The sequence below is a fragment of the Schistocerca piceifrons genome, chromosome 2 (genome assembly GCF_021461385.2).
Source record: "Schistocerca piceifrons isolate TAMUIC-IGC-003096 chromosome 2, iqSchPice1.1, whole genome shotgun sequence".
Taxonomy (NCBI): Eukaryota; Metazoa; Arthropoda; class Insecta; order Orthoptera; family Acrididae; genus Schistocerca; species Schistocerca piceifrons.
Genome location: NC_060139.1, coordinates 910,004,779 through 910,076,867, shown reverse-complemented (window position 1 = coordinate 910,076,867; position 72,089 = coordinate 910,004,779).

Sequence of the window (72,089 nt, the reverse complement as noted above, 5' to 3'; positions counted from 1 at the left end):
ATTCCCTCAATCAGTTAGTTGTAAGCTGCAGTTACATCTGATGGCTCCACACACCATAATGCCAGAAGTAAAACCACTGTGCTGCTCCAAAATTTTGAAATAAAATGACATTTTCCGATACTCGTCGTCGGTGGTCATGGGGACAGCATAGAACCGCGATTCATTGCTGAATCCAATGTAATGCCATCTATCAGCAGTCCATGCTTCCCAGTCACGACATCACTCCAAAAGCAATCTTTTGTGTTAACGGCAGCCTGCGCATAGGACAGAAATTTATTACTCTTGCGGCTGCTGCTAGTGGTAGGGATTGGTACAGATCGTCGCATTATTAGTTCTCGGGTGCATGAGCAGGTGTGACGGGCTGTGATTGGGGCACTATACGGCCCTCTTCTCTTGTGGTGGTCAAATGTTGTCGACCGGAACCCTGACAATGATAATTCTTACCCTCACGTTCCAATGTTGTCCAACATCGGGCCACCGTCACGACCGAATGACCCACAGATCTGGATATTGCACAATTCGACAAAGCGACCAAATGGCTACCCACAAGAAGGCCTCGTTCAAGCCCAGTCATTTGCTGATTTTCGTATCCTTCACAGCGATTACTCAATATCTTATGCTGTTCATATCCCTTATACGCCCTAAAAGGCCTGATAACAACATTAAACATGAGCAACACTAATGCAATCTGGTACTCGTCCTACCAGTTACAAAGAAATACAACCCTAATAATTTATATACCCGCCGAGGGTGTGTACACGTAGGAAGGTTACATTGACATTCGACCCTGTCTTCTGTGTCTTTCACTTCTCTTGTTAGGTACCACATGTATTAGGAACATCAGATGTAGCGCAAAAGGCAAATGTAGGTTTTAAAAGCTTACGGAAGGCACTTTTTGTTTTAGCCGCCTCTATTGGCAGATTTCGCTAACGTACGGTCGAGACATGGCGTTCGACTCCGAGACGAGCAGTTTGAATCAAGGTGCTCAAAAAAAATTTTCTTCACCATAGTCCGATTAAAATTACTCGATTGTTGACTTCTTTCACTTGCCATTATAATGTTGCCACACCCGCTGCCGGTTACCGTTCGGTTATAGGCAACACAAAACCACTTCGGGTCACTTCACAAATGCTGTTAATGTAACGCGGAGCAATGTTGGAAGCGGCTGCCGCAATGTATGACGGAAATCGTAGATGCTCTGTCGATAGCTGACTAAACTGCGGCGACGAAGCGTTTTCTAGCCCTGGATTTAAATTCATATCCTAAGCTAATCACAACCTCTTTTTTGATGTGCAATGTACTGGAGAAAACGGCGATGAACAATCTGCGACAGAACTAAAATCACTATCGCTTTGTTCACGGCGTTTAAGGATAAGTTCTACGAGCAAACTTAAGACAGAAAAATTTCATAATATGTTTGTTTGCATAGCAATCCTCCACAGAAAAATTTCAGTTTTATCGCTTAAAGCAAACTATAATCTCTCGCTGTCACTGACTATCTGGAACTATCCTCACACTACCAGCACGGGATGCCGCGTTACCAACCGATGAGCAGTCCTGGTTGGCACTTGGTTGCAGATTATATGCGACACATGCAGATTCCAAACGAAAGAGTGATAGGAAAAACTAAAACCAAATAAAAAAGTTAATATGATGATAAAAGAAGTGTCAAAGTGTTATTATCATTAGTAAATTATACCGAAAAATATTAGAAATATAAATATTATATTTAAACTAGTTAACTGTACTAAAGTGATAAGCGAAGTCTTTTGATTAGATGTAAAAAATAAAAAATTACGCTGTATTTGACGAGATTGGAACTTTCGACATTCAACACGTCAGGTTTATACGCTGACCTCTACGCCATTCCATTACACTGCCAAAGGCTGTTGTAATCATGACTCTGGTGTCCCAGTTGCAACGATTAACTGACAACCTTCAAAAATTCGGCTTCACGCAATGATAATATATGAAATATAAGGGATCCAAATACATCAAGACAGAAAAGGAACTGGAAATGAACTAATAGTTGTGGCAGTCTGACCTCGGCGAACGGTCCAGGCGCGATGTTGAGCGCTCTGATTGAAGGAAACCGGCTACAACGCGCAAAGTGTCAAGCAGTACATAATTTTAATCGGACTACAGTTTTTGGTCTTAAAGATAAGACAGGCGATGGCAGTTTATTACTGACCACTAGATCGCGCGGCAATATCGTCCGTAAAATCCCGCATGTCTCTATAGTCTTATGAGAGCATGTCAACCTGTTTAAGGTGGTCCGTCCGTTGGATGGATCACTGAGCTTGTTGTCCCCCGTGTGCTAACGAAAGATGTACGCCAAATGTCACTATCGGGATTTAACCTCTCCTTTCCTTCTCCTCATCTTCCGCGCATCACCACCACCACCACCACCACCACCATCATCATCATAGTTAACAACAATAAGAAAAAGAATACAAACCCTACACTACAGTCGACGCCATCACTTATCTGCAACCGACACTTGCCAGTTACAACTCTGACAAGCGACAAGTTGGACAAGCAATTATCGAAAATAGTGCACAACAAAAGGCCCGAAGCTAACGAGACAGAAAGTATGTACTACCTCTGTTGAATCCATACAAGTGCCCCTCTAGCTCCATATCAGAGCTCAATACAATGTGGCAGTGATGTTGAATAACACAGCTCGACGAAAATGCCATTGTACACCGCGCTGTGATAAACAAGAGTTGCTGCGTTGAAGGTTGACAAGTTGAATGAACCAAAGACTATCGAATGTCCTATTCAAAGAAATTATACCGGCATTCGCCTTAAAAGATTTTGAGACGCTGTGGAAAATCTGAATCTGTATGTCTGCACGGGGGCTTGAATCGCAGTCTTCCCGAACGCGACTGAAGGGTCTTATCACCTGTGCCGCCTCACTCGGTGGCATATCTTCTCAGTGTGGCTGACTGATGAGTACATAAAAAGGACAGACGGTAAAAAATGGTGCCAGCAAATAATATACTCCTACAGTACCAAACCTCCGAGTTTAAGTCGCCAGCCAACAGACGGATCACCATCAACTGCGTCACCCTTACTCCATGAGAAACTGCTGCGAGATTTGGAATTTAACATAGGACATTGTCGTAGCTGAGAGGCGATCAGAGACTTAACTCACAAGGAACCCCTTGATTGCGAGGTCGCAAAAGGCCAATGATGTTTACGGCATTCGTTGTCCAACATACTGTCTACCATGAAACTACAATATTGACTGTTAATGGCAACAGGGGGCAGTACTGAAGGTATCCAATGGTGAGCATAGCTTGAAGCTAAGATGCGTAGTTGAACTGGTTAGTCGATGAGTAACGCACAATAGTGCTACAGTGCTTATGGTGTTGACACAGTTAAAACAATAAACAAGGCATACATTCCATTATATCTACAACAGTTTCCGAAGTTGAAATTTCGTCACAAAGGAACCCAAGGAATTTCGCAGAGTGAGAAAGAAGTGGCAAATGAAATATTAGCGTTTCTGCAATATCAGTAAGCTGAATGTGTGGTGTCGTATACGCTCGACTGTGAGGACAGTGTACATGACGAGTACAATGACGACGATGCGTGCTTAACAAGTGGCTCTGAGCACTATGGGACTTAAAATCTGACGTCATCAGTCGCTTAACAAATGAAAGTGATACTGAAACAAGTGTCGATCCATGTAGATCATCATTCTTGTCGGAGAGCGAGCCGCAAATCCCGCGTCCACTGAAACGTAGTAAAGAACAATCGTTCTCCAATGATCGGGTACTAATCATAATTACGTACATGGATGATCATCCGCAGCATGGTAGAAAAGAAAACGGTTATGAACAGATTTCGAATAAGTCCGCAGCAATATGATCGTGTAGTGAATAAGAAAAACTAGGGATTTCAAGGGAGGACATGGCACTCTTGTTACAAAAACTAGTATTTGCATGTTTCAAGGATGCTCGATACAATTTACATGATGTGCATGATAGTGAACTACTACGTTATGCACATCACATTGCGCGCGACATAGATTACAGTGATTTGAAGGAAAGCAGTGAACGGATGCGTAACTTCGAACATGGCTACAGAATTGGAAGACGTATGATAACGAAATTTCAAAGTAAGTGTCGCCTTGATGATGAGCAGCAAACTGCGGAATCTGCCCGAGAATTTGTAGATGAGATAAGCAAACATATCCCATCGGCCTGTAAGGAATTCATTTACATTTATGGTATGAGCACTGCTTTTGGCCAACAGTCGATCAAAATACCTTGCTTTTCCTTGATTCCTGATCTCCATATAAAAATCGTACTCTTTTAGAACAAACTGTATCTCCTGCAAAGTATGTGACATTGCAATTCATACTACCTGGAACCACTGAACAAATTCATCCTCTAGAAGTTTCTTTTTTCCGTGCTCATAAAACACATTATCGCACTATTTGCAACTAGCCAGTTCCACGATAAGCTCCACGGCAGACTGTTTCGCATTCGGTTGCATGCCATCACATATCATCAGTTCTCATCGCCCCGTTTTACCAATATGATTCTACATGCATTCTTCAAGAATGGATACCTAATCGAACGTTCTACACGGTTGGTAATTCCTATGGAGTTCCCCTTCGATCTAAATAGTACGAACCTTTGTGATCACTCTGGCGCGCCATTTTTCATTCGGTGTTCTTGATGCAAGTCAGTCGAGTGTTTGAATTTCGACGACGTTCATTTTGTGAAGTGTAATGCCTACAATGGGAGATACGATACTGCATGAAGAGTTTGACAGAGCACTGAAAGACCTGAGTCGAAACAAGGCCTCAGGAGTAGACAACATTCCATTAGAAATACTGACGGCCTTGGGAGAGCCAGTCCTGACCAAACTCTACCATCTGGTGAGCAAGATGTACGAGACAGGCGAAATACCCTCAGACTTCAAGAAGAATATAATAATTCCAATCCCAAAGAAAGCAGGTGTTGACAGATGTGAAAATTACCGAACTATCAGTTTAATAAGTCACGGCTGCAAAATACTAACACGAATTCTCTACACACCAATGAAAAAACTAGTAGAAGCTGACCTCGGGCAAGATCAGTTTGGATTCCGTAGAAATATTGGAAAACGCGAGGCAATTCTGACCCTACGACTTATCTTAGAAGCTAGATTAAGGAAAGGCAAACCTACGTTTCTAGCATTTGTATACTTAGAGAAAGCTTTTGACAATGTTGACTGGAATACTCTCTTTCAAATTCTGAAGGTGGCAGGGGTAAAATACAGCGAGCGAAAGGCTATTTACAATTTTTACAGAAACCAGATAGCAGTTATAAGAGTAGAGGGGCATGAAAGGGAAGCAGTGGTTGGGAAGGGAGTGAGACAGGGTTGTAGCCTATCCCCGATGTTATTCAATCTGTATATTGAGCAAGCAGTAAAGGAAACAAAAGAAAAGTTCGGGGTAGGTATTAAAATCCAGGGAGAAGAAATAAAAACTTTGAGGTTCGGCGATGAGATTGTAATTCTGTCAGACACAGCAAAGGACTTGGAAGAGCAGTTGAACGGAATGTATAGTGTATTGAATGGAGGATATAAGATGAACATCAACAAAAACAAAACAAGGATCATGGAATGTAGTCGAATTAAGTCGGGTGATGCTGAGGGTATTAGATTAGGAAATGAGACACTTAAAGTAGTAAAGGAGTTTTGCTACTTGGGGAGCAAAATAACTGATGATGGTCGAAGTAGAGAGGATATAAAATGTAGACTGGCAATGGCAAGGAAAGCGTTTCTGAAGAAGAAAAATTTGTTAACATCGAGTATAGATTTAAGTGTCAGGAAGTCGTTTCTGAAAGTATTTGTATGGAGTGTAGCCATGTATGGAAGTGAAACATGGACGATAAATAGTTTGGACAAGAACAGAATAGGAGCTTTGGAAATGTGGTGCTACAGAAGAATGCTGAAGATTAGATGGGTAGATCACATAACTAATGAGGAGGTATTGAATAGAATAGGGGACAAGAGGAGTTTGTGGCACAACTTGACAAGAAGAAGGGACCGGTTGGTAGGGCATGTTCTGAGGCACCACGGGATCACAAATTTAGCATTGGAGGGCAGCGTGGAGGGTAAAAATCGTAGAGGGAGACCAAGAGATGAATACACTAAGCAGATTCAGAAGGATGTAGGTTGCAGTAAGTACTGGGAGATGAAGAAGCTTGCACAGGATAGAGTAGCATGGAGAGCTGCATCAAACCAGACTCAGGACTGAAGACCACAACAACAACACAATGGCTACAACCCACAGAAGGTTGATAGCTGCACCTCCAGGGCATTCATTTTCTGTGGCTCTCCTGGTGAACGTGGTGAGTCATTAGCAGTTAATTTTTTCTTTCGTAATTGTTAACACTTTTAAATGAGTGTTACTGAAGATACTTGCGACTTCACACTCAAAGGATTCCTTGTTTGTCACCTTCCCTCCCATACTCGGACAAATAATGGCGGAGAAAATTCACTATTTCGATGGTACTCACTATTGTGGAACTGGAGAACTGATGACAGGTTTAGTGCTGTGATGTGATTTTTGGTAAAGAATGAAAGAGGGATTGAAACCTGAAGTTGGGTGGCTTGTATGACTCACGTGGTTAAGTGTTCCACGTAAGATGGCGAAGATCTGGTGCAACATATATGGTCTTATTCAGTGTGCAAAAGATTCAATCTGGTACAAATAATAAATATGCTAAGATCAAGTAAATTATAACGCTGTTAAGATGAAGTAGGATTTCCTACGAGGTGTTAACATCGAACCTACAGTACATTAGCCACCCAAATCCAGCCCACGCGCTTGGTTAAGATACATCCGCTTTCCAGTTATGTTTGTTTTTAGTACCACTAATTGCTCAAAATAATATGATTGACAAATGGAAGTACAACATATTTAACATGTGGCAACACTGCAACTGTAAAAGAATGATCATAAACAACGTGCACCAAACAATAACATCGGAGTTTCTTCATTAATATCGACGAGTCTTTGTAACGGAAAATGATTATCTTAAACTCACCCACCAACATGTAACTGGGTGCCTGCTTACCTGCAACAAATAAAGAAACAAAAATCAGAAATGGTTCTCTTTATTTTAAAATGAATACAGATTGCACTGTCAACCACAGTAGCAGAGTGCAGATGCGTACTGCTGAGAACGAAGGTAAAGCAATCGCGAATCTGAAAGCCGTGCAAAAAAGTCTAAAGTAATCGAGTAACGTCGAAGTCCCATGAACCTGACATTTCATTTTCTAGGGCGATGAGAAAAGAAGCAGGTACATGCAGCAGCGCGTTGCCTGGTAGCAAATCATAAACAAGCCATTAACGAGTTTCACGAACAGGAAAAAGAATAAAAAGAAAGAGTGAAAGAGAGAAACCGTCTATCTGACGAGCATCGGATTACAGTTATATGCCAGGAACATCGTTAACTGCGGCACAGCAATGAAAACTGATTTTATATGATGAATTATTAGAATACACCCATTATTTAGAAATGAAGAGATTCCAGTCTTGCTCCACATAACGTAATGATGTTGATACAAGAAATGTAGAACTATTTACACGACCTTCATTCACAACATATGACTGTAAGATGTTTACTTAACAATCGATAAAATATCAGTTAGAAATATATTAACTTGCAAACTCCATAAACATGGTTACGGATCCAAACTACAGGTGGTTAGGTGGCCCGAAGCCAGGCTAAAAACAGAGGAATGCTGTTCATCCCCAGCTCGTCTTCAAATATTTTCGGTCACTTCTTTCACCTCTGGCAATAATGTGTTACAGCGAAAACCGCTAAGTTGTCAGTTATAGGTCCCCCTATCACTGAATACGTGAATCAGTTCAAAGGTCAGAGACTGACAAGAGCAGTATCTCCAACAGCGTCATGCCAATAAAGCACCACGGTGACCAGCCCAACCTTTTGGTTGAGGTCAGCTTTGCCTTCACAATACAAATCCTACACTTTATTTTTCTGAGTTCGTTATCGGTCAACAATGAAAGGTCGCCGTCTAAATCATTGTATCTATTTACAGCGTCACTGGCGTGTGACGATCATTCCGTCTCCCATGACTTGAGCACTGCAGTGCCAACGACACCCGTTTCCTATTCATATTTCTATCGACGTTTTTTCCGACAGGACATCTACCACGGCTATAAAAGTAAACGTCTGTCTCATACTAACAAGTTACTGTCGCTCCTATTTTAAGATGGTCTGAGACAGCAAATCCAGTTACTTGCTACACCTGCTCGAAATAAATTGGTACTGGTGGGTTGTGATGCCAGTTAATTTTAAACACGATGAAGAAAGGAAAAAGCAATGACATTTTACAAAGAATCGTCCAGGTATGCATCTGGTGCGTTTCAGGAAAACATGAACAACCCAAGCAGAATTTGAATGCCTTTTCGTCCACATAGGCAGAGTTTGCAGTTCGCGGTCTCGCACGGGCTGTCCAAGTCGACAATTACGCTAACAATATGGATCTAAAATTTATAATAATATTTGGTGGTCTCTACACAGGAGTGGTTCGTAGTAGGCCTGTCGCAGAACGTCACGAGTGAATTCTCTTCCAAAGCCATCACTGCGCAGAAACAGCCAAACAAAAAACTTATTTTACATGATGGTCATCAGTCACATAACTGCAGCGAATATCTTACATCATGGTCTTCGAGATGGTGCATGGCATGGTTTTGGGGTGGAAATTTGAGAGTGTCAGCTGCTGCTTTAAAACGAATATCGATATGCGAACACCGAAGACGAACACGGCTAACTCCGCCTTAGTATCTGGCATTAAATTTCGGGGATGAGCAAGTTATCTAGCACTTTGGTGTAATTTTCGGCCGAGGTACCGCGGTAGATAGAGGTTCGTAACTAAAATGGACGAAGCCGGCTCGACCCGGGAACGGAATCGCTATCGTATTAGTTCACGCACAGATGACTGCAGCATTTGCGAAATAAGAGTCCGAAGTAGGCCGCTAGGACACGACTGACGTAACGTCTACGCGTCTTACCAGACTTAGTTCAGTTGATCTTCCTGTGATGCACCGTGTTTTCTTCCATACGTCAGCAGGTGGTATTCTCGCGTACTGGGCAACAAAAAATAGTAAACATTTCCATGAACGGATTCTCCACAGAGACATGTTACTGACTGGCCAACCTTAGAGCGTTCTCTCATTTTAAGAACGACATGTGCACGGTGCAAATAGCCTCTGTTTAGAGGTGCTGCGCGACTTCCTGCCAGCGAGGATCAACAAGATTCTCGCGCTTGCACCTTTGCGGTTGCAGCCAAAAGCGATAAGCGCGCGCACATGATGAGGAAAACTGGCAGGGTTCCGATACACATTTTTTATACAGAAATTTAACACTGACAACCCTTCAATGGCTCTGCATTGGGCTCCTGGCTGTATTCCTCGTTCTCAAAACAAATAATGTCATACATTCCTAAAATAAGACAGCTACAACAGATCAATTGCACATCGTGAAAGCCCTGAAATAGTGCTACGAAGGATGTCTTTCTTAATTTACCAACACGTCACATTGCCTGCGACAAGTGACAAGAAATACGTCATCTCTGCGGTATAATCCAGACAAATGGAACGAGTTGGGTGTGTGATTTGTCGCGGATAGGGAGCAACACAGAATTCAAAACTGTGAAAATATTGTTATTGTGAGCCGGCTGCGGTGGTCTAGCGGTTCTAGGCGCTCAGTCCGGAACCGCGGGACTGCTACGGTCGCAGGTTCGAATCCTGCCTCGGGCATGGATGTGTGTGATGTCCTTAGGTTAGTTACGTTTAAGTAGTTGTAAGTTCTAGGGGACTGATGACCACAGATGTTAAGTCCCATAGTGCTCAGAGCCATTTTTTTTTGTTATTGTGATCTTCAGTCTAAAGACTGGTTTGATACAGCTCTCCACAAGTCAATCCCGTGCATGCCTTTTCACTTCCACGTAACTGCTGCAACCTACATCCATTGGAACCTACTTTCTGTAGTCGAGATTTGGTCTCCCTCTGTAATTTCCATCTTCCATGCTTTGCTACGTTACCGAACTCCTTCCATGTCTCAGTATGCGTCTTATAAGCGACCCCTTCTTTCGGTCCGGTTGTGCCCGTCATAAATTTATTTTCTCCCCAGTTCGAAACAGTACTACTCCATTAGTGTATCGGATCAACCTATCTAATTTTCTGCATACTTCTTTAGCACCACATTTCACAAGCTTCTGTTCCCCTCCTATTTAACTACTCCTACTCCTACACCCACAGCTGAGAAAAATGTAAAACTATGTGCTTTATCGATAATTACATATAATGGCGCACACACACACACACACACACACACACACACACACACACACACACACACACAACTGATTCGTCAGTTCACTTCCTCACTCACTGTGTCAGGAGTATTTACTGTCATTTCAATAGAAATGGCAACGAACAACAAAAGCATGGCGCGAGATACGATAGAAATTTTACAATATTCATTGAAAATATCACGTTCAAATGTATAATTTTCTATTTCATTTCACGCAGAATATTTTCAGTCTGTTTCCATCATACTTTCCACCTGAGAAATTGCTTTGATTGTATAACATAAAAAGATTTCTACGAAACTGTCTTCCAAGCATAATAAGTTTTACTTGAAATGCGGGAAATGCTGCTGACAGCTCAGTGGAGCAAATCTGAGTGGCCAATGCAAATCTCTTCTACACTCTCGATGAATGTCTCTATGAACGCAAGTACACAGTACTCATAGTGATGAACCAGAAAATTAGAACAACGTACCTTTGGCAAGCAAATCAGCTGTTATTCGTGGTGGTACGGATTCTACAAGTCCTTTGATGGTGTCCAAAGGTAGTGGCCATCATGCGTCCATGCAAAGGTTAAGCAATGGCTCTAGAAGAATCGACGTTACTTTGGGAGCGCTAAACTGGTGCTCGGTAACATCCCAGATGAGTCTGATGTGCTTGAACTTCTCTTTTGCGGCGGAGGGAGGGAGGGTGTGGGTGGGAGAGAGAGAGAGAGAGAGAGAGAGAGTGGGAGAGAGAGAGAGAATGGGAGAGAGAGAGAGAGAGAGAGAGAGTGAGTGAGAGAGAGAGAGAGAGAGATAGGGAGGGAGGGAGCGTGTGGGGGAGATGGAGAGGGGGGAGCGAGTGTGTGTGTGTGTGTGTGTGTGTGAGAGAGAGAGAGAGAGAGAGAGAGAGAGAGAGAGAGAGAGAGAGAGAGAGAGAGAGGGGGGGGGGTAGGGAGGGAGGGGGGGGGCGCAACTAAAACGTACCGATAATTATCCTCCAACCACTGTAGCTGAGGTAATTACCCGAGGGGAAGGTATCAAACTTTAAGCGATGTTAAGTGGTCTGTGTTGCATTAACTGAGTTTACAGCGTCGTGTTAGCGTCTGCAACATCCACAGATCATACAGAGCACAACCGAATATTCCACTCTCCACCGTAGTCATCTACAACATGCGGCAGTGCAAGGGTGAAACTCATGTTCTCCTAAAGGAATTATCTACCCTGCGATGTCACCGGAAGCATGCTCTGTCTAACCAGAAAACTCGCATCCACAGCACCATGACGCGAGCAACTATGTTCCCGTCCGCAATGCAATCGTAACTGACGTTAGCGTAGTGACAAATGTAGCGTCGCATCTGCAACAGCGTGCAGTGAAAAAGGGGGGCCGAAAAACTTGTGCATACCCCCGGCAACACATACATACAGTATATCTGCCGTATCCACCACTTGGCGCTGTTAAGTTCGTTTCAAATCCGCTCACTCTTGTGCGAGACGTGGACGTTCGTCCAGTACCTTCTCTGATCTTGATATGCAGCACCTTGTAAACATCCAGTCACCTTCGTCGCTTTGTAACACCACAGAGGGTTACTAATACTAGTAATCCCACCCAACAATGCTATCTACCCCTTTGACAAGATTTAATGTTTGATGTTTGATCGCCGGCCGGTGTGGCCGTGCGGTTCTAGGCGCTTCAGTCTGGAACCGCGTGACGCTGCGGTCGCAGGTTCGAATCCTGCCTCGGGCATGGATGTGTGTGATGTCCTTAGGTTAGTTAGGTTTAAGTAGTTCTAAGTTCTAGGGGACTGATGACCACAGTTTTTAAGTCCCATAGTGCTCAGAGTCATTTGAACCATTTTTTTGATGTTTGATTGTGATCGTGTATGACAATGGAAACTAATCGGACTATATTCTGTCTCCTGAAGGGTTATTTATTGAAAGGATGCAATGTTATTCCAGGAGGAATAGGACCTAAGACATACAGCTGCAGAAATCGCAAATTTAAAGACGGTCAACAGCCTAATTAGGCGAAAGTGATTTCAAGCGAACGTAGAGCAAAAAATATAAATTAGCTGCTGAATTATGTTTACTTCAACAAGGGCTCTATTCGGTAATTGCATGCGATAAACATTAGATTGCACTGGGAAAGTAACCAGTCACGAACTGATCGGCTTTCTGTTTAAAAACAATGGCAACAAACTACTTTACACTAACGTACAGTACTTGGATTAATGTTTAAAGAATAACTCTGATTACAATATGCCACTTAACTGGAGAAAAGTACTGACAGTTAGGATATGAGGTAGCAGTAAAGCTTCGGTAGCCTTAAACTTCACTACTGAAAAACAGAAAATTTAACATGGTTCCCAAGCTATCATTTTAACTAATACAGACACCAGTTACATTGTCTGGTTGTAAGCCTTAACACTGCGCACTTCACTTCATGAGTTGTGTGTGTGTGTGGGGGGGGGGGGGGGGGGGGGCTGAATCTGTTACAGTTTAGGAAAGTTACTGCACTTCATAATTTCAAGAGCAAAAAAATTTCAAGAATAGTCAACTCTGCTTTACACAAACTTTCACTGCATAATTATTGATGCACTTGACAACGTACAGGAGGATCCTACAACTGTTTTGTCTACTAGCTGACTTTATGACTAACGCTTTCAACACTTAACTGTAACAACATATTCACAAGAACACACAAAAGCGCCATTTACAGACCTGTTACAGAAGTTGAAATGTTGTATTCTTTTAAGCTTTTATGGCCCAGAATTGATTTACTTATCACTGTATTTTAGGTGATTTTATATTCTTTCCTATAGAAAGTCCCACTCGAACTTCCCTGATTTCAAGGACCCTGGAGAGAAAAAGAACAGTAGATACGACAATGAACACTGCACCACATAGTAGAGCATCTCAAAGAATTTATATTCCCGCGTCAGAAATGCCAAGTATCGTCGCCAGAGTGCAGCATGGTCGCATGAAGTGAAAATGGCGACTCCACAGCAGCGCGCGCAAGCAGTAGTGTGGTTTGCAGAAACAAAATCGCCGAATAATGTGCAAAGAAACTTTCGTCGTGTGTATGAATGTGATCCACCTGATGTGAAAACAATTAAGGATTGGTATAGGAAGTTTCTGGCAACAGGAAGTGTTCTGGAACATTCTGGCGTTGCACGTTATGTAGTTTTAGAAGAGACAGTGGAGGACATCAGACAAACGTTTCTCAGAAACCCACGTAAGACAATTCGTCAAGCATCTAGGCAACTTGATGTACCTCGATCAACATTGCATCGTTTAGTTCACCAGCGTCTTCGTCTGTGTGCTTACAAAGTGCAAATTCTGCAACATCTGGCGCCGAACGACAAACCACGCCGACAACAATTTGCTGCGGATATGCTGCAGCGTATTGATATGGATGCCAGCTTCCTGAAAGGATGTTTATTCTCAGATGAGGCAACCTTTCATCTATCAGGAAGGGTTAATAGGCATAATGTTCGGATTTGGGGTTCACAGAATCCGCACGTTGTCATTGAACATGTTAGTGATAACCCTAAACTATCTGGTGCAGGCTAACGCACGGCAGGATTGGTGGACCGTTCTTCTTTGCGGAACAAACAGTGAATGGGTCAATGTTATCTGAACATGTTGGAGCAGTTTGTGTACCCTTAGATACAAGATTTGCAACCCAACATCATTTTTCAACAAGATGGAACTCCGCCGCATTGGTCAACGGCTGTTCGCAAGTTCCTGCATAGGAAATTTCCCAATCGTTGGATCGGATGCTGAGGACCCATTGCCTGGCCACCACGTTCACCCGACATGAAGTCACTTGATTTCGTATGTGGGGATTCGTGAAAGGCTGCGTGTATGCGACTAAAGTGGACGATATTCCTACGTTGCGACATCGTATCACTAATGCGATTGCAACAATAACAGAGGAAATGTTACAAAGAACTTGCCAAGAAATTGAATATATACCCGATATTCTTTGCTCTACAAATGGTTCACAAGTAGAGGTGTATTGATGATAAATAAATAAATTCTTTGAGATGCTCTACAATATGGTGCATTTTTCACTGACGTATCTACTGTGGTCTTTTTTTCCTGGGTCTTTGAAATCAGGGAGGTTTGAGTTGGACACCCTGTATTAAAAAGGCAATGTCCTGACTGACTGACTCATCATGGCCCAGCCCAAACCGCTACAGACAGAAGCTTGAAATTTGTAGAGTGTGGAACTTACACTTATGGGCACCGTTTAAGAACGGATTGTCCCAAATATCACTCCTAAGGGGCTGAAATAGGGGGTGAAAAGGTTTTTGATAATATGTCTTTATTAAGGCAATTTTGAAGCTAGAACTACAAAAATTGGTATTTGGTTTCTGAGTCTGAAATTACAGAAAATACGTGTTTCAGAATTTTTGGAAATTCAGCTACTAAGGAAGCAAAACGGTGGGTAAAGTTTTTTAAAAATAAAAGTTATTAAAGCTGCATTTATGAAAACTGGTATTTGGCTTCTCGGTTAGAAATGGAAAAAAAAAACGAGTTTCACTGTTTTTGAAAAGTCAAACCTCCTTGGGTTGACACAGGGGATGAACGTTTCTAATAAGATATTTAGTTATATTTAAAAAAATTCAAAGGTAAATCTATGAAAACTGGCGTTTCACATCTCGGTTAAATATAAAGAAATATGTGTTAGGGCACGAAAGTTTCTATGGAAATATCGCCACATCAACGCAAAAGGCGTGGCCCACCAACCTTGGACTCTAGCTACCAAAATCGCTTTATGGTCAGAGGCACATTCGGAATAGACCATCCTTCTAAGGCCTCAATTAACATGTAAAGTTTAGAAGGTGTTGCAATTTGAGAAAAACATAAAAAAAATCGACTGAAGAAAAACAAAACGATTTGGTGCAGACCATACAATCCACAAGGGCGAAGCAGCGGGCGTTAATCTAGTATACAATTACTATAATGTGAACGCTTCAATAAATACTGGCCCATGGAAGTATACACAAAACGAAACTTTGCCTGAAAGTGGGTGGTGTACTGACCATCACCTCTGGCTATAGAATAATGTTGTATGATGCAATCATGGCTCCCAATGTACTTTGCTCTGAACATTTCGTCTTGGCGTCGGAATTTCAGGTATTAGAGCTCTCTAATAAATGCCATGGTACTACAACTAAAACAATTCACATCCGAGACTTATTTAATCCACTGTCCCAGAAACTCTTGCCTCACTGAGCACTAGGGATTCTAACTCTTCGAAGGCTAGCCACAGTCTGTATACGCCACAAAGACTTTTCGCGCCACATCTTTTACATTCACTCCTAAAACGTTCCGTAGCGAAGGCACTTCCTTCCAGCTTCTCTATTTTATACAATATCACATTTCCTACGCATGACCCAGTTATATTCGTTACAATTTAGTGCATACATAAGACATAATTACATAGCTTCAGAAAAGACACTTACAAAATTATTACTGATTAAAAAAGTTACAAAACGAAAGAAAATATTTGTGAGCATCTCAAGTCCGAGAAGTTAAAAATTACAGATGGTACATAAATGTCAGAGCTGAAATGCTCTGAGTCAATCACACTTGCCCCTCCCTGGCATATCATGAGGACCTTTCACGTGTATGACTGCATAAAGAATATAAACTAGATTGCTTCCACACTATGAAGCAAATCAGACACTTACCGAGGTTTTTAGCAGATTTTACCTGAGAATTAAGCAGATGCCAGGGTTGTGGTAGTCCTGATGCAACAGAAATAAAAATAATAAAACGAAGGAAAGAACACAACACAAGAGATCCACACACAAGGAGTTACCCATCAGTTCTCGGCAGACATGAGCCCCTGGTATCATTTATTGCACATCCGCTAGGAAGCATACTTCTACATCAATTAGCGGTATACGAACTTCAATAGTGCTTCTACAATCAGTTTTCTGCGGAATAGGAAGTAGCTGATGATACCTTCAACATTTCAAACAATCCACGCGAAAAGTTACGTAAAGGATTAGGTAATGTACGGGTTGCGAGTTTGATTCCTGGTGAATGATTCAAGTCATTCCTAGTAAAAACATTACTGGAGAAATATGTAACTACTGGGAAGGCAATGGACAGCATAAAAAAAGAATCATGAAAGTAAGATGGCGTTAAGAGTGTTAGAGGTGTCTTAGGGAAAAATTGGGACCCCGAGCTGCAACACTGTGCATAAGGGTCGATGAACTCTACATGCAGATGAAGAACATTCCTAAACCTTGCGTCACTCTGTTATCGAAAAACGATATGGCATGGCAACACCGCACGAATCAATAATGAATCGTTCTGAAACCATCTGGAAAGAGCTCGCCAAATACGCTGATAAAGATATCGCACCGTAACGAAAGTAACAATGTTTTTGCTGAGAAGAATATCGCTGTCACCCGAAACAAAAAGAGCTTAATTCTTAGTAAATAGCATGGCGAGTCAGATTACGCATGCTGAATCTGAATGCACTGTACATGTTAGAAACCTAGTTCTGTGGGCGCTAATTAATCTGAGCAGTTTTTCTCCGTCATTACAATAGTACCGATTCGGTCAGCACAGTTTATCAAATGTTGCATGAGATGGGAAGTTTTAGTTAATCTATAACTGAATGACCTATTCTGGTAAATATTTATGGATCACGTGAGTTAAAGGACCCATCGTAGATATTACTAAAATGGTTCAAATGGCTCTGAGCACTATGGGTCTTAACATCTGAGGTCATCAGTCCCCTAGAACTTAGAACTACTTAAACCTAACTAACCTAAGGACATCACACACATCCATGCCCGAGGCAGGATTCGAACCTGCGACCGTAGCGGTCGCGTGGTTCCAGACTGAAGCGCCCAGAACCGCTCGGCCAATCCGGCCGGCAGATATTACTACATTTTGACCATTGGTAGATTAGTAAATGTGGACAGGCATTCACGCACGTCATTAATATCTAAAAATGTTAAGATTTGTTACCACAAATATCTATTAACTGCTGCCAAAACGTACATGATTTCAGAAAATTGACAACTCTTCTGAACATGGTACACTTTATAGACAGAAATATACGATTTTGATCTTTTAATGTGTGTCACTGAGGCACTTTGAGCAAGCTATTTTTGCACATTAATGGCACAACGGAGCACCACAGCTGACGCACAAACGTTACGGTTTTCTTGTTCATTTTTCTGAGCAAGAGGAATAATGCTTTCTTATTGTGCCCCATTGCGAATTGTTTGCAGAGGCATATATATATATATATATATATATATATATATATAAGCTATCGACGGGAGGATGGTGGCAGCATCATTCTGGCCACTGTAGAGGCCCACCAAGACTGCCCATACTATCGTTCGAAAACCGAATAAACATCATCTTCACTCATTTTGTCGCAGCGCGCCTTTTATATTAGTGGTGACACATTTCTCAATAACAGATAAGCAACAGTGCTAGAAATTACCGCAGAAATCAACGTGGGGCGTACAACGAACGTATCCGTTCGGACAGTGCGGTGAAATTTGGCGTTAATGGTCTATAACAGCAGACGATCAACGCGAGTGCTTGCTAATAGTACGACATCGCCTGCAGCGTCTCTCCTGGGCTCGTGACCACGACTGGAAAATCGTGGCCTGGTCAGATCAGTCCCAACTTTAGTTGGTAAGAGCTGATGGATGGATTCGTGTGTGGCGCACAAACCATGAAACCATGGACGCAAGTTGTCAACAAGGCACTGGGCAAACTGGCGGTGGCTGCATAATGGTGTGGGCTACATTTACATGTAATGGACTGAATCCTCTGGTCCAGCTGAACCGATCACTGACTGCAAGTGGTTATGTTCCGTTACCTGGAGACCACTGCAGCCATTCGTGGACTTAAATTTTATGGATACCAATGGGCCACATCACCCGGCCGCAACTGTTCGCTATTTGTTTAAAGAATTCGGGCGAATGATTTGGCCACTCAGATCACCTGACATGAATCCCATCGAACATCTATGGGTCATAATCTAGAGGTCAGTTGGTGCATAAAATCGCGTTCCGGCTACACTTCGCAATTATGGACAGCTACACGGACAGCAAGGCTAAGTACTTCTGCAGGGGACTTTCAACGACTTGCTGAGTCCACGCCACGTTGAGTTGCTGCACTATGCAGGACCAAATGAGGTACGACACGATATTAGGAGGTATCCCAAGACTTTTGTCACCTCAGTGTATAACTACTACAATAAACGCACATCAACAGAATCTCCGTAAATCATCACAATTCGCTCTCCACCGACAGCCAGAGAGCCTTTCTGTGCGACGGCTAAGGGGTTCTTCCTCTAAAGACCTCTTCCAACACCACAAGCACTGCTCGCTCTTTAGTTTCTGTACAATGATGACCACCTACTTACATTAAGATTTGGGACAATCGTGAAAATAGCAACGATACATGTAACCTTACACCACGGATTAGGTACAGCACAATGCACAATTGACTACTACTGCAGAATCATATTTGATCCCCGACTTTAACAATGCATTAGGATGTGAAGACTCCAGTTACTGCCAACAGAGCCCCTAATCATCGTATTTACTTACGTACATTATTGTTACTACTAGAGATATTATTCGAATTTTCAAACGTCGAAATACACTAACTGGTCGCTGAAGCTTTGAAGTACTCGCGACTTATTTGTCATACGTAGCTGCAGAAGTTGTCTCCACCATGATATCTGTGAGTGGGAACGGGGCTAGAGGGGGGTGGGGGATTAAGGGAACCAACCAGCGATAGACCTCGAAGTTCAATCTAGGCGTTCAAACCATTGAGCCGTTAGTACCCATATGGTAACCATCTTCCTAGATCGCATTACGCCCAGCAAATGTGGATGGCTGCTCACGTATCTGCACCGAAGTCAACGTATAGAGTCCGAAGCTACAATCCTCGCGTCGAAATGTATTACTGGAGACCTACTGGCTGACGCAAGTGTTAAAAACGGCGTTACTGACTGGCGACTTGAAGGATCGGCTGTTGTGTGATCAATGTGTGTTGACGCCAGGCTATGAGAATTAAAAGTTCTCAGCTCAAAACTGAGATTGCTATTGGTACTGTTATGTGAGACTTCGCACTCATCACGGGTCTTGTCAATTTCTTCAGCCCCTGACTGGCTAGTGTAACATGACTAGGGTTGTTGAAGGCGCTAGTGCCACGATAGAGTTATTGCCACGTCTGTATTCCGGCCGAGGTAAATGAAAGTTGGATTTATCGAACTGATGGAACTCAGTGATTTCAAACCATGGGGCATGCTCAGTTAGTTCCACGCTCGCACCTTGCTTGCTGCAAGAAGTTTGAATAGACAAAAACTTCAGATCCCCTAGTATCTGAAAATAAGTTGTCGAAATGGAAGAGGAGTTAATTACAATCAGGCATATGTTTAGGTAAATAATTTGCATTAGAGGAAATAAAATGATCGAGATAAAGATTTTGTTTGTGTCACTTAAGTTACCCTTTGGGAAAACACTCCAGTCCTACGTTTCTCTCCATTTCAACGTTGTTATTGCTCCAAGTGCAGTTCGCATTCTTTCGCGAGTTCTTAATACAAAGTTCCTAAAAACACCTCTCTGATAGTTTGTTTTGGTGAGATTCGCTATAATAAACGTTGCGAAACAGAAGGTCGGTGGTTTAAAATGTTACCATACTTAGGTATAAATGTATAAGGTGGGAATGCATACCGCTCCAGATGTTTAACAGAACCATTATCTGAGTGCATCTCCGCTGATTATGTGAGAATGAAAACTATGGAGACAAACAAGGTAAAACTAATCTCTTTGATAACGTCTATATTATGTGAACACATAGTGCAATTGATAACTTACTACTTGCTCAATGAGGGATCTAAGGGATCTATGTTCAGTTCCTGGTCGGAAAAAAAATTAACTACTCACCAATGTTCGAAACTTAGTTTACTTGTTGAAATGTGTTAACAACAGTATTTCATCTGGGAATAAAGCGAATATTATGAAAGATCACTTTTCAACCTGTTAAGTCCTTCGAACGAATTGATACCTCCTCAATGTTTTCCTTCATTATCTCCACTATCTTTGAGAATATCTGATGAAGTTCTTCATCTACATCTACACACGGAAGTTATCTTTCGAGTGTATGGTGGAGGGTACTTCCTGTACCACTATCTTATACCCGCCCGCCGACTACATGATTTTTTTGACGAATGCATCGCTTTCCACTGGATTTTGGCTATCCCTTATACAGGGTGTTACAAAAAGGTATGGCCAAACTTTCAGGAAACATTCCTCACACACAAATAAAGAAAAGATGTTATGTGGACATGTGTCCGGAAACGCTTAATTTCCATGTTAGAGCTCATTTAATTTCGCCAGTATGTACTGTACTTCCTCGATTCACCGCCAGTTGGCCCAATTGGAGAAAGGTAATGTTGACTTCGGTGCTTGTGTTGACATGTGACTCATTGCTCTACAGTACTAGCATCAAGCACATCAGTACGTAGCATCAACAGGTTAGTTAGTGTTCATCACGAACGTGGTTTTGCAGTCAGTGCAATGTTTACAAATGTGGAGTTGGCAGATGCCCATTTGATGTATGGATTAGCTCAGGGCAATAGCCGTTGCGCGGTACGTTTCTATCGAGACAGATTTCCAGAACGAAGGTGTACCGACAGGAAGACGTTCGAAGCAATTGATCGGCGTCTTAGGGAGCACGGAACATTCCAGCCTATGACTCGCGACTGGGGAAGACCTAGAACGACGAGGACACCTGCAATGGACGAGGCAATTCTTCGTGCAGTTGACGACAACCCTAATGTCAGCGTCAGAGAAGTTGCTGCTGTACAAGGTAACGTTCACCACATCACTGTATGGAGAGTGCTAAGAGGGAACCAGTTGTTTCCGTACCATGTACAGCGTGTGCAGGCACTATCAGCAGCTGATTGGCAACCAGGGGTACACTTCTGCGAATGGTTCATCCAACAATGTGTCAATCCGCATTTCAGTGCAAATGTTCTCTTTACGGATGAGGCTTCATTCCAACATGATCAAATTGTAAATTTTCACAATCAACATGTGTGGGCTGACGAGAATCCGCACGCAATTGTGCAATCACGTCATCAACACAGATTTTCTGTGAACGTTTGGGCAGGCATTGTTGGTGATGACTTGATTGGGCCCCATGTTCTTCCACCTACCCTCAATGGAGCACGTTATCATGATTTCATACGGGATACTCTACCTGTGCTGCTAGAACATGTGCCTTTACAAGTACGATACAACATGTGGTTCATGCACGATGGAGCTCCTGCACATTTCAGTCGAAGTGTTCGTACGCTTCTCAACAACAGATTCGGTGACCAATGGATTGGTAGAGGCGGACCAATTCCATGGCCTCCACGCTCTCCTGACCTCAACCCTCTTGACTTTCATTTGTGGGGGGCATTTGAAAGCTCTTGTCTACGCAACCCCGGTACCAAATGTAGAGACTCTTCGTGCTCGTATTGTGGACGGCTGTGATACAATACGCCATTCGCCAGGGCTGCATCAGCGCATCAGGAATTCCATGCGACGGAGGGTGGATGCATGTATCCTCGCTAACGGAGGACATTTTGAACATTTCCTGTAACAAAGTGTTTGAAGTCACGCTGGTACGTTCTGTTGCTGTGTGTTTCCATTCCATGATTAATATGATTTGAAGAGAAGTAATAAAATGAGCTCTAACATGGAAAGTAAGCGTTTCCGGACACATGTCCACATAACATACACTCCTGGAAATTGAAATAAGAACACCGTGAATTCATTGTCCCAGGAAGGGGAAACTTTATTGACACATTCCTGGGGTCAGATACATCACATGATCACACTGACAGAACCATAGGCACATAGACACAAGCAACAGAGCATGCACAATGTCGGCACTAGTACAGTGTATATCCACCTTTCGCAGCAATGCAGGCTGCTATTCTCACATGGAGACGATCGTACAGATGCTGGATGTAGTCCTGTGGAACGGCTTGCCATGCCATTTCCACCTGGCGCCTCAGTTGGACCAGCGTTCGTGCTGGACGTGCAGACCGCGTGAGACGACGCTTCATCCAGTCCCAAACATGCTCAATGGGGGACAGATCCGGAGATCTTGCTGGCCAGGGTAGTTGACTTACACCTTCTAGAGCACGTTGGGTGGCACGGGATACATGCAGACGTGCATGGTCCTGTTGGAAAAGCAAGTTCCCTTGCCGGTCTAGGAATGGTAGAACGATGGGTTCGATGACGGTTTGGATGTACCGTGCACTATTCAGTGTCCCCTCGACGATCACCAGTGGTGTACGGCCAGTGTAGGAGATCGCTCCCCACACCATGATGCCAGGTGTTGGCCCTGTGTGCCTCGGTCGTATGCAGTCCTGATTGTGGCGCTCACCTGCACGGCGCCAAACACGCATACGACCATCATTGGCACCAAGGCAGAAGCGACTCTCATCGCTGAAGACGACACGTCTCCATTCGTCCCTCCATTCACGCCTGTCGCGACACCACTGGAGGCGGGCTGCACGATGTTGGGGCGTGAGCGGAAGACGGCCTAACGGTGTGCGGGACCGTAGCCCAGCTTCATGGAGACGGTTGCGAATGGTCCTCGCCGATACCCCAGGAGCAACAGTGTCCCTAATTTGCTGGGAAGTGGCGGTGCGGTCCCCTACGGCACTGCGTAGGATCCTACGGTCTTGGCGTGCATCCGTGCGTCGCTGCGGTCCAGTCCCAGGTCGACGGGCACGTGCACCTTCCGCCGACCACTGGCGACAACATCGATGTACTGTGGAGACCTCACGCCCCACGTGTTGAGCAATTCGGCGGTACGTCCACCCGGCCTCCCGCATGCCCACTATACGCCCTCGCTCAAAGTCCGTCAACTGCACATACGGTTCACGTCCACGCTGTCGCGGCATGCTACCAGTGTTAAAGACTGCGATGGAGCTCCGTATGCCACGGCAAACTGGCTGACACTGACGGCGGCGGTGCACAAATGCTGCGCAGCTAGCGCCATTCGACGGCCAACACCGCGGTTCCTGGTGTGTCCGCTGTGCCGTGCGTGTGATCATTGCTTGTACAGCCCTCTCGCAGTGTCCGGAGCAAGTATGGTGGGTCTGACACACCGATGTCAATGTGTTCTTTTTTCCATTTCCAGGAGTGTATTTTCTTTCTTTGTGTGTTAGGAATGTTTCCTGAAAGTTTGGCCGTACCTTTATGTAACACCCTGTATTACTCTAACCTGGTAAGAGCCCCAGATTAATGAGCAATCCTCATAAGAATTGGCTGAACAAGCGTTTTGTAAGCCACTTCTGAAATACATTTTCTTAAGATTTTTCTCAACCTGTCATAGGCTTTCCCTACTACTTGTTTCATGTGGCCGTTTGCTTTAGGTCGCTCCGGACATTTACTAAGAGGTATTTTTTGGTGGTTACTGTGTTTAGTGATTTTTCAGCAGCTGTGTGATTGTACAGTAGCGGATTTCTTCGTTTACTTATACGCAGTACGTTACAATTATTTACGTTGCGAGTAAACTGCCAGTTCAGACACCAATCATCAATCCCCAGCATCTCTTCCTGGAGTTCGCTAGTCTCTTCGCACTGCTATCTTCTAATGTACAACCCCGTCATCTGCACACAGCCTCATGGAATTTCCTTCGTTATCCACTACATAATTTAAGAACATTGCCTACAAAAAAAAGTGAAGACCCTGAAAACATCACTGGATGTCAATGTAACTTCACATACATACATACCATCGGCGGGTACGTAAATGGTTAGAGCTGCAATTCTCTGTAACATACAGAGAAGCCACCAGAGTGCATTAGTGTTTTCCGTGTTTACTATTGTAACCAGGCCTGGTAGGGTACATTAAGCGGACTCAAGAGCTTCAGATGTCGAGTGATCACTGTGAAGGACACAGAGATGCCGCGTAATCGTGAGAGACAGCATTATCAGCAAATGACTGACGTGAGTTTGCAAGATAGTTTGAAAGACGCCTCATTGTGGGTCTCCATTTGGCAAACTGGTCTAATAGTGTAATATATAGATTCGTGGGGCATTCGGACAGACATACTCGTCATCACGGTTCCGTCGATCACGTCAGACCACCACAAGGGAGGGTCGCCGTTTTGTGCACGAAGACCATTGTAGCCCCTTGAATTTCTGGTCCTGCCAGCCGAGAACCATTAATGGACTCTACAACATTCTGTGTCGTCCCGCGCCATTAGTAGGTCACCTACAGCAGCCGGAAAAGGTAATTATCGTCTCATGCGTAAGCTGCATATAACAATCCAATACAAGTGGCTCCGTTTGGAGTGATGCCGTGGTCGGGACACATGGTCCGCTGATTAAGGCGTTGCATTGGGTACAGATATGAACTGCGGTTCTGCGCTTCCCCAGACGACCATCGTCGACGAGCATGGCGGCGACCTGCGGCGAGGTCCTCTTAATATGGCTGGTAGTGACTGAGGGAAGTATGACGGCACGCCGATGCGTCACGAGCACCTTGCGTCCTCATGTGTTACCTCTCAGGCGCTAATATCATGATGCCGTTTTTCAACAGGACAATGCTCGTTCACCTATGACACTTGTCTCAATGAGCCGCCTGCGTCATACTGAAGCACTCCCGTCGTCGGCACGATCCTCAGAAGATCTGTGTCAGACAGAAATGCATGGGACCACTTTCCAGGATATCAAGGACCAGTTACAAAAGTTGTGGGGTTGCTTGCTTCAGGAGAGGATACAACGCCTTGATTAGCGCCTTCTCCATTGAATCACTGCATGCATCCAAGTCAGTGGAGGCGCAACGTCACACTGATATGTGGGCTCATGCTACCAAAGTCATTTGTAAATTTCACTCGATTTCGTAAATACTGTAATAATCTTACAAATCCTCTCGACTCGTGAAGTTTCATTTCATTTTCTCCTTGCTTTCTGGATTTTTTTCTTTTTTTTTTCTTTGCATATTGTAAATAGTAACGGTCCAATCACAGACCCTCGGGGTACTCCCCTACATCCGTCGCTTTTGTTCCGGTAAGGGGCGACGTCTTCGAGTTCCACCTGTTAGGAAGTCCTGAATCCAGTTACACATCTGGTCGAAAACTCTGTTAGCTCGTATTTTAACGCAGTTATTTAGTGCGTGTCCACTTTCGTTTGGGAAACCTACATATTTGTTATGCCGGATCTGCCTGATAACAACCGCTGGGGAGAGCTGCGGTCGGGAATCATGTTGGCGCTAGGTTCCATGTGACTGTTTCTGAGTGCTAAACCATGCTCTAGAAACCACGTCTTCATTCGTGTCCAGTGTCTGCCGCGTGGTACCCGCAATAACACATTTGCCTAATGTCACGCAGCGCATTCCGCGGGCAAGTAATGGCGGGTGTCTGCCATGGAGCGGCGCGGGCAGTTGCGGTGGCCCCTCGTGACGCTGCCGCCCGCGTGAGTCGGTAGTAACGAAGGCAGTTTGCCTCGCCTCGTCCGGCGACGCGGATCTCCCTTTTCGCTCTCCCACGGTGTCCGCCAGCACGCATCCACGCTCCGCAAGCAGTTTGCAAATGGTCCCGGCCTTCTAGTGATTTCCTGCTACCCTCAGACTGCAGTGGAGATTTTCTCCCGTAAAAACTTCCGTTGAAAGTATCTTCCGCATGCAGGCACTATGTCCTGAGATTTCTTAACGGTCAGCACACGAATCGGGACTACCTACTTTCTTCCGATAGGACAGCATGCAAACAATGCATACAATGATCATTGGAGCTGCAATGTCTGTTATGTTTGAAGAAAAACAGAAAATCCATGTAATCTACTAATAACACGCTGCGCTTTTTTTAGTCCTGGTATCTTAGTACTGATTGGGCATGTTTAGTTATACACAAAAATGCATACTGAGGTGACAAAGGTCATGGGATAGTGGTATGGACACATACAGATGGCAGTAGTATCGGGCACACAAGGTATAAAAGGACAGTACATTGGCGGAGCTGCTATTTGTACTCAGGTTATTCGTGTGAAAAGGTATCCGGCTTGATTACGGCCTCACGACGGTAATTAGCAGACTTTAAAGCGAATGATAGTTGGAGCTATATGCATGGGACATTTCATTTCGGAAATAATTAGGGAATTCAGTATTCCGAGATCCACAGTGTCAAGAGTGTGCCGAGAATACCAAATTTCTCACATTACGGACAACGCACGGGCCAACCACTTAACGACCGAGCGCAGCTGGGTTTGCGTAGAGTTGTCAATTTTAACAGACCCGCAACGCTGCATGAATAACCGGAGAAATCAATGTAGGACGTACAACGAACGTATCCGTTAGGACAGTGCGGCGAAATTTGGCGTCAATGGGCTATGGCAGCAGATGCCCTACGCAAGTGCCTTTGGTAACACCACGACATCGCCTGCAGCGCCTCTCCTGGGCTCGTGACCTTATCGGTTGGACCCTGGACGACTAGAAAACCGTGGTCTGGTCAGATCAGTCCCAATTTCAGATGGCAAGAACTGATGGCAGGATTCGAGTGTGGGGCAGATGCTACGAAGCCATGGATCAAGTTTTCAAGAAGGCGCTGTGCAAGTTGGTCGTGGTTCCGTAATTAAGTGGGCTGTGTTTACAAGGGATGACCTGAGTCCTCTGGTCCAACTGAACCGATCACTGAAATGGTTATGTCCGGCTACTTGGAGACTCCTTGCAGCCATTCATGTATTTAGTACAGTTTCAGACAAGGCTGTCTCTCAGCAAACGAATATGATTTTGAAACATGAGAATCACACAGCGAATCGGTTGGCAGTGTGATTCCTATGTTTGAAAATTCATGGATTTCACGTTTATGGATAACAATGCGCCACTACACCGTGCCACAACTGTTTGCGATTGGTTTGAAAAACACTCTGGACATTTCGGGCGAATGATTTGGCGACCCAAATCATCCGACTTGAATCCCATAGAACATTTATGGCATGTACTCGAGATATCAGTTCATACACAAAATCCTGTACCGGCGACTTTTCCGCAATTATGGACGGGTATAAAGGCTCCATAGCTCAATATTTTTGCAGAAGACTTCCAACGACTTGTTAAGTACATGCCGCGTCCACGCCGGGCAAAAGTAGGTCCGGCACGATATTAGGAGGTATCCTATGATTTTTGTCACCTCAGTGTATAAACAGAGACGGGTCGTCGTAGTCTTGCCTACCGAGACTATTAATTTCCTTACGAAGCGCTCTCTCGTTGCAATTGTGCCTTCAAAGTAACTGACTGTTAAACCTGTAGAAATATTGGCCTCGTCGAAGACGTCACCCGTTGCAATATCTAGTTGTCTGAAACAGTTACAAGGTGGTTATAATTAAGTTTTCGTTACTTGATCCAGTGTGTGTACAGGAATGGTGTTCAGACTGTCCTCTGTCGGGTTAGAATTTTCAGTAATATTAGTGCCATGACGAGTCGTTAAGCGACCCTACTGATGCGGCGACATGGGGTCGAAATTCAAGCATGAATGTGGTTTTTAGTTGCAGTCAACAAGCGTCTTGACAAGGTGAGCATGACTTTACTCGTAAAGCTGTTGTATCAAAACAAACAACAATAGTGCCTCTGCTCTTCGCGAGTAACGACGCATTAAAGGGATACGAAGAGGTCCTCTTCCCTCACCGGGGTTGAATATCATAATTCGGAAGTTCGCACTAACTGGCGGTTTGGTAATTGGTGCTGAGAGAGGCCGACGGCCAATTGCGCCACGAGTTGTTAAAGAAGTTACTGTTGCCATGGCTGGGAATTCTCGACTCTGTGTGCGACCTTCAGCAGTGCACGAGCTGTCACGACAGCTGAACATTCCATGGTCTACCGTTGTTTCGGGCAGCAGCAGAGCAATTTCTAGTGCTGTTACAGGCTGCCGTGGATGCAGATGGTCGCAGCATTGAGCAACGTTTGTAACCTGGAACGTAAACGTGGAATGAAATTAACAAATGCTACCCTTTCATGTGGAAATTAAAATATGTTTCTTTCAATTGTTTACTCGTTATTTCTCTTCCACAAGGCCTTACAAACGTTTCCACAAAATTTCACTGTTCTACGATCACCCGTTTTTCATGGGGGCCCTCTCAAGTAGAGGAACTGTAGTTATAAGCACCCCGTACGCTACCAAAGTATGCACGGACTGATAGTTAAGTGGAATATTGTTAAGTATTTTTTAGGACACTATCAGTTTTTGTTGCAATGTTTTGCTTTAGTGCTCTGAATCTGATTCTAATGTACAAGCCGATTACACTAGTCTGCATTTTTTGAACTTTTCTCAGATGATTTGCCACTATTAGGTGTTTTTGAATCATTTGTTAATGCTGACTCCAGAAATGACTTCCGTTTTGTTCCGTCACGCCACGTTTTTAAACGAAATAAGAAGTTAAATTTCAAAGAATTGAACTAATTTTTTCAAACGAACATGTTACAAAATGGCCAATTTTTCCCGCGTAACATTATTGAGACATTCAAAAGGCACAATATTTATAAATTTGTTTTTGGGCTAACAGAGTGCAAAGAGAAGATGTCCATTAATTTTCAAATTGTCTCTTTTTTGACTTCCTTGCATACCCGCCGTCTTCTCCGCCTTTACCGTCTTTCTTTTTAACATCCAGCAGTAGTCACTTTCATTCCATATTCCCTGGTATCTTTTCTCCGTCTCCTTAATGTCCTGGTGGAAATGTTCACCTTGCTCTTCACCGTAATGTCTCAGATTTTCTGGAAAATGATCGATACGGGAGAGCAGAAAGTGAAGTTTAACACTGCTATTGCAGTTCGACTTCTGGAAGTTTTCTAATATGGTTTCAACAATATCCTTGTAATTTGGATCTTTCATATTTCCTAAAAAATTTTCAGTGACAGATCTGAAGGAAGTCCAGGCATTCTTTTCTCTCTCATTCATTGTCTTCTAAAATTCTTCATCTCTCATTAATTTACGAAATTGAGGACCAACAAAAATTCCGACGGTTACCTTTTCTCGTGTGATGAGGGGGAATTACATTAAAAGATAATTGAAGCAGGGCCATTCTTGTGCTAGAGCATTTACAAACTGCTTCATCAAACCTAATCTGATTTGTAGTGGTGAAGGAAAACTTTCTTGGGATCCACAAGCGGTCTGTGTCGGAATTTTTAGTTCCAGGAGTGAAATGCCTCCGCTCTGGCCAATCTCTCACACTGCAATGCCTCTGTTTCGCTCGGTTGTCCCACTCACACAAAAAGCAAGGCATTTTCGTATATCCTGTCTCTTGTCCTAACAGCAGTCCTATAACTCTGGAATCACCAGAGATAAACCACTCATGTGCCTCATATTTAATACTTCTTAAACGTACCTCAAGGTTATCAAATGGCTCTTCCATTAGAACTGAATGAGCCACAGGACGGGATTCATAAATATTCCCATTACGAAGTAACACACCCTTGTGGTCCTCTTCGATGAATCCATAAAAAGTCTCCACTGATTAGAATCATGTTCAATTTCACGGAACTGCATTAACTTGTTAACATTATTGCAGTACAATAAAGAATTTTTATATGAGAATAGACGAACTATACTCTGTTCATCACAATGATGTAAACATTACGCCATGTATTCTTCCGCGTTTGCTTGGATCTCATTGGATTTCGTTTCACGTGGAGCGGAAGCCAAGCTGCGACCAGTACAGTCAAGTACGATCATAAGAATACGTTTCATGCTGTGTTACACGCACACAGACTGAGCGATAATGCGGGACGACAGTTTCACCGGCGTATTAAACTCGGACAGCACTGGGCAGCCAGCGGTCCAACTAACCTACAAAGATGTGAGCAGTTGCAGTTCAAAAGTAAAAAAGTTACGAACAAAGAAACAATATAGCTTCGAATGTCATTTAATTTTGAAAGAGAATGAAATAATATTGGGCAAAACTCCAGCTCTACCACGCACTTCTTAGGTGGGCTCTACCACGCACTTCTTAGGTGACCAGATGGAAAGCATAAAATGCTCTCGTTCTCACATGAATAGCATTCTAATTACAAACAAGAGTGATGAAAATTCCTGACTTAAACACAGGGTAATTTTTCTGAGCGAGCTCTGTTTGATGCAAAAGCATACAGCAGGAATTTCTCCGAACTGTTGGATACTGAAGTCACTGAAGGTATTAATTGCAGTCAGTTGCCTGGTAATCTCTTAGCTCCTTCCTTGTCCGAATCCGGAAATACATTCCACTTCTGGAACCGTTATCTGCTACATTGATAACGAGTCGATCAACAACAGAATCCACGAAGTCAATCAGGTGCCACATTTTTTCCTCTTCTTTTCAGATGTACCGTTCTATATCCCGCCAGTGTTCGGCAGTGACATGGGTAAAAGCTGCATGCGTTAGTTCCAGTACGTATGCCAGCTTAACAGTCTTGTTACTTCTCGGACCCGGTTCTAGATCAGTTCTGTTGGGTTCATATTGCTATGGTACAGCGGCAAATATAAAAATGTAGTATTTGTATGGTATGCTCGATGCTGTGAAAATGATTGTTTTTCATGTTTCTACGACACCTATGTACATCTGTGGTATAAAACAATGCATATAGCCAAAATATAGAGTATTTGGTTCTTCATTTTTGCCTTAAAATTAGACTGTAGTGTTTCCTTAATTTAAGCAATCTTTATTAACCATCTTTCATAAAATATCGATAATTAAGAATTTATATTTGAAATGAAAATAGGAATATGCGTGCGATATGATATTAGAAACAAGAAGACGTGCATTATTCATAAAAAATGATGAATTTTATAATTAGGATGGGTAGGTATTTCAAATTGAAAGAGGAAAAAAGTAACTCTGGCGAGATTTGAACCAGCTACTTTTTATTAATCTACTACATTACAGATTCCGCTATGCATTTAATGTGCACGCATGTGTCAACTTCATGTAACATTGTCCGTCGGAAAACTTCAAAACCGATTATTTCTGTACATTTATTTAAAACATTGAGAACCGCCTATTTCTCGGCACTTTTTAACCGTGTTCGACACGCCTGTTTCACTAAGGAACAGGAAGCAGACTCAGCCATTTTCATACTGCTTATTAACAGTGCGACAATGAGAGCACAACAGTTCTAGAGACTGTGACTGTACACGATTTTTGAGACAAAAACTTCATAGCTAAAGCGTGATTAAGAAAAACGTTGATGGCTGTCAGTACATTTGAATTCTTAAAGTTTCATTTAACGTAACTTAGTAATGATACAGCCAATACTTAAGTAGAACCTACTTCCAAGAGCGTAACAACACCGTCGTATATGTGCTATGGCTTCTGACCAATCATTGCGTTTGTGTTTGTTTACATCAGGTTTATTCTTATGATGAACGAAGTATAGTTGTTTTTCTCTCTGTCTGTAGCATGAAAACTGTTTCTGGTCCCAGATGATTGTAACTTTTTAGCCGAGACCCTAGCAATTCGGCAGATTCCTTAGCTAAAATCAGTCCTCGCACTAGATCGTTAAGTTCACTCTGGGAGAACTGTCGTGGTGTTTAACGTCGTGTGGAGGTTTGTAGTCATCATCATTACTACCAGTACCACCTTCGGCAGCATCACTTTCAGAACAGTCTGATCCCCTAACTGGTGGGAGAGGGGCAGGCAGGTCCTCTCCATGTGGAAAGGGCCTAATGGCAGAAGGAATATTTGGGTACACGACGTGTTTCTTATTTTTCGCACTGCATCCCCGAACGTTGACTAAACAGAAGTAACGGTCATTAAGGTGCTCTTTCGGCTCCATCCAAACCAAAGGAATTACAAATGGCATGCATGATTTCTTTCCCTTAATCCATAAGCTCAAATACTCAACACAATAACAGCAAACTTTTTTAAAAATAAGCGCAATAAGCTTTCTTCACAAAGTCTGTTGTGTCCGTTCGTTGCTTAAGCACTGTGAAGTTTCCACAAATGTAACAGAAAATATCAGGGCTGTTCATACATTTGCGAGTCGAGATTATCACGCATAGGAGAAGTATTTCACAGAAGTAAAATAAAGAACACCTCTAGAAGAAAAGTTGTATAAAGAACTGCCTTCCCACGAGGAAACACACCAATCACTGCTGTGCAAGAAATACTACTGCATTCATTTGGCTAGCAAAAAGTAAAGAAACAAACAGCTGGTCCAGTTGCGCCAACACAACGGCTTGCAAATCTGTAGAGTGAAATTTCCCTAGCCAAGTCCGTAAAATACACCCGCTTTCACAGCGAAAAAACTGTACGCGTTATACAAAAACTAAGAACCGTTCTGGAATCACGATAAGAAATGGAGTTAAAATCACATTAAATTTCAGTTATCTGATACCATGCGGACTAGCGTTATCAGTTTACTAAATGTTGCAGATTTGTGTGAACTGAGAATCATTCAACGATGAGAAACGGTTTGCAATGGAAAGTCTTCGATCTCAGTATAATGCGGTGGAGGTCAGAGCTAACATTTTTTAATTAAAACCAATTTCTAGTTAAAAATTATTCATCTATAGTCAGGCAAACTGAATGAACGTATTTGCCAGTCCAACGTACTTGCACTATGCCGACATTTTAAAGAAAAGCCAAAGGTTGTTCAAGAAAATGCCAGCAAAAATCATGGCGCGGAAAAAGAGCAGCGTCCTGCGGAATATTGTCGGTTAGCGTGCCAGGTCCCTCCTGGCGGAGGCTGAAATTCTGCGCGGGCAGCTATTGTGCAGCATGGCGGCAGAAAAGCGCCACGCGATTGGTTCCGCCTCGACAATGCGGTCGCTGAATACGGCCTCCCGCATAATGCACCACAGCGCGGGAAAGAGCCGTTTCTCTCGCAGAAACCAGACAAAAGGCTTCACAAGCAATCTCTAGTTTTCCTCAAACTTACAATGTGCTTAACTGCACACAAGAGAGAAAGATTACTTTCTTTGTTGCAACACACAAAGTACGAAACACGACTTGTTTCCGACTAGTTCTAATAGTAGTGTACGTGCATGCGCAGGAAACATTGCAATAGTTTCAGCATCCAGTCATCTCCAGTTCGTGGTACGTCCTGCAAAAATTAGTTTCCGTTGATGGAGGTTAGTAATAATGAGCTTCGGCTATTATTTCCACAAGCTTTCCGTAAACCATCATCGAATAAGAATTGACACTATTGGTATTAACTAAAAATATGCAGGACTTTCTTTTGCTACTACTAGACCCTTTAATTCTCACGAGGCCTGTCCTTAAAGCTGTTATCCGCTGAGGCAGAATTCATTGGAAATGAATGGCGGAAAAGTTGTCGGCTTTTGGGACACATTTTATCCAAAGATAATGGACGTAATTCAGGTGAGAGTTTTGAGCTTGTCAGTCCAGGGAATTCATCAGATTCTCTTCAAACACGATGCAATGGTATTTGTCTCACGAAGAGGAGCTATGTTGATTGAGAGAATACCCGATTGCAAACAGCTGGCGCAGTTTGGGAAGAATGCCATAGTCTTAAAAGTTTAAGGAACGTCTTCGTCAATGTTTCCAATGACTAAAACTAAAGGTCAAAGGCAAAAAGAATAAGAAACGGCTTCGGACAACCACGCCTCCACATCGAATTCCACTACCGCCAAAACGTCCTCAAGTAATTACTGTTCGCCAGGCAGACAATGTTAGAACCACTTTAAGCGATGTAGGGCATGCGAACCTGTGATCAGTGGCTTCTGGGCAGACGTACAGTAATAAAGAGCCCATTTAGTCAGTGACGTCTGCATTTCGTTTGCAACACAACTGCTCTGCAGTCATTATGGAAGATATGGGTTGAACACACCGTCAATAACGAAGTCATTAGATAAGGAAAACACAGCTCGAGCAAGGATGGGGAACGAAATGGCAGAGTCCGTTCCACAGCAACCATCCCGACATTTGCCTTGGACGTTTAGGGGAACTATGCAAAACTCTTGCTTGGAAGACCGCACAGGAATTTAAGCACCACTACTTCCCAGAGTCAGTCCAGAGTGTTGAACACAGCGCCACTTAGTTCGCTAGTTAACTTTGAACTCTATTATCGAGATCTAGGTAGAGTGGTTTAAAAACAGGTAAACATGCGATGTGAAAAGGAGTGTTTCATTGTGTAATTTAAATGAATCGTGGTGAGTTCAGCGTAATTACTGTCTTTGAATAAAAGTGTCATTTCTGTTCGTCTCGATGTGTATTTATTTCGGTTACCTTCTGTATTATGCTGTAGCAGTTCTTTTTATGTACTGTCCAAGTTTCAACAAGTTACGTTACTTGGCAGCGATGCATCATTATTTTCGTTCTTAAGTTTTGCAGAACAGTGTAGTTTGGCCTAACGAAAACAAATGACTGTATACTTTCCTTTCATGGTCTCAGCACTTCGTTTTGTGTACGTCGACCTTCTTAGAAACGATCAACGTTTGGTGCTGCATTGCTGCATTCTGTGCGAGTTCAGATTATAACTAACGGTTCTGGATTAAAGTTCAACCTGGGAACCTGTGGCACCTGATCATTATCACTCCTTTGAGGGCCATAATCCATGCGGAACTGAATCTCTTAGTCTGATGCTTATTTATTAGAACGCTTAGGACTTCACACTGTTCACTATGGCACAGTGTGTCGTACAGTTTTTTGTCCGTGAAGTAGTTCTTTTTCATGTCAGCAATTATATCAATCGTTGCAAGGAAACAAGTGCTCTGGTGTCGTGGACATCACTACATGTGTGCTTGCGAGTAGATTTATTTTGTATAAGTACAGTGGATTTGTATAATGACCAAAGATAAAGTGTACCATACCCCTGAATGATTGTGAACGTTTCTTCTAGTTACTGCTCACGACGTTTGGTACAGCTGATGCATCTTTTTCCAATATTTGTTTCCACTCGCATCTCTTGCCACCCATGTGTCGCTCACTTTCGGATCGGTGATTGCTCGCATTCTCACTCTCGCCTCTACGCAGCCTGCACATTGCCCTACGTTTACTGATCTGTAGTACAATTACACAGCGATCACGAATCATACATGTCTGAGGTTATAAGAACAAGTGGCAGCCCCAAGCAAGCCCCTGGACGTAAGAATTACCTCACGGTATAGACGTAGTACACCACGAGAAATCTTGTTCACATCGGCTACTGTGGCGATGATAACCATAATTTTGGTTCCTTTCACACATTCGACGTGGTCGTGAGCTTTTAATTATAGTCTGTACCCTAAGTAATGCCTAGATATCTAGTTACCACCGCATATTTTAAAACTGCCTTTGTGTAGATTGGACGTTGGGTTCTTTTCAACGAAATGTCGCATTTTAGCGCCATGCCTCGTACTGGCAGCTATACGTTGAGGGTTTGTGAGGCATTCGTTTTTGTTCAACACTGGCTCTTGAGTATCCCAGAGCAACCCATCCTACCACTCTGTTACTGTAGTGATGCTTCAGGTTACTGGATAGACAACATGGAATTCTCATTTCTCGCAATCTGGCGAAGAGCAACAGATACCAATGGTTGTAAACGCAGTTGAATATCAATCATAACGACCAGTGAGTATTTTCTTCTTACGAGGATTAGCGTTTCTTAATTCCATTTCCCACGACTTTTCTTTGCGTAGTTCACACTAGTAGGTATTAAAACCACACAGTTAGTTATGACCCAGTCGTTTAAGTTTTACGTGCTTTGAGGGTTCCGTATTATTATCGCTTTCTGACAACAAAATCTGCGGTTTTACATATCACAGGTACTCGTGCATGCTAAAACGGATCATTACCGAGCACTGGCAGTAACTGTACAATTCCTATTGCAGCCTCCTTAAATAATACGCACAGGTACAATCAGGTTTCGTTTTTCATTGATGTGATTGCTCTACCGACCTCCTGTTGCATGCGGGAAATTATAAGACAATTTGTTACATACGCCTTCGACTTGTGTCCTATTTTGACTGGTGTCGTCGACTTCGTCGTCAGGAGGAGTAATATACTAATGAGACCTTCCAGCATGTTGTTATGCTCCCATCAGGTCGTTTCGGGGTGGTAATCACGGCTCGAATTTTTAATATCTCTGTTGGAAATTCATACAGTGTTCTCAAGACGTTTATTCAAGCTTGTTTTCGACATACTTTTCTCATTGCTCTCTTCTGCACAAGTGCAGCCTTTTGTTTCGTTCTACGGCACCTAGATACATTTGATAAGCTCTTGTTTTTGCGTGGACTCTGTGTTTTATATATGTCAAAGCTAACGCTCCATAGGATGGACGTAGATGACTACTTGTACTTTTTGGAGTTGTTTCGCAAGCAGCCACGGGGTTCTGTTAACGTTAAAACATGTTCCCGCAATTTTTTGGCGACGGATATCATCTCGTTGGAACGCCCAATTCGCATTTATAGTGTTATATCCAAGTTGCTCTGAGCAGTTCCGTCTTTTAATGACAAGTTCAACCGAACTTCAAAAGTAACAATGAAATGGCCATTAACTGTAACATTTCCCGTCATGTGCGACGAACGAGTCTTCCGGCTGCTTCCATACATTATTGCAAGCGCAATGTCTACATTTGTACCCGTCTCTATCCTTCGTGTGTTATAGGACATTTATTAATTACGTTGAACTTGCTTTATACTAACCTTTTGTAACACATCGTGTTAGGAACCCTCCAGAGAACGCCACGTGCCGTGACGAGTACGAGGGCGGCCGTGCAATGCCGAAAACATAGCATGAGTCGGGAAGTAATTAATGAATATTAAATCAGGTGACAGTTTCGGGATCTTTTGATAAGGAACAAACTGCTGCTGTGTACGTAATTTGGGTATCAATTTTATTTCGAAGTATCTAAAATTAAGCCGCGAATTAAAGCATCAAAGTAATTACAAAAAGGAACGAAACCTTATAATAATTATTCCGTCCATACAGAGGAACCGAAATAAGTAAACTGATTTGGGGTATGAGAGGAATTAATACTCTGTTCAACATGGCGACGGCCGTTAAAAAGATAAGTTTAAAGGGGTGTCTTGTTGGTATTGAAACGCGCAGTAACATGGAAAATCTCAACGTTCCAACGGCTGAGGCTGTCCCACGTTAGGAAACTTTTGGGGCAAAAACGAAGCGGCCAGTTCGATGGCCTAGCTGGCGGGAGCTAGCCTCTTGACCACCTATCAAGTTGGCACTACTACTTTTTTTCAGCCATAAGCATACTAGTGTGAAGCGCCGGCCACCTAACAAAACCCCTGACAGCCGCTGCTCCAGGCCATTCTGCAACATCATCTTGGAAGGACCAGCAACTGCCGTCTCACCTGCAAACACGTCTTTGCTATAGGCACTCACCTGCAATGCTGCAGTAAATTTCAACTGTTTGTTACTTCGGGCAAAGTTTAGTAATAAAGCTCGGATTCGGTCGCCGTTTCGGTCGTTTGGCGATCGTTAGTGTTTCGCGATACAACGGGAGAACATCAGCGCCAGCCTTGCGCTAAAGTTCTTGTAGGTCTGCCACCTCCGAACCCTCCCCCACCCTGCCATTTTGTTGCCTAAATATAGTTCCCACGGCTCAGTAATTTCTCTCCGATGTGTTCTCCGTTAAGCTTGTGTAATTCCAATTCAATGATTATTCTATTCGTCGTTTTGTGTTTATGGCAGTGGAGGCTGGCCTCGGTTAAGAGTACCATGTTTTGTTTTGATTTCAGAATACGTCTCAGTTGTTATATTTTATAGATATTTCATTTATTTGTGTTGCGATTTCTACATTTCCCCAGCCACACAAATCAGTGGCTCCTTGCATCTAGGGACGTCGTGAATGCCTTCCCGCGCCCGCGGTCTGGTACTGAACAGGATATTAACCTGAGATACCGACCGCCTATTAACATTTATGTCGCCTGGAATGTGAGCACTGCGTCAGTCAGTTTAGGTACGGTGGCGCACCCTCGAGCACCAATCCTTGCTCTACTTTTGCGCCGTGCGAGAGAACTGGTGTTGTATTTGCATCAGAAGAAATTGCGAGGTTAGACGAATGTCCCTAGATGTTTGTCATATTTTTAATGTTATTAGACCAGGTCAGGCCCAGTGGATCACGCGATGCCGACTGGCCATCGTGTCATCCTCTTCCAATGGCGTCATTCGGATGTGGTATGGAGGGGTATGGGGTCACCACACAGCTAGAGATACGGACGTCGTGACACCTAGTTGTGTCAATTATACAGGGTGTTCAGAAATTTCAGTTACAAACTTCTAGGACTTGTAGAGCGGTGGGAGTTCATAATATTTTGGATGGAGACCCATGTCCGGAAACGTGCCCGTTTCGTGCTACAGCCATTTGACAAGATGTTTGCTGGGTAGGTATGCAGCAGGGTAGTCATCTTGAGGTGTGATTACGTCGAATCGGCTGCTGTCATTTGACGTCTATCCTAACTCTCTGACCAGGTTCGAGCCTCATTCACGTGCCTGTGAGTGTTAGAGCAACATGGTTCAATACACGGTTGCAAAATACAACGACATGAATCTTCTGAATGAGGAAGCTCACGGTAATGGAACAGCTGCTCGTCGCATTTATCAAGACCGTACTACTGAACATCCGACTCCATCGCATTCCACTTTCGCCACAATTATGCAACGGCTTCGAGAAAAGGTACCTTGACCGTCAGTAAGTGTGACTCTGATGCTCCATGGAGACGCTGCACAGCCGAATTGGAAGAGGCCGTATTGTATTACATTGAAGAGAACCCATCAACTGCAACACAAGCAATTTCTTGGTTATTAATGAATGGAATTATAAAACCGTTTCCGAACATGGTTTCCAATTCAAAATATTATCTACTCGCTCCCCTCTGCTAGTACCAGAAGTTTGTAAAACCCTGTATATTTTTTGTCTCAGACAGGGGTACAACATTCCAAGCTTATCCATTTACCAACAGCTCGACAAATAGGTCACATCACCATCAAACCACAATTATAACACAGCATTATTAAAAAAATTGAAAAGATATTCGAACACATTTATTATATTTCAGAGGCCCTGAATCCAAACATGGCTTTACTTTTCACGAATTAGCTCTAGTTTTGAAGGCAGTTATGTTTTTGGATTTTAGGTAAATGTTCCCATAGATGCTGATTTTCCGTCAGTATCGTTGATCTTTATTTGCATCAAACTTTTTACACTATTTAATGTTTCACAATTAAATATTCTATTAAATTCTTTGAAATTTTTTGAGCATTTTTATTTTATCTGTTTCAGGAAAATAATAGTTCTTCACGAAGAGGATGCATAAACAACCCAAATGTGTTCTGTTACATTTGCGATGAATACTGCCTACAGAAACAGACGGAAAATCAGAGACTTTGTAAAGAAGGTATATCTTGCATATTTTGGGATACAGTTTGGAGACCAAGATAGGCCATGAGATCACTACAATACTTGTAAAAATTGTGTATAGCGTCATCGACAGTGTAAAGTGGACAAAGAGAATCTTTAAATTTCAGTGTGACAATGGTCTGGCGAGAGCCAAAAAACCGCCACGATGACCGTTACTTTCGAGTTGTAGATGTCAAAGGTTTCAATCGATTCAAAAAACGTAAATGGGAGTATCTAAATTTAGAATCAACCAGGAGACTTGTGTCACACATTGAAGAAGTTCCTGTACCAGTGTTTACTGAACTAAGTGAACTTGTAACGTCAGAAACTGAAGAAGTATGGGATTTGAAATGCAAAAGTAGCATCAGCAGCGGAAGTGAATACGAAGGAGAAATTTCTACACCTAAATTGTTCATTCAAGAGGAACTAACAGATCTGTTATTTGCCAAAGAATGGAGCAGGACTTCTGGCATCCAGGCTAAAGGAAAACAACTGTCTTAGTCCAGAATCGAAAATTTCAGATTACTGTACGAGGGAAGCTGGTCTTCTGCAATACTTCAGCCAAAACGAAGTACATTACAATAACATTCCCGGTCTACTCATTCAGATGGGGGTTACAAGAATATCGACCAAAAGACTGGTGGCTTTTTATAGACAGCTCCACCAGAAGTCTGAAGCGTGCCTTGTTCCACAACGGCAACATCTTTTCATCCGTTCCCATTGGCCACTCAACAAAACTGAAAGAGAAATATGAAACTATCAAAATCATATTGCAAAAATTACGATATCATGAACATCAATGGTCTATTTGTTGTGATCTGAAGATGGCAAATATCTTGCTTGAGCAGCAGTGTGGATACACAAAGTACCCTTGTTTTATATGCTTATGGAACAGCAGAGTAAAGCAAGATCACTGGAGCAAAGCGACATGGCCTTAAAGGGAAAGTCTTACTGTAGCTGCAGCCAACATCATTCGGAAGCCATTGGTTAAGACAGAAAATAATTCTTCCTCCATCGCACATAAAGCGAGGACTGATGAAGCAAGGCCATATACAAAGAAGGCAGTTGCTTCAAATACATTTGTAGATTGAAACACTGAAAGCTGTGTATACACATCAAAAAAAGTTTTACATCACATTGGTTCCGAGAGTTCCGGAACCTGTTCAGAAAATTGGAATAGAAATCAACATAAACATCATTTCCACCCTTTTTATTGCTCATGAAAACCGCACATTGCATGTTGTACCACCAAACAACGAGACCTTCAGAGGTGGTGGTCCAGATTGCTGTACACATGGGTCCCTCTAAAACCCAGTAGCACGTCCTCTTGCATTGATACATGCCTTTATTCGTCGTGGCATACTATCCACAAGTTCATTAAGGCACTGTTGGTCCAGATTGTCCCACTCCTCAACGGCGATTCGTCGTAGATCCCTCAGAATGGTTGGTGGGTCACGTCGTCCATAAACAGCGCTTTTCCATCTATCCCATGCATGTTCGATAAGGTTCATGTCTGGAGAAAATGCTGGCGATGTCGTTGTCCTAAAGGAAGTCATTCACAAGATGCGCACGATGGGGGCGCGAATTGTCGTCCATGAAGACGAACGCCTCGCCAATATGCTGCCGATACGGGAGCACTATCGGTCGGAGAATGGCACTCACGTATCGTTCAGCCGTTACAGCGCCTTCCATGTCCACCAGTGGCGCACGTCGGGCCCACATAATGCCTCCCCAAAACAGCAGGGAACCTCTACCTTGCTGCACTCGCTGTACAGTGTGTCTAAGGCGTTCAGCCTGACCAGGTTGCCTCCAAACACGTCTTAGACGATTATCTGATTGAACGCATATGCGACACTCAGCGGTGAAGAGAACGTGATGCCAATCCTAAGTGGTCCATTCGGCATGTTGTTGGGCGCATCTGTACCGCGCTGCATGGTGTTGTGGTTGCAAAGATGGACCTCGCCATGGACGTCGGGATTGAAGTAGCGCATCATGGAGCCTATTGCGCACAGTTTGAGTCGTGACACGACGTCCTGTGGCTGCAATAAAAGCATTATGCAACATGCGTTGCTATCAGGGTTCCACCGAGCCATAATCCGTAGGTAGCAGTCATCCGCTGCAGTAGTAGTCCTTCAAAGGGCGGCCTGAGCGAGGCATGTCATCGACAGTTCCTGTCTCTCTGTATCTCCTTCATGTCTGAACATCGCTTTGGTTCACTCCGAGACACTTCCCTTGTTGAGAGCCAATCCTGACACAAGGTAATAATGCGGACGCGATCGAACCGCGGTACTGACCGTATAGGCATGGTTGAACTACAGACAACATGAGCCGTGTACCTCCTTCCTGGTGGAATGACTGGAACTGATAGGCTGTTGGACCCCCTCCGTTAATAGGCGCTGCTCATGCATAGTTTTACATCTTTGGGCGGGTTTAGTGACCTTCTAATAGTCAAAGGGACTATGCCTGAGATACAATATCCACAATCAACGTCTATCTTCAGGAGTTCTGAGAACCAGGGTGACGCAAAACTTTTTTTTCGGATGTATTTAACGAGCCACAGATTCGCAAACTCACAAATGATTCCAACGTGACAAATTTCACGAATGACTGAGAACTGTCAGCCTGGCGTTCTTATAGCTTAGTTGTAAAAAACTTCTTAGGTAATCATAAAGCAGACAATTACAAAGAAATTGTGAAGAACATGTTGACAGCCTTTAAAAAGTAGAGTGTTAATATGAGTGCCGAAGTACATTTCCTCCACAAGATTTCCAGGTAGCTTAGGCGATTACAGCAAGGAGAGAGGTTCCACGAAAAAATTAAGATTACGGAAGACAACTATCAAGGCAGATGGGACAACATGATACCCGACTACTGTCGGTGCCTCCAACGCAGCAGTCTTGAAGACCAATACAGAAGAAAATCAGACAGACATCGTTTCAGGAAGGAGTAATTACTATAGTCTCACGGAATGCAGGGACACTGTTCTGACTCTTATGAAGTAATGCAAGATAATTAGTTAATTACAGTACTTAATCTGTTATTTCTGTGTTATCTGAGACAGTAATCGTGTGACTTGTGTTCAGAATTAGCCTACTCACACGTGATATTGCTGTATGTTTATATTCAGAATAAACGTTAAATTGCCACAAAACGGGAGCCAATGTAGCAGAACAGATGACATATTCGTATTCAGCATACGAAGTATTCCTAAAGCAATTAAAAACCATAGCCAAAAAAAGTGTTTAGCAGTGTAATTCAACCTTAGATATCCGATAACTGCTAACTACCTCTCACGAGGATACAAAACTTCTCCACATTACAGATTGTCTACGCCGGAAAATCGCGCATTCTGAGTGTAATTAAATATATATGAAGTGATTTAGTTTCGTGTGTGAATTAAATTCGGCAAATGACTTTGAAGATACGCTGAAAACAATGGATGGCGTCTTAAAAAGAGACAATGAAATGAACATCATCGATTATTTCAGTGATTCCAAAATCAAGTAATTCACTCAAGGGAGTCCGGAAGCCAGAATTCTCATCCAGTCTGGCGCACCACTGCTACGACAAAATCATGATTCAGCTAAAGGTGCAGTTCCGTGTTCTGGGGGCTTGATACCAGGTTGGACTACGTAAGGTCAGGGTCCGACCCCACTTCAAGGGAAGTTTTTTAATAGGCACTAGTAGATCCCACTTACTACCGATTATGCCAAATGAAGAACATACGATTTCACCGTGATTCCAAATTCACATTAAACATACCGAGCGAGGTGGCGCAGTGGTTAGCACACTGGACTCGCATTCGGGAGGACGACGGTTTAATCCCGTCTCCGGCCATCCTGATTTAGGTTTTCCGTGATTTCCCTAAATCGGTTCAGGCAAATGCCGGGATGGTTCCTTTGAAAGGGCACGGCCGATTTCCTTCCCCATCCTTCCCTCACCCGACCTTGCGCTCCGTCTCTAATGACCTCGTTGTCGACGGGACGTTAAACACTAACCACCACCACCACCACCACCATCACATTAAATGTGATGTCCCTTCGCTACGAGTACAGGTTAGGTTGGGCCATTACAGAGGCGTGGGTGCCAGCATATAGAAACTCTGCCACCAGTAACCTTTCTTACACCTGTATTTTTATTTTAGTTAAGAACCAAACGCAGTGTAAGGTCTCGGGGCAAGTATTCTATCTCTTATTTTAGCTTGAGATGATGACTATATTGGTTCTGATATTTCGGAATTTGATCATTTCGTGATCACACAGTGCCATGAATTCTTTGTTTACTCAAGGTTCCAAACTCCTCAAATTCTCCACGTAAGGCGCGTCAGGGTTCGAAACCTGGTTCGGCGCAAAAATTTTCATAATGTCCTTCAGACTTTATCAAGAGCACGCCTAAATGTTGATCGAAATTTATTTTGATTTTTGTCTCTTCTGTCACTGACAGTAACGATATGTGACGGCTTCCACTTCCAGAGAGACGCAGGTCTTTTCGTAACATCGTTTAAAGTTCAAACATGTCATTCCTATTTATTAGTGGAAAAGAATTCTATAGTTAACGTCTTTCCTTGTAGTTAACAACGATATGTGCAGGGTTCGAATGGCTCTGAGCACTATGGGACTTAACATATCAGGTCATCAGTCCCCTATCAATGTACTCTTCGTCACGTCATTTTTAGTTCGAACATGCGCACATCTCACTTCTGGTGAAAGCAACCAATATTTAATGTTCATTCCTGGCTAGAGAACAATGGCGATAGGATCTGGTTCGAATCCTGGGAAAGCAGAAATTATTCATTTTTCTCGTCACTGCAGTTTCAAACATCTCGCGACTGCTGAGAAAACTCGATATATGGACTCTATGCTTACATAATAATCTGATAGGTGCTGTGTTCGAATCGCCATCCAACACATACATCACGTCATTTCATGAGTGTTACTCGGGAATGAAACCATATTTAACAGCTTACGTGATTAGATAACAGGAACCATAGTTTATGGATAGTTGCGCTGGTCCAATACAGAAATTTAAGTCGTGTAATTTAAAGTTCAGATTTGCTCACTGATAATGGCTGGCTAAATATGTGTTACATGACGTCTCTTTATGGTTAGTCAGCAATGATGATTAGTATTGTCGTCGAGTCTCACGTCATAAATGAATAACTGTCATTTTAAATGTCGCTTTGTATGAGGGTTGCCCAGAAAGTAATGCACCGCATTTTTTTCTTCAACAGTTCTTTACTGAACATAATAACAATAACACACACGAAAGAATGGTGTTTTATCTACACACCCTATTTTTCCACGTAATCTCCATCCCGTTCTACGGCCTTCCTCCAGCGCGAAACATGGCGTTTATGCCCTGTCGGTAACAATCCTTGTCCTGGTGGCATAGCCAGTGCTTCAATGTGTGATTCACATCCTCGTCGTCCTCAAAATGTCTTCCACGAATTGCATCCTTTAATGGCCCAAACAATTGGAAGTCCGATGGGGCTAGGTCAGGGCTGTAGGGTGGGTTGGGGTAACACTATCCAACCCTGTTTTGCGATGTGTTCAGCAGTCCTCAGACTTGTGTGGGGCTGAGCGTTATCGTGTTGCAGCAAAACATCTCCTGGGTTGCTGTAGCGCCGAAGACGCCGGAAGCGCGTCTTGAGTTTTGTTAATGTGTTGACATATTTTTCTTAATTAATGGTACCGCTTCTTGGCATCACATCAATGACAATCTCACCTTCACAGTCCCAGAACACGGAAGTAGCTGCTTTGATTTTTTTCTTCTATGGGAAATGGGAATGGCACTATTCTGTCGACTGTCGAAGTTTCGGGCTGAAAATAGTGGACCCAGGTTTCATCACCTGTCACAATCCGGGATAAGAAGGCCTCCCTCTCAGCTTCAAAACGTTGCAACAAATCAAGACAAACGTTTTTTCTGTGCGATTTGTGATCCATCGTTAGACACCGCGGGACCCATCTTGCACACACTTTTGAATATCCGAGAGTGCGGATAATTGCATTCACGCTTCCCTGGCTGGTTGACAGATGCACCGCCAACTGCCGAGTCGCAATGCGTCTGTCCTCGCGAGTGACATCAGTTCACTGCAGCATGAAAGGTGTGACAGCCGTGGATAGTCTCCCCGACCGCTGCAAAATCGTGGAACTCTGCAGAACCGCTTTCTGATGACCTCACCCTCCGTGCCCAGCGACACTGTACTTCTGTCGACAGCAGATGGTCCACAGATTTTGCACAAGCGTTTGTGAATATTCCCATAGTTTCTTTCTCTGCAGTGAGAAATTCAATGACGGCACGTTGCTGATAACGCATATCACCTCGCATATCACCTTCAGACGCCATTCTGAAACTGTGCTGCAGCTACGCTATTTGTCGGAAGTGACGGAAACTTAGCGCGCTCACTCCGGAGACTTCCAGTAATACATATGTAACGCTCCGCATTCGCAGCATTGTTTTCGGCTCAGACACAGAATGCGGTGCATTACTTTCTGGGCAACCCTCATAGTTAAAATAAATCTAGTATTTCTGAGGGAATTATCCCATGAGTTACTTAAAGCAACAGGCGAGGTGTTGAGTAGCCATATAATTAAGGGTGGAGGTCCGCCAATAGCGAGAAAAACTTTTCTGAAAAACATAAATATGTTAACATTGGAAAAAATTAAATGTTACTAATTCTTTACTGAAAGTATTCGTATTGTCTGGAGTTTAGACTTGTACAAAAGTGGTACATAGACAGCAACGGTACAAACAAGAAGAGAACATAAGTTCTGAAAGCCCGCATCTCGTGGTCGTGCGGTAGCGTTCTCGCTTCCCACGCCCGGGTTCCCGGGTTCGATTCCCGGCGAGGTCAGGGATTTTCTCTGCCTCGTGATGGCTGGGTGTTGTGTGATGTCCTTAGGTTAGTTAGGTTTAAGTACTTCTAAGTTCTAGGGGACTGATGACCATAGATGTTAAGTCCCATAGTGCTCAGAGCCATTTGAACCATTTTTTAAGCACTGAAATTTGGTGTTACAGAAGAATATTTAAGATAAGATGGGATGGATGAAGACATAATTCATCGAATCCAGACGAAAAGAGCTTTATGGCATTACTGGCCTTGTGAAAGGAATAGGCTGGCAAGACAAAATCTGAGATATGGGGGAAGAGTTAATTTGGTAATAGGGGAAGGAGAGGGGGGGTTAACACTGTAAAGGGAGGCCAAGACTTGTCTGCAAGAAGCTGGTTCAAACAGATGTAGGCTGCATTAGGGGATTACGCACAGGCAGACACAAAATAGACTAGGGTGGATACCGTCACCAAATCAGTTTCCGCACGGAATATATTACCTTCCCTGCAAGCTCTCTGCGGCTGCCACTGATTTCAGTTTGTAGCTGCTGCGTCCGTCATTAGATGCAATTCAGCAGTACATAGAAAGGTCTTACCCAGGACCGGGATTTAGCCACTCCACGAGAATTCCCCGAGCCTTGCTTCAAAAAAGATGGGGGCCGATCTCCTTCGCTATCTTTGTGCGACCGCAGCTCTTGGGCCGTCGTCGATGGGCCTTTCTTTTTCGCATTGTGCTTCTTTCATGGTGGGTTAACATCAATTTCTGTTCTGCTACAGCTCATAAGAACAAAAAATATTCTGTAAATTTTACGCAGTATTTTTCTTCATCTTTCTGTGAAAAAATGGGCGTCTAATAAAAGCAAACGCATTTAACATGTAATTTTTGTAACAATAAATGTTAACAGACAGAAAACAAAATCAGTTTCGATTGGAGCGATTGTGACTATATTACAAAGCGCTCGTCTATTTGTTTACGCCGCGTAGAAATGGAATCCCAGAAATGAATAGGGTGGAATTATTGTTATTTCTGTGCCATACCCTTCCCGCTGAGTGAGAGAGGGGGAAAGGTAAATTGGGACGTTGTCAAACTTCAGTAGACAATACCGCGGGCTTCTATGCAAGCAATATTCTCTAAAGCCAGCAAACGTCCTTGTGGTGACGATACCAGTATGCAAAATTAACATCTGTTGAAAATACCAAAAACTGAAAAACACCGAGTATCGCCGAAATAGCAAGGGGAATGGCGACGTATACTGCACGCAGACGTGAATTTTAATTCCAACCGAAATTGGAAAAACAAGAAAAAACATCCTCTCTCACAGCGACACGAAATTACGCGGTTTTGAACTTTGACGAAGAACAATAATGTCGAAATATGGCAGTAATTAACAAGTCATACTATACAACCTATGCTTTTAATTTTCCTTTTGACGTGGTAGAGTTAATTTAGGGCAGCAAGAGAAATGTATGTGCAGCCACGACTACATATGAACAAGTTACACCGCATCATTGAGTAACATTGTATTCCAACGCAGCATAAAGTCTTAAAATAAGAACTTGTCAAAACAAAGATATTCCTTTATTGGCGTAACACATTTCAGTGTTAACGGAATACGAGAACCACGCTGAGTTATGTGCTTCTACCTTACTGAACACCGTTTCCGTGTTATTTAAGTATACACCACCACGCACTTTCAACAGTGAAAACTTCGGAGGAAATTTGTCCTAATTACAAGTTCAGTTTGCAACACCTGGAGTATGCTCAAATTAGAATGACACACACTACGTATTGTCTACCATGCAACCACAATATTGGCTGCTAATGGCAACAGGGAGCGGGAAGCAGAGCAATGGCAACGATAAACTAAGCAAACAACAGTTGCCGAAGTTGACATTTCGTCAGAAAAGAACCCAAGGAATTTCGCAGAGTGAGAAAGAAGTGGCAAATGAAATATTAACGTTTCAGTGGAATGTGTGAGTCAGTGTAATGTGTGGCGTCGTATCCGCTTAACTGTGTGGACAATGAACTTGAGGAATACAATGACGACGGTACGTGCTTAACGTGAAAGTGATACTGAAACAGGTGTCGAGCCATGCAGTTCATCATCCTTGTCGGACAGGGAGCCACAAGTCCCACCCACAGTGAAACGTAGTAAAGAACAATTGCTGTCCAAGGAGCGGGTACTAAACATAATTACGTACATAGATCATCAACAGTATAGTTAAAAAACAATTATTAACAGATTTCGAATAAGTTCGCAGCAATATGGATAAGAAAAACTACGGATATCCAAGGGAAGTCAAAGCGCACTTGTTACAGAAACTGGTGTTCGCGCGTTACAAGGATACTCGATACAATTTACAGGATGTGTATGGTAGTGACCTACCATGTTACGCACATAAAATTGCGCGCGGCATAGATTACAGTGATTTCAAGGCTATCAGCCCATGGTTGCATAACTTCGAACATTGCTATACAGAATTGGAGGACGTAAGATGACAAAATTTCAAACAAAGCACAGCAAACTGTGGAATCTGCCCGAAAATTTGTAGATGAGATAAACAAACTTATCCCATTGTTCAGTAACGGATTTGTTTTCAACTCCGATCAATCGGGATTTGATAACAAAATGCATACGAAAGGAGCCCTGAAAATTAGAGGTACCAAGAGATTTGTATGTAAGATCAACTAACACCAAGGTCTTCAGGCATTCGTATACAACTACGCCGCCTAACATCAATGTCTTAGAGCATTTGTATAATTGTGCCGATGTTAACCTGGATGGTTTGGCTAGAAAGTTATTTATTGTGCTGCGGGAAGTTGGAGGTGCTCTGCCCCCTACGATTTACGATTCTTTCTAGTTAGCGTGATCTTGCAGCGGCATTAGGTAATATTCACGTCACAGCAATCATGGGCGTAAGAGAACAACAACTACAGTATGATCGCTACTTTTGGTCATTAGCAGGTCAAAATACCTTACTTTTGCTTGATTTCTGATCTGCGTACAAAAATGACACTCTTTTAGAGCGAACTATCTCTCCTGAAAAGTATGTGTGTTGCAATTCATACTACCTGGAACCAATGAACAAATACAGACTCTGGATGTTTCTTTTTTCCGTGCTTACATAACATATTATCGCACTATCTGTAACTACGCCTTAAAGAATAGCCAGTTTCACGATAAGCTTCACGAAAGTCTGTTTCGCATTTGGTTGTAGGTTAACACATTCCATCAGTTTTCGTCACCCCGTAACATCAATATGATTCCATATACATTGTTTAGGAATTGATACCTAGATGAACGTTCTGCGTGATTTGCAACTCCCAAGGAGTTCGCCTACGATCTAGATGATGTGACCCTTTATGATCAGTATGGCGCGCCATTTTTCATTCAGTGTTCATGATGCAAGTTAGTTGTTTATTTCAATGGCGACGACGTACATTTATTGAAGTGTAATACCTAAATCCCATCGAAGATTGATGTCTGCACGTCCTGGTCACTCATCTTTTGTCATTAGCAGCTAATATTTTTCCTGTCATATTTGTTAACACAACGCTTTCAAATGAGCCTTACTGAAGATTGAACTTGCGATCTTGCGCTTAAGGGGTTGCTTGTGAGTGAGTACTGCGTTCTGTAGCAAGAGCGGAAGCTATGTTGTTTATCGTGTAGATCTGCATTGTCTGTCTGTATTTGGTGTAAATTTTGCTTTCTGTATCGCCGTTCTGCGCAACTACGAACAGCTTTTGCGCAGCGTCGGTACATCAATAGCATCTGCTCGTTCGTGCTCGCTCTCTTTGGAAGAGACTTCTCGCTACCGAACCAAAACTAGAAGGTAGTGTCCCGAAAAGGAGTATGTAACTTACGTTTTTCGTCGACATTAAGTCGTGGGCTATCCTTGAGTGTAACTTCTAGGTTAGAGATATATTAATTAATAATATTCCGTCTTCAATGATAATATTGTTATTTTCTAATTACTGTCGAACGCGTTTCGGAGCTACAACTCTATTTTTGAGGAAATTTTTGAGCACATAATATTCATCTTCTGTACTGGTGAAAAACTTCCACATTTGAACTTACATTTTGAACAGTTTAGCATGTTTATGACAGTACTATATGATGAGACATGTCTTTCATAATGTAAATGCAACAATCGTTCTTCGATCATTATTTTCATAATTAGTGTCTTGTTTCTTTATTAGTGGTTTAACCAAACTGATCAAGTGTTCGAAGTCTTCTGTCAATATATGATAAAAATGCACAAACTTTGCATCAGTTTTTTGGGAATCAACCGACTTCTGGCTAGTTGGACGCGACCCGCCATGAATTTCTCTCCTCTTTACAATTCTGTATCACCCCAGACCACCATTTGCACCCCATTCCACAATTTTTTGTTGGATTTATTCCAATCTCTGTCTTCACCTACGTTACCCTCTATAGCTCCCTCTAGTAACACGGAGGTTAATCCGTTGTGTTCTAACACGTGTCAGGACATGTGTCGTATCATCCTGTCCTTTCTTCTTCTACATGTTTTCCGCGTCTTTCTCTCCTCGCCGATTCTGCGCACAACTTCATCATTCCTTATCTTATCAACTCACCTAATTTCAACATCTTTCTACAGCACCACGTCACAAACGCTTTGATTCTCTTTTTTACGATTTTCTTACAGTCTATGATTCACTTCCCATACAATAATGAGATGCAAAAGTACACTATGTGCTCAAAAGTATTCGGACACCCCAAAAATATACATTTTTCATATTAGGTGCATTGTGCTGCCACCTACTGCCAGGTACTCCATATCAGAGACCTCAGTAGTCACTAGATATCATGAGAGAGCAGAATGGGGCGCTCCGCGGAACTAACGGACTTCGAACGTTGTGAGGTGATTGGGTGTCACTTACGTCATACGTCTGTACGCGAGATTTCCACACTGCTAAACATCCCTAGGTCTACTGTTCCCGAAGTGATAGTGAAGTGGAAACGTGGAAGCAAACGTACAGCACGAAAGCGTACAGGCCAACCTCGTCTGTTGACTGACAAGAGACCGTTGACAATTGAAGAGGGTCTTAATGTATAGTAGGCAAACATCTCTCCAGACCATCAAACAGGAATTCCAAATTGCATCAGGATCCACTGCAAGCACTATGACAGTTAGGCGGCATGTGAGAAAATTTGGATTTCATTGTCAAGCGGCTGCTCATAAGCCACCCATCACACCGGTAAATGCCAAACGACGCCTCGCTTGGTGTAAGGAGCATAAACATTGGACGATTGAACAGTGGAAAAACGTTGGTGGAGTGACGAATCACGGTACACAATTTGGCGATCCGATGGCAGGGTGCGGGTATGGCGCATGCCCGGTGAACATCATTTGCCGGAGTGTGTAGTGCCAACAGTAGAATTCGCAGGCGGTGGTGTTACGGAGTGATCGTGTTTTTCATGGAGGGGGCTTGCACCCATTGTTGTTTTGCGTGGCACTATCACAGCACAGGCCTACATTGACGTTTTAAGCACGTTCTTGCTTCCCACTGTTGAAGAGCAATTCGGGGATGGCGATTGCATCTTTCAACACGATCGAGCACCTATTCATAATGCACTGCCTATGGCAGAGTGCTTACGCGACAATAACATCCCTGTAATGGACTGGACTGTACAGAGTTCTGATCTGCATCCTATAGAACACACCTTTGGGATGTTTTGGAACGCCGACTTCGTGCAAGGTCACACCGACTGGCTTAGATACCTCTCCTCAGTGCAGCACTCCGTGAAGAATAGGCTACCACTCCCCAAGAAACCTTCCAGCAACTGATTGAACGTAAGCCTGCGAGAGTGGGTCATGAAGGCTAAGGGTGGACCAACACCGTATTGAATTCCAGCATTACCGATGGAGGGCGCCAAGAACTTTTAAGTCATTTTCAGCCAGGTGTCCAGATACTTTTGATCACACTGTATACATCCTTAGAAATTGCTTCACGAAATTAAGGTTGAATTTTGATACTGGCAGTATTCCTTTAGCCAGGAATGCCTTCTTTGCCTGTGATAGTCCACTTTCTATGTCTTCCTTGCTTCGTCCATCATTTGTTATGTTGCTTCCATGATAGCAGAATTTCTTCATTTCGCCTACTTCGTGGTCCACAACCTTGATGGTAAGTTTTCACTAATCTAATCTGTGCTCAGTAGCCTGTAAGACTTCCTCGCTTTCGCTGTAGATAACTATGTCGTTAGCGAAACTTATAACTGATATCCTACTGATCACTACCGATACATACATTACTTAAAGGCTATATTCCTCCACGTATCTTTCGAATTTTCAGTCCTGGTGTCACCCACTGACGATGTTTTCTACGTTTGTCCATCTTCAGATTATAATAAACACAATAAAAGCAACTCTTGCAATTTTCAGTTTCATCTTCCAGTTTTTAGTTCCTTCTTTCAGTTTCGTCTTGTCAAATTTGATCTGTAAGTATGTAAATGGGTGTATGTACAAATTATGTTACTTTTACTGTTCTTAAATTTTAATTCTAAGACATGCCTAATATCCTTGGAAAAGTGATCCACTGATGAATGAAATTACCATTATTACAACAACAACAACAACAACAACAATAACAACAACAACACAAATACTACTACTACTACTACACTGGCGTGTGCGCGTACACTAGAACATTGCTGCGCACCTAGGAACACACTTCTCCGTTCTGCGCTGAGGGTCTGTGCGCGGCGCGTCCGGTGTGGACGCGGCGTCAACTTGTGCGTTGCGCAATAAGCTGCACGACCAGGACTATTTGTCTTACAGAAAAGAATAGTTGTAACTGATTTTATACAAATGAAATGTATTTCACTTCTTAGACAAACATGCTTCTCTACTCATATTTCACAGACGTTCGCAATAGGGGACAACAGAGTGGAAGCTTGTACAGCATGAAGTTTCATGATTTAGAGTGCAGAAAGTTACTTAGACGTATTACAAGACAGGAAGAACAAAAACACACATGTCTGTGCTTAAACAAGCTTTTGAAAGAAAGAAAATTCCGTTGCATTCTTATCTGCGATATACGTAACACCCGTGGAGACTTACAATCTAATGTGCAATACTAACCATAACGCAACTTCACATTTATACCGCACATTCATTAATTTTAAGACCCAGCAAAAAAACCTTAATATTGACCGCTGTGTGAAAACCGAACTTAAGTACTGCCAAAAATCCGAGAACGTTAATTCCACGCGGCCATGCAACATATTACTTCCTTCTAGGTATATCAGACGAAACTACGCGCAATCAGATATATTCCCATACAGAGACTTACCGGCAAGTGCTTTCCTCACCATTCACGAATGGAACATGAAAAGAGATGAAACGGAAGTGATGCATTATCTTCCGCAACACACAACAACGCTGTCTGCAGAAGTGAGATGTAGTTGCACTCCGTGCCGTATATTCTAAGACACAAAGGTACACCTAAAAGAACACGAATAAATAAAACTCACACACAACAGCGCCGATAAAATTGGAAAAAAAGCCACTATCTTTCTCACTAACAACAATGGGCTGAAATGTGATAACCAGATCACCGCTGTCTAACGAATGAAAATTTTCCAGCTACGTGAGAAAAGTGATCGTCAGGATTCAAGCATACAAAGTATTGACCTTCTGAAACGAATGTTTTCTATTAACAGGAAGCGACATTGGTGCACCTACGGTGTGATAGAACAAGTCCTTTGAACATATCTCTAAAGAGAACGTGGTGACTAACTGCAATTTCCTGCACTCTAACGAGACACAAAAAGAATGACGTCACTAACACGCATTTTATGAGTATCGCCCACGACACTGTTAAACAAAGTACCTTGCTCAAACACATTTAGATAGTCTCGGAATATGACACAGTTTTCCTGAAAAATTAAAGAATAAATGTGAATGAAAGTATACGATTCAAAAAGAAACATGGGTTATTTACACTTTTGTGAGCACCAAACACACTAAGCGGTGACTGAACCAATGAAACTTCTTGTTTCAGATAAAGTAAAAACTGAACACAGGCAGCCTGTTACAAAGATTTTGAACCATTGCTATTGCTGCCTGTCTTCAGATTTCCCGAGAGTAATCTGTAACTCACATAGCGAGGCAAGCCCGACTGTCTGTACTTGTCTTGTAAGATTATAGTCACCGAATTCGCTGACCACTCAATACTTCGGATATTGCTCTTCTCTGCGTGATGCTCGGGTAAGGGTGCTCAGCGTCGATAGGCACTGAAGCAACTTCCCATTCTCATTGTGAATCGTTGAACATGACATGTACGTACATCTATCAAATGTCATGCTCCCACATGATTGTACATGCAGTCTGCGTATCCTGTGATATGTAAGCGTCTGCGTTCTAAGCTATTTGCAGATAGGTGTGCATTGAGAATACGTATCTACGAAAAAAAACTAGTTAGCTCTTCACATTAGCAAATCCTTTCAAGTTCTGAGTTTTTACTTTTTTTTGTTTCTGTTCCTTAACGAAGGAAAGACAGCGTTTAATGTCCGATCGATGATTAGGTCATTAGAGAGATCACAGCCGGGCTGAAGGAAAGAGACGAAAATCTCCTGTCTCCTTTCCAAAGGACACATCGCTATGTGTTTTCGGGTAACCACGCAAAACCAGTCTCTGGAAGGCCGGTGACCCCGCGTCCTGCCTAATGCGATTCCAGTGTCTTACTATTAAGCCACGTCGACCAGTGTGTTGATTTCAAAATAATCGTGAACAAGACCACGGTTGCGTTCGCATTAACCGATTTCGAGAAACCGCAGAAAGCGAGTTCATAATACTGGCACATGTCAGCTGGTTCACCTAAGCCACCCACAGGAATAAGCTGGCGCAACAAGCTGGCGCCCGTACCAGTAACGCTATTGCGTTACAGGGCAAACTCAACTGAAGCGGAAAGAATGCGTTTCACTCAGAACTGCTGAGTAACGTTTCGTCCGTGCAAGACTAGAACCGGAGCGCCACGGAACAATGCAAGAAAGCTGTCAATCTGAGATCTCACCGCTACAGACCGTAAGAAGCTTCACCTAACTCGAGAACTAACGAGCGGCCACAGCCAGTTCTCCTCAGGCATTTCTCGCGTCTCTCAGTGACTCTCGCATATAGTGGAAGATTAAAGTAGTAATATACACTGCTCTGCAAAACTTGAGGACGAGCTAGATAAAGTAAATTAACATATTAACTATTCGGTGGACATGAATGAAAGTACGGGAGCATGTTGCCGGAGGCCTCACAGTCGTGTACAGAAAGCTGGACGTCACATGGCGTGAGGTCAGCGTAACTACAGCGCCACATGGGGCAAGAATTGCAAAACAAGGCAGTTGAAGGAACAGGAAAAGACAATGTGTGTCAATTAGCGGGCAATTACGGTGCACTGGGGTGGTGTTCATTACAACATGGTCAGCGTACAACATATGAATGACTTCACACAGGAAAGAAGCATCGGAAAGCTGGAGTAAAGATGAAGTGCGACGAGTGTAGAACAGAGTTTGGTATTGCTCACAGCAGTGTTTCATTCAAATGCAAGGGACCGGTCGAGGTGGCACAGTGGTTAGCACACTGGACTCGCATTCGGGAGGACGACGGTTCAATGCTGCGTCCGGCCATCCTCATTTAGGTTTTCCGTGATTTCCCTAAATCTCTTCAGGCAAATGTTAGGATGGTTCCTTTGAAAGGGCACGGCCGTCTTCCTTCCCCATCCTTCCCTAATCCGATGAGACCGATGACCTCGCAGTTTGGTCTCATCCCCAAATCAACCCAACTCAGATGCAAGGGGAACGTTCCGAACCAGAGACATCGCTGCCTGAAGGAGAGGAGGTTGTCGACTATAGTCAACTTCACCAGTTGATGGCCGCTACATCGTGTAACAGTGCAAAAGAGCAAATGCAGCCGCATTTAAAAAGATAGCAAGGTACGCAGTCTCACGCTCCACAGTGGCGCGGCGACTTCATGGGGGTGGTCTCTTTGCCCGACGGCCAGTGCGTTGTGTTCTATAGACACGCACATCGACAGCACCGTTTGCGATGGTGCTAAGAGCATAGAGACTGGATCAACGAGGGGTGGGATCGTGTGCTCTTCTCGGATGAGCGCAGATTCAATCTGAGTAGTGATTCTGGACGTGACCTCTCATGATGAGAGATGGGAATACGTAATGCACCCAACAACATTGTCGGACATGATTGTTTTGGTGGTCTAGGTGTTATGGTGTGGGGAGGCATAATGTTGCATGAATGTACTGACCTCCAACACGGTTCACCCGTTAACTGTAACACATATGCGTCTTTTAAGAGGTGCATTTGGCTCTGACTTCATTTTAGGGATGCCCATGTGCGACCGCATCGAACAGCGCAGGCAGTGCAGCTTTTAGAACGAGAGGATATTCTGCGAATAGACTGCCTTCCTCCTGCCCCCGACTTCAGTCCCATCGAGCGACGTTTGGGATGCTTTGGGGTGACGCACCGTAGCACGTGCAAATGTTCCAACGACCATTGAGCCGTTGCCAACCACGCTGGTGAAGAAAGGGAACGTCCTATCATAAAAACTCCTTAAAACCTTACAGTGAGAATGGGAGCACGTTGCAGAGCATGTTTTACTGTCAGTGGTGTTCACACAATCTATTAAGAACCATGTCCCGCCTTCTGTAATGTCTTGGAGATCATCATAGCATTTGAGAACTGTTTCACGCAGGAGGATCGTACAAACATACCGCCGTTTGAGTCTCGTACAGATTCCCGTATGGACGACATAGTGATAGACATCCCTGGGGTTGTGAAGTAGCTGAATGGGTTGAAAATAAATAAATCGCCAGGTCCTGATGGGATTCCAATTCGGTTTTACAGAGAGTACTCTACTGCATTGGCTCTTTACTTAGCTTGCATTTATCGCGAATCTCTTGCCCAACGTAAAGTCCCGAGCGACTGGAAAAAAAGCGGAGGTGACGCCTGTATATAAGAAGGGTAGAAGGACGGATCCTCAAAATTACTGACCAATATCCGTAGCATCGGTTTGCTGCAGGATTCTCGAACATATTCTCAGTTCGAATATAATGAATTTCCTTGAGACAGAGAAGTTGCTGTCCATGCATCAGCACGGCTTTAGAAAGCATCGCTCCTGCGAAACGCAACTCGCACCTTTTTTCACATGATATCTTGCGAACCATGGGTGATGGGTATCAGAGGGATGCCATATTCCTAGACTTCCGGAAAGCGTTTGACTCGGTGCCCCACTGCAGAATCCTAACTAAGGTGCGAGCATATGGGACTGGTTCCCAAGTATGTGAGTTGCTCGAAGACTTCTTAAGTAATAGAACCCAGTACGTTGTCGTCGATTGTGAGTGTTCATCGGAGGTGAGGGTATTATCTGGAGTGCCCCAGGGAAGTGTGGCAGGTCCGCTGTTGTTTTCTATCGACATAAATGATCTTTTGGATAGGGTGGGTAGCAATGTGCGGCAGTTTGCTGATGATGCTGTGGTGTACGGGAAGGTGTCGTCGTTGAGTGACTGTAGGAGGATACAAGATGACTTGGACAGGATTTGTGATTGGTGTTAAGAATGGCAGCTAACTCTAAATATAGATAAATGTAAATTAATGCAGATGAATAGGAAAAAGAATCCCGTAATGTTTGAATACTCCATTAGTAGTATAGCGCTTGACACAGTCACGTCGATTAAATATTTGGGCGTAACATTGCAGAGCGATATGAAGTGGGACAAGCATGTAATGGCAGTTGTGGGGAAGGCGGATAGTCGTCTTCGGTTCATTGGTAGAATTTTGGGAAGATGTGGTTCATCTGTAAAGGAGACTACTTATAAAAAACACTAATACGACCTATTCTTGAGTACTGCTCGAGCGTTTGGGATCCCTATCAGGTCGGATTGAGGGAGAACATAGAAGCAATTCAGTGGCGGGCTGCTAGATTTGTTACTGGTAGGTTTGATCATCACGCGAGTGTTACGGAAATGCTTCAGGAACTCGGGTGGGAGGCTCTAGAGGTAAGGAGGCGTTTTTTTTCGTAAATCGCTACTGAGGAAATTTAGAGAACAGCATTTGAGGCTGACTGCAGTACAATTTTACTGCCGCCAACTCACATTTCGCGGAAAGACCACAAAGATAAGATAAGAGAGATTAGGGCTCGTACAGAGGCATATAGGCTGTCATTTTTCCCTCGTTCTGTTTGGGAGTGGAACAGGGAGAGAAGATGCTAGTTGTGGTACGAGGTACCCTCCGCCACGCCCCGTATGATGGATTGCGGAATATGTATGTAGATGTAGATGTCATAAATCGCGGTGACTTCAGCGTAATTACTGTCTTTGGGTCGTTTCTGTTCGTCTCAATTCGTCCCCCCCCCCCCCCCCCCAGTTACCTTCTGTATTACACTGTAGCATTTCTTTCTATGTATGGTCCAAGTTTCGTCGAGCTATGTTATTAGGCAGTGAGACATCATGCGAAAGTTACTTTCGCCCTTAAGTTTTGTGCACACCAGTGCATAACTGTAGCACCTGGCATAGCACTAAAACAATCAGAGACATCAGCGAATTGATTGAGTTTCTTCCAATCTGCAGTTCTTTAGAATGCTGCTGTCTATCTCCCGCCATCCACTTCAAACTGTTGATTTTTTTATGCGTAGGGGTTTCGGCAAGGAAGTAACACATGTCGTTATATGCTACGACTATTAGGCAAGAAGAGTGGCGCAATGTGCGTATGTTCCGTGTTTTCTGCACACGCTGTTCTACTGCTGTACGGATAACAGGTACATCACAGTGTACAACTGAAATGGCATGGCAACTGGAAACGTCCTCCAAAGTGGAAGTACGCGGGACAGCCCGATTCTTGTGGATAAAACGTCCCAACTCCACATATATTTACGTTGAAATTCTAACAGTGCACGGGCCAAATGCCACGTCGCATCGGGCCAGAGTGAAATGGTGGCAACAATTTCACCAAGACCGCATAGACGTGTGTGATGGTGATAGTGAAGTTTAGGTCTTGCACCATGTCCTTTCCATTCTTTTGGCAAGTCGAAAGGAAATCTGGGGGAAACGCATTCCCCAGCGACGATTACGTTCACTCAGTGGTTCTCGAATGGCTCCGTGATGAACGAACGGATATCTATCGTCGAGGAACTGAAGGACTGGTAGAACGTTCCAACCGTTACTTACATAGACATGGTGACCAAATAGTGTCTTGTGTTTGTGTCATTTTGATGAGTAATGCAGCATTCAGTAAGAGCTACATGGCCTGCCATAATAATGTGTAAATTACTTTCTGAAGCTTTGTCGTATCTTGACTTCGTTTATTTTGCTTCTGTGACATAGTTACACAGACGATTTTTTGAATGAGTAACTGATGAGAGGTCATACACCAGAAACCACAAGACATCGTCAGTACAGTATTACTCTCACATAGTAATTGTCGCAACCCTGCCGGCTTCGCGTGAAGATCGGACGCTACGCCCTACCGCACGACACGAAATTCCTGAGGGCCATGGGTAGCTAGCAGTTCATTACTTGGAATCGGAGGAGGATAAAATACAAACATAAAAATTATTTTCCTGACAGTAGCAATATGACTGGCTAGAAGAAGAGACAAAGACGACCCGTATATGAGTGTATCAACTTTCTACAAAGTCATTCAAAAAGAAATATTAATGACGGGATCCCGAAGTAAGCCAAATTTGACACTGAATAAGACGAAGAATAACAGCGATGCGTTATGTCGCCCCCATCCTACTGCTCATGCCACGAAATGTATGGTCACTGAGAGGCGAGATCAAGAGCTATGTAACTACTGACGGGATCCTTGTCTAGCATTGTCAGAAATCTCTCGTACGATCGTAAAACTGACCAATATGACGATGTGTTCCGAACGTGGAAGAAAATTCTAAAAATTTTCAGGATAAAACGAAAAGAAAAATGATTGTTTTCTTGGAAAGAAATGGTTTTAACTCTGTCGAAAGTGACGTCGGTAAGACGGGGAATTGGGAAGTAGGAAAAAACGTCACATTCGCTTCGAGCGGAACACGAGAGATGGGTAACACACATCACGATCGGGGTGTATCTTCGCAATCTCCACGTTCCGTTAGAATGTTAGTTAAAAACCTGCAGCGGCTTCGCAACTTAATTACTTAATGCTTACAGGATAATTCGGGCGCGAATTAACTGACACATCGCGGACAAGTTTCCATGATTTTCATGACTCATTTGGAGGCTCAAAAGTGTGTTATAGCTCAATATAATCACAATGAAGTTAAGGAGCGGAGGAAATTCCGGAAAATTCCGCAAGAACAAAGCGAGTTGGGATGGCTGTTAATCCCTGATCCTCTCTCCGTACGCTCAACATGTTTTTCTCGTGGTTTTTTTTAAGTTACTAGGAAAAAGGTTCAACCGCGAAAGACAAATTGTTTATATTGCCAGCCAGCAATAACGTGACTCACAACCAGAGAAATTTTAACTATATTACGAGGGTCACTCCAAAAGAAATGCACACTATTTTTGTAAATACACAGTTTTCATTCTGCATGTGTGAAAGTTTTACAGTGTGTAGATACATCCTTCCCACTTGTTTTCAAATTTAGTTCAATCTGTTCCCGTGAGTGGCGCCATCACAGCATGTCTTCAAGATGACTGCTACACTTTACGTTTGTCAGAAGCAACGTGCTGTCACAGAATTCCTGTGCTGTGAAAACGATACAGTGAGAAACATCCTCAAGAGGTTGAAAAACGTGTATGGAGATGGCTGCTGTCGATCGCAGTACAGTTAGTCGATGGGCAAGCAGGTTACGTGATGAAAGCGGGCACGGCAATATTGAGGATTGTCCTCGCAGCGGCAGGCCTCGTACTGCACACACTCCAGACAATGTGCAGAGTGTTAACGAATTGGTGACTGCTGACAGACACATCACAGTGAACGAATTGTCACGCTACGTTGGGATAGGGGAAGGAAGTGTTTGCAGAATCCTGAAAGTGTTGGTGTTAAAAAACATTTGTGCCAGGTAGGTTCCCAGGATGTTGACAGTGGCTCACAAAGAAACAAGAAAAACAGTATGCAGCGAACTTTTGGAACAGCACGAGAATGGTGGAGATGAATTTCTTGGAAGAATTGTGACAGGTGATGAAACATGGCTCCATCATTTTTCACCAGAGACGAAGAGGCAATCAATGGAGTGGCATCATGCAAATTCACCCAAGAAAAAATTCAAAACCACACCTTATGCTGGAAATGTTATGGCTACGGTGTTTTCCGATTCCGAAGGACTATTTCTTGTGGACATCATGCCAAGTGGAACTACCACAAATTCTGGTGCATATGTGACGACACTGAAGAAACTTCAAGCTTGACTGAGTCGTGTTCGACCACATCGGCAAAATCAGGATGTTTTGCTGTTGCACGACAATGCACGGCCACATGTCAGTGAAAAAACCATGTGACTATCATCTCTTTGGGCAACTGAAAGACTCTCTTCGTGGAACAAGGTTTGAAGATGATGACTCCCTTGTGCACGCTGCCAAACAGTGGCTCCAACAGGTTAGCCCAGAATTTTACTGTGCGGGTATACAGGCGCTGGTTCCAAGACGGCGTTAAGGCAGTTGAGAGGGATGGAAATTATGTGTAGAAATGAAAATATTGTTCCTAAAGGATGTATCTACACACTGTAAAACTTTCAAACATGTAGAATAAAAGATGGATTTTTAAAAAAAATAGTGTGCATTTCTTTCGGAGTGACCCTCGTAGTAGAATGAGAGAAATAGTGGCAGAAATCAAACTGTGTGTGTCTTGCCCAGACAGCATCGGTTAGAGAATTCCTAAAGTTTGAACGAAAGAGGTCGAATGGTCAAGACAGGAAAGAAAAAAATGTAGCTATGCAGAACTCTAATACAGTACCATATAAGACTGATACTAAAAGATCGGAAACGACATGCACTGCGCCTGACTATGTAAGTGTCACAGGTTATGGAAACATTCCTAAAGCAGAAGGTCAGGGTGCGTGCCCCACCCCCAACATGAAGTGAGGTGCCCTTCACGAAGCGACTGCCACTACACACGCGGCCTGCTCCTAGGCCTGCTCTGCGGAAGGCACAATAATGCGTGCTGGATCGCTTATCAAACGATTTCACAGCTCGAGTAGCAGCAGAGAGCCGGTGGCCTGTCACATCGGTGGAGATTTGCTGTGTGTGTGTGTGTGTGTGTGTGTGTGTGTGTGTGTGTGTGTGTGTATGTGTGTGTGTGTGTGAGAGAGAGAGAGAGAGAGAGAGAGAGAGAGAGAGAGAGAGAGAGAGAGAGCGCTAGCTTTGAAGCACCTGTGCCAAGAGTGAAGGGGCGTATCGGTTTTCAATCAACGACCGGTGCGAGTCTCTGTCCAATTATTTCCATGAAAACAGACGATATTTATAGCCACGTAAAGTAGTTCACACATTAGCGCGCGCACTGTTATCCGAGGCAGCTGCTCCCGACCTTAAAGAAGAACTACTTATACAGGAGAAGTGGCAAAATTACAGAAGGACATTACAAATCTCCCACTACCAGAACTAAACCGTAAGTGTGAATGATTATTAAGTGGAAAAGTGTTGTGTCTCATTTATAAAACCTTACCATATCGGTGATGAAATGTGATATCGATCGTGTCAATAAAATCCTTCTAGGTATGTTAGCGCGTCATACGCAATAAAATAACCAACGTATCGGCTGTTATTCCGGGCGGACTTAATAAGGGTTATATCGATCCTCGAGATGAATGCCACTCTACCACAAGCCACCACTGACGATAACTCGGGCGTACTAACCATCACTGTTAAGTGCATCTAGTATGACAGACATTATGTTTAACACATCACTTGGTAACGCGGTTATTGGAGACAGTAATTGGTTCATATCAAACCTGTCAGTCGACATCTCTGACCAATCACTGAAGTTCATCGCGGCAAAATTTTGCAGAACATTAGGAAGGCGTTCCCTATTTAATGTTGTTTTCATGTTCTGTCAAGCACCAACGGAAAATTTACTAGAATTATGTTTATTTCAGCGATGTATCGCGAATGATATGCCACGATTAATGAACGACGTTTATTCTTGTGGGAACGTGAAACACGGAGAACCCTCATTTGTGTATGAAATGTTCCCATGTCACTGCGCCCACCTGGTGGGGCGGACTAGAATCCAGACAGGCACAATTACGGACTTCCATATTTTAAGGTCACGCGTGAGGCCGTTCGACCGTTTGCTCCCGAGTGTGAAAGTGTAGACAGCGATTCCTCACCTTACCGGGCGGCAATTCTCGCCATCAGAGAACTGTTTTAGGGGGCGATGTGATCCTACTTGTGGATCGCACGATATGACCATTGTGTCGATATCACACTGCCTACACACATACTCCGCAAGTCACTGTACAATGTGTGATGGAGGGTGCTTCGTACCACGCCTCTGTATGTGCCCTATCTCTCTTACCTTGCTCTCATGGTTCCTACGCGAGATGTACGACGCTGGAAGCAGGATTGTCACACAGTCTTACTCGAATACAGGTCATCTAAATTTACCCAACAATGTTTCGCAAGAACAATGTTCTCTTTCTTCCACAGATTCTCTTTCACTTCGCTAAATGCCTCTGTTCACTTTAGTAAGGACTGTGCCGACCAGTTACGATACTAGCAGTGTCTTCGAATTCGTTCGTTGGTTGATGGTACGCCTACTTCATAAGGGCCCCCAACGCTGAGCAGCATTCTAGAATTGGTTGCACTGGTGTTTTGCACTCTATTTCCTCTACAGATGTAGCGTCAGCCCGGGTGATCGCGACGGACCGCGCTTTGAGCCTATGGTCTAACTGCGACGTTTGTCCATTCACGTTGGCGAACTTCGGTTCACTATTTTGAACCAGAATCCAAAAGGCAAAGCATGAAACAAAGATCTGTGGGAAAGTGACTCAAATAACAAAACAAAGATTTCTTTGCATCAGGTACATAAAGAAATAGTTCTTTGTTGGGAGAAGTATTAATATTGAAGGGGATTATGTTGAGAAGGAGTAAAAGTCTCGCATTCGTACAAATGCATAGCTTTTTCTGCATCAATGTGTCTATTTTATTATCTAATGTCTGTTGTATTGAAAGATCTAGAGTTAGACTGTTTTCATTACAAACTGTAAGATCGTTTCACGTCACTTCGATCTTAATTCACCATCAACGTTAAGACTGAAATGATGTGGGATGGCACTCTGTATCAAGTCCTTTTATATGAAGTTCTGTTGGCAGACTGTGCCTGAAACGCATAAACAAATTTTTAACGTATAAACAAATTTTTGTCGTTGTTAGCGACCGCATAAAGCGATGAGAAGCTAATGTTCAGTATGCATATCCTGATTGTACGGCTCCTGCGCGACTTTATGTTGCAACCGACACTTATGCTTGTTTATCACAGCAGTACGCTGTATGCTTACGCCTTTCTGTAGACGATTTAATATCATCCACAGCAGATTGTCATTTCGTTGTGGAGGTGATACGAGCAACAGGGTATCGCATTACTGTGCACCCCCACTACTCCCCTTCGGAATTCGACTGTGCATTTCCCATAAATTATTACTCTGAACGCAAATTAATGTTCAGATATGTGAATATATTTCATCGTTTTAGGTTTGATGAAGACATGTAAAAAACGCTTGTCACTTCTATGTGGACAAACTGCTTGATCTGAACCCCTGAAATGTTAGACAAGTCCAAAAGTAGTAAAAAAAGTCTACAAATACTGTTGATCAGCTAATTTTTACCTGAAAATTGGGGTCGCACAAATAGCGCAAAGTCGGAAGATAAACAGACATGCCAACTACTGTCCTTACAGCTCCTTGGTCCTTCTGGAGACACTTTGCAAGCTCGAGGTCGCGGTCGCGAGCGTTGACGAAGTCGTGGTGTGTTTATGGCCGAACTGATGCAATGACAGTAGACTATCCAGGTGCTCCCCGTTATTGTTGCCCAACTTCTCAATTTTTTTAACAGTAGTGCACACTGCACTTCAGTTTGAATTAAGTACGAATTACTGAAAATCGTAATATTCAAACAGCCTGCCAAGACACACGATTTACCCCAAGAACATGGTTTTTCATTAAATAATGGATTATTTACGCCTTTAATGCCATGAATAATAATTTTTCATAATAATTGACACAAATAAATATTTCTCATACTGGAAATAAGTCTTTTATCGCTGTTTGCAAAATACCACATAAGGCAAATTTCAAAGGACGTCTCTTGAAGACAGTATCAAACTGAATAATCTCACTTAGCGAACGTAAATCTCAATTGTTGTGCTGTAAATGCGTTTAAAATTACAGGGGAATTCATGTTTGTGGTAAGTATGTTAAATCGAGTGCTGTTGTCTTCTTTATGATAGCTTTTTATTTGTCAAGATCTCACGAAAGGATGCATCGATTTTTAGTTTCAACCAGTAACATGGCCATCTTCAGATCACATAACAAAAAGCCGTGCCCACACCGACTACTGAAACACGACGCTTCGTCACAATCATATTTACAATTCCAAACTCGAAAATTCAAAACTATAATTTTTGACTTTGAAACTGTAAAAACGTTTGTGCTTCAGTAGTCGGTGTACCGTTCCTGGCGGTCTTGGCAAATAACAATATCTCGTAAAGAAGACTACAATACTATATGTTGAATCTGCAGATATTTGCAGACTAAATCGTATCGTCTGCTGTCAAATGAAATAAGTCAGTGTTCAGGCTCTGTGTGTTACGATAAGTTTTATGATCAGTTTACTGCAATATCTTTTCAGCTACTCCGAATTTTATTCACCAGTAGCTACACTCTTGGAAATGGAAAAAAGAACACATTGACACCGGTGTGTCAGACCCACCATACTTGCTCCGGACACTGCGAGAGGGCTGTACAAGCAATGATCACACGCACAGCACAGCGGACACACCAGGAACCGCGGTGTTGGCCGTCGAATGGCGCTAGCTGCGCAGCATTTGTGCACCGCCGCCGTCAGTGTCAGCCAGTTTGCCGTGGCATACGGAGCTCCATCGCAGTCTTTAACACTGGTAGCATGCCGCGACAGCGTGGACGTGAACCGTACGTGCAGTTGACGGACTTTGAGCGAGGGCGTATAGTGGGCATGCGGGAGGCCGGGTGGACGTACCGCCGAATTGCTCAACACGTGGGGCGTGAGGTCTCCACAGTGCATCGATGTTGTCGCCAGTGGTCGGCGGAAGGTGCATGTGCCCGTCGACCTGGGACCGGACCGCAGCGACGCACGGATGCACGCCAAGACCGTAGGATCCTACGCAGTGCCGTAGGGGACCGCACCGCCACTTCCCAGCAAATTAGGGACACTGTTGCTCCTGGGGTATCGGCGAGGACCATTCGCAACCGTCTCCATGAAGCTGGGCTACGGTCCCGCACACCGTTAGGCCGTCTTCCGCTCACGCCCCAACATCGTGCAGCCCGCCTCCAGTGGTGTCGCGACAGGCGTGAATGGAGGGACGAATGGAGACGTGTCGTCTTCAGCGATGAGAGTCGCTTCTGCCTTGGTGCCAATGATGGTCGTATGCGTGTTTGGCGCCGTGCAGGTGAGCGCCACAATCAGGACTGCATACGACCGAGGCACACAGGGCCAACACCCGGCATCATGGTGTGGGGAGCGATCTCCTACACTGGCCGTACACCACTGGTGATCGTCGAGGGGACACTGAATAGTGCACGGTACATCCAAACCGTCATCGAACCCATCGTTCTACCATTCCTAGACCGGCAAGGGAACTTGCTGTTCCAACAGGACAATGCACGTCCGCATGTATCCCGAGCCACCCAACGTGCTCTAGAAGGTGTAAGTCAACTACCCTGGCCAGCAAGATCTCCGGATCTGTCCCCCATTGAGCATGTTTGGGACTGGATGAAGCGTCGTCTCACGCGGTCTGCACGTCCAGCACGAACGCTGGTCCAACTGGGGTGCCAGGTGGAAATGGAATGGCAAGCCGTTCCACAGGACTACATCCAGCATCTCTACGATCGTCTCCGTGGGAGAATAGCAGCCTGCATTGATGCGAAAGGTGGATATACACTGTACTAGTGCCGACATTGTGCATGCTCTGTTGCCTGTGTCTATGTGCCTGTGGTTCTGTCAGTGTGATCATGTGATGTATCTGACCCCAGGAATGTGTCAATAAAGTTTCCCCTTCCTGGGACAATGAATTCACGGTGTTCTTATTTCAATTTCCAGGAGTGTATTTATATGAGCAGCCAGTTCATTACAATATACATTTTTTTCAATTTCTGAATTTTAATGACCAGTAGTTTGAAAAATAGGTGTTTTATTTTGATTCATTTTCGTTTTTAGCCGCGCGGGATTAGCCGTGCGGTCTAAGGCGGTGCAGTCATGGACTGTGCGGTTGGTCCCGGCGGAGGTTGGAGTCCTCCCTCGGGCATGGGTGTGTATGTTTGTCCTTAGGAGAATTTAGGTTAAGTAGTGTGTAAACTTAGGGACTGATGACCTTAGCATTGTAGTCCCATAAGATTTTACAGACATTTGAATATTTTTTTTTCGTTTCTACGTGAGGTTCAAAATGGTTCAAATGGCTCTGAGCACTATGGGACTTAACTGCTGTGGTCATCAGTCCCATAGAACTTAGAACTACTTAAACCTAACTAACCTAAGGACATCACACACATCCATGCCCGAGGCAGGATTCGAACCTGCGACCGTACCAGTCGCGCGGTTCCGGACTGAGCGCCTAGAACCGCTAGACCACCGCGGCCGGCCTTTCTACGTGAGGTTGCGCTGTCACAAAACAATGACTGAAGACACGATGGCGTTAATGTCCTATCATACAGACGTCAAAACTAGTGTTCAAAAACCACTTATATTATCTTAAGGATCAAATAAATTAAGCCACTGTGGATTACAGCTCTATCTGCCTTTAACAAAATTAGGCAGCTTACATCTGATGATAATATTGTCGTAAAAAGCGAAAAATCGTGACATTTGACGGATTACAAGTCTATCCGCTTATGCCGAAATGAGGAACTTTTGTCCACTGCAGTAAGATGACAGCGGATATGTGTCCCCAGTAATTCTTGAGTACCAACGTGTCTATAGTAATTCACATTTTGGTGTTTACGTTTCACTATTAGTTCATACTTTATGAAATTTTACAGTGGTACAAGGCAATTTTCAGATTTCTTTCTGTCTGCGGCCCACTTGCAAAGCACTAGCTCTACCTTACGTGAACTGTTTTTTAGAAAAACTGGCAAAAGCCGAGATGCTGGAGATATAGACGTTTTATAGCCCTAGATATGTGGCTAAACTATCCTTACCATAAGAAAGGCTCATTCCAAAAATTTTACGTAAGAGCTTTCAACTTTGCAATTATCAGGACGCAATTATATCTTCATTACACAACTACACAAATAAACATAAAACAACACTGTTACATAACTCACAGGGTACTTTATCTAGTTTTACAATGTTTTCTATGGCAATAAACATAGACAATTCTAATTATCAAGCAGAATCGACGTGAAGTCAGTAATGTATTCGGTATATACACTGAATGAAGCTTGCCCACAGTATGATGTCTGGTAGCATACACCTAGACAGATTTGGATAGCAGCACTAGAGTGAGATTTCTCTTGTTGGAAAAGCCGAGACTTCGAAATATCACAAGATTTTTTTGGCGTCTCCGTGATCGTCTACTAACTTTCGGAACCAGACTTGAACTATCCTTCCAAATTTATTGCCTATTTTCTTGTAATTTTGAAGAAACATTCTGAACATAAAGGTGACAACATTCTGAACGTAGTAAGTGACAATGACAAAATTTAATTTTGTGACAGCAAGAAAGTCATTTTACTTATAAATTGCTACAATTCCTCTTATCTTTCGCCCTGCCAACAATATGCTATTCTTTCCGCGTTAACTGTTACTATAGCACTGAGAAATGTTCTACGCATCGGCGTTTCACTACCTCTGTAACATCGTGTTTGTTTTCTAGTGCGAATTCAACTTTTACAGCAAGCTGGAGCATCGCTGAAAAAGTGGATTGTGTGAAATAATTTGTATTGTCCCTTCTCCTACACAGCTCGAAAGAACCACAATGAAATTCAGTAATGCCGTCTCAAAGAAAATCTCATTTCGTATTGCAGTTTTTGTGTAGACTGAATGTTGGAATATGCCAAACTTAATTAATTATTACTATAATAGTATTACTGATGTTGTTATTTGTTCGTGCTTAGAAAGTCTTACTCGCTTATTTTCGATTTTTTTTATGTCGAACTGGAAAGGTGGATGTGTTTGATGTTCATCTCACGCAACATTCTCCTTTACCTTAGCTGTTAACTTAATTTTCAGAGTAAAAGGAGAACTCCCAGCGGCAAAAGCTGATAACAAGGAACCCGCACTCTAGGCATAAATCTGCAACCATTTATGATGATTTACCACTGTAACGAGAAAGCAATTCACGTCGGAGCATGTTACCCCACCATGTAACGAGGAAATTCGCTGAAACCACCAGAAAGCCTCGAATGCGCGGCACTGATTAGCCTAGAATGACTTTCTATTGTTTCATATGTTGGCGTCATCGGATTAACTGAAATTGGCAGAAAAGAATTCGTGCCACGGGGATTCTGATGAATTTGTAACGAAGTAGGAAAAGGTTGAAATACTACGTTCTTCTGGCTTTTGGGTCAAAATCCGAGAGTTACTGGCTAATAATTACACGTATGACGTATTGTACTGAAAACAAATCATAGGTCCCCTGACAGCCACGATTCAGAATGTTGGGCGAGTAGCAAATTTACTGCTTTGATAATGCCGAATTACTTTGTAAAATTTCATCTAGAGGCTTATAAGAACAAATTGGTGGAGAAAAATTCTTCCCGAGTTGTTTATTCTTCGTAGTTGAAATGTGATTTCACTTAACAACGGGACGACCTGCGAGAGCTTCAGTAAATTCAACGAGTTAGGAGCTCAGGGTATGCAAGATGGACGTATTCATTTGCATACTGCCATTAATAATAAGTTGGTACATCTGTCGTCTGTTCTCTACTTAATGTGAGGGTTTTCCGGAAAAATTATAATATTTGCGATGGGGGAGTTGCAGTGCTTTCAGTGACAAAAGTCCAGGGTGATAAAAAAGCCGACAATACTGTACCTACAGATCTCATAGGTGAAAATGAGTAGATCATACACTAGTTCAGAGGCCGTCTTGAACGACACGACAGAAATATGACATCCGTACGGACTGTAAAATTTATTTCGAATGCGGAGAGAAGATAAAACTTTGCTGTGTCCCTGTGTGTGGGATCATAATTTATAAGAAATCCACTGTGGAGGTAGGCGGTGGGCGGAGTATTGGGGATGCAAGAGGTGCATGATATTGTGAGAGACTGTAACTCTTACTTATCAGCTCCAATACGAAGAAATTAAATCGTCTATACAAAAGTTTAAGTATAGGACGTGTATTGCTGTGATTACACAGTATGTGAGAGATCTACAGTAGATTTCAGCACCAGCTGCCCATTTCTGCAGTCGCATCGTATTCCAAGATGATGCTGTGGGTCGCTGTGTGTAAACAAACTGTACATTAATTAATTAACTTCTTTTTATTTAAGGACTGGCTATCACTGAGTACTTTATTAGAAAGACCAATAAATTAGTTTCCTATATAAGCTTGATTTACCAGTCGTTTCGAACAATTACGCCTCGATGATTGTCATACGAATATTCTGTTAATCCACAGACTGAAACAGAAATAAAATAATGACAGCTATGAAGAGTAAGGCCATTCATTTCATTTCCCCTGCTCTTAATGTGTACTGTTTCTGTTGAATTTCACACATTTGCTTGCACCTTTCGTATTTCGGGTATCTGCCAATTTGCGAGATGCTTCCGCTAAGCCTTTGAAGCGCAAGCTTTACTCCTGAACTGCTAGCCTGCTCAGGAAACTCATCGGCTGTGCAAATGTTTTCCTTCCTGCTGCGAGAATGATTGGGACTTGGCAACATTGTAGATTACGTCTGGCTGTCCTGTGACAGTCGAGATACTTCGTGGAGTGACACATAATTAGCCTGCTAAATTCATTCGATATTGTCTTCGTATTTCAATTAAATATTGTGAATTGTTTTCATTTATGGTGTGTCATCTATCAAATACATGTTTTTAGTTCAGAAAGGTCGTTCCACGCAGAAACTACAAATTTCGTCTTCACTGCGAATTATCTCTCCTAGATATCACTAGCACTATAAGGGAACGGTGAACGTTGCAATAGGTCGCTAGGTCAGCGGAAACGATGTCGCACTGCGAATGTATCTATGCTGCGAGACTGCACGACCACGGGCCTCCTCTGTTGATTTGTTAAACACTTTCTGACATTTCGTTGCTAACCTGGAGATGATGGAAAACATCCAATTTGTATCAAAACTAAATCCTAAAGTTCATGTGGAACTAAGAAGTAGAAAGTCAGCAAACTATGAAACTTCGGTCAGAAATTACGTCAGATTTATTTTCTTATGACTTTGGAAGGAGGAATTCAGATTCAGCTGACTAGTTTGTGATTTACATTCGGTGATGATACAA